This window comes from Amphiura filiformis, chromosome 1 (genome assembly GCF_039555335.1).
Source record: "Amphiura filiformis chromosome 1, Afil_fr2py, whole genome shotgun sequence".
NCBI lineage: Eukaryota > Metazoa > Echinodermata > Ophiuroidea > Amphilepidida > Amphiuridae > Amphiura > Amphiura filiformis.
The window spans coordinates 28,700,327-28,763,537 of record NC_092628.1 but is presented as its reverse complement, the minus strand read 5'-3'; the positions used below and the strand labels follow the sequence as shown (position 1 = coordinate 28,763,537).

General features: G+C 35.6%; 2 protein-coding genes across 3 annotated transcripts in view; one reads left to right on the top strand and one right to left on the bottom strand.

Annotated features, from left to right (window-relative positions):
* Window positions 1-3,972: 3,972 nt before the first annotated feature.
* Window positions 3,973-42,618, top strand: LOC140139507 (endothelin-converting enzyme homolog). 2 transcript variants are annotated; one of them, XM_072161260.1, is made up of 16 exons: window positions 3,973-4,561; window positions 7,628-7,761; window positions 9,399-9,596; window positions 16,642-16,770; window positions 23,045-23,227; window positions 25,227-25,283; window positions 25,936-26,094; window positions 27,358-27,444; window positions 28,421-28,639; window positions 30,553-30,681; window positions 32,290-32,466; window positions 34,865-34,968; window positions 36,030-36,140; window positions 37,872-38,076; window positions 38,682-38,923; window positions 39,551-42,617. In XM_072161260.1, exons 1-16 carry the CDS (start codon window positions 4,372-4,374, stop codon window positions 39,648-39,650), a joined length of 2,424 nt encoding a protein of 807 aa, XP_072017361.1. In that variant the 5' UTR covers window positions 3,973-4,371; the 3' UTR covers window positions 39,651-42,617. The 2 variants fall into 2 exon arrangements, with proteins under 2 accessions (XP_072017361.1, XP_072017423.1); XM_072161322.1 differs by lacking the exon at window positions 3,973-4,561 and adding an exon at window positions 7,366-7,484 and having other exon boundaries at window positions 39,551-42,618.
* A 9,353-nt stretch (window positions 42,619-51,971) lies between these two features.
* LOC140139393 (guanine deaminase-like) overlaps window positions 51,972-63,211 on the bottom strand; it is a 24,969-nt gene continuing 13,729 nt past the window's right edge. The window contains exons 5-13 of the mRNA XM_072161186.1: window positions 62,946-63,048; window positions 59,897-60,032; window positions 58,696-58,803; window positions 57,187-57,284; window positions 56,644-56,711; window positions 55,423-55,578; window positions 54,800-54,927; window positions 53,438-53,465; window positions 51,972-52,958 (exon numbers count right to left, since the gene is read on the bottom strand). Of these exons, the coding sequence (XP_072017287.1) occupies window positions 52,897-52,958; window positions 53,438-53,465; window positions 54,800-54,927; window positions 55,423-55,578; window positions 56,644-56,711; window positions 57,187-57,284; window positions 58,696-58,803; window positions 59,897-60,032; window positions 62,946-63,048 (887 nt within the window). The 3' untranslated portion in view covers window positions 51,972-52,896. The remainder of the gene's footprint in view (window positions 52,959-53,437; window positions 53,466-54,799; window positions 54,928-55,422; window positions 55,579-56,643; window positions 56,712-57,186; window positions 57,285-58,695; window positions 58,804-59,896; window positions 60,033-62,945; window positions 63,049-63,211) is intronic.

The following is a 63,211-nucleotide window of genomic DNA, read 5'->3' as shown; positions in this document are numbered from 1 at the left end:
GAAATTCCAGTGTAGTAACTGGATTCCTTGTCCCTATAATATACATTACTTTTGTTACCATGCAGTGTGTTATTATTTTTGAGAAAAATACAAAATTAGTCACAAATTTATCAAGGGGTATAGTACCACCTTAAGACCTACATTTCACCAATATTGAGTGCTGAGAACTCCATCAAAATGTTTAAAAAGCTAGACTTCCAATTTGAAAAAAAAAGCGACTGTGATTTTTTAAAATTTTTGTGTCGGTCGGGAAAGGACAATCAAACCCTTTTTTAGGCCTTATTTGAACCAGGGCACTCGAGAATCTAAAAAGTGGGGGAGGGGTAGGGGTAGAGACAACTATTTATTTTGATGATGCATGAGATTTTGTGTGATTTTACAACCTTGGTGTGACATTTAAAACCTTCGTGTGAGATTTTTCTACCTTGGTGTGAGAAAATGCCAGAATGTGTGACAGTTGAGAGCCCTGAATTACATTTTTGAGGTGGATTTTTTTGCATCCCCCACCCCCTGGCTGTAGCCCTGTACATGTAGCTATATAGTCTGTATTTGGTTTACACAAAACTTGATAAGGCTTTTAGGGTTTTAGTAATTTGTACTTCCTTATTTAAAAATGATAATTTAAAGTGAAAGTACTCTTAGAACAGCTGTTTTACATGCAAGCTCTGCCCATGGTTGTTGAACTACAAGGGTCATTCAAAAAGTTCTACCTCCATCATCACATCTCTGTTATCTTACGTGGCACACAGTCGAAATTACCCATGATTAGGCCTATACTCTTAAATCTTGGTTACAAAATAAAAGTTATTTGATCAGATGTGATTTGGTTGTTAAGATATGGTGGTTAAAGCGAATACAGATTTGGTATATCAGAAACATTCAATATGATGCTTACTAAACTGTTGTCTTCAGTTTTTAACCGTTTCCGACATGTGTACCAAATCTACATTCATTTTAACCAACATATCTGAACAACCAAAAGTCACATTTTTATCAAATAACTTTTGTTTTGTAGCCGTGATTTAAAGTGTAACTGTAGATAATTTCGATATCCTGACACGTAAGGTAACAGAGATGTGATGATGGAGGTAGAACATTTTGAATGATCCTCCTATATGGGTGTTTCCACAGTAATGAGACCCCCCTAGGTTTTATTGCCCTAATTTTTGTTCCTTATTTATTTTCATAGTTTAATTTAGGCTATTGTTAATCTTTATAAGTAAGGAGATAGCGAGCAAAAATTCAATGCCCTACCTACATTTTGATAATTTTGTCCACATAAACCCTATGGGGAAAAATAACGGTTGTAACACAATAACGGTTGTAACATGTGACTTTTGACGCACAACAGATAAAAGGTTGTATTTTGACAAGTTGACCCTGTATGGTCTGTGCTATGGTTTTCCTAGGTTAACATTATTGATTCCTTCAATATAAACCGAGTGTAGGTACTCTGTGATCCATATCAGGGTTAGGATGTGGGTACAAAGTCATAAGGTTGCAATGTGCGTCAATGTTACAACCGTTAAAATGTTACAACCGTTACAACATTAAATGTTATGAAACATTAACAATTAATGAATGATATTTCATCGTTTTATCCAGGTTTGTTATAATAAGAGGAACTACATGTATGACAATCATAAGACAAAACCTTACTGTGATTATATTTGGTTCATTTTGTAAGTTATATGTCATTTTGACATGTAAATCAACCATTGACGCTTTGAAATATGCCACTTTTAAAGGCCAAGAGATCTCCTGAACTATATATTTACATAGAAGTGAGTATTTTATAATTTTCATAACCAACTTTATTATGACACCTTTGATAATATGAAAAAAAATGAAATATTGTTAATTTTTTTAGTTTCATGACATTTTGTCTTAAATTGTAACGGTTGTAACATTGACGCATGTTACAACCGTTACGACATTGTAACCCATCTCCTAGCCATGGTATGGATCAAACAGTGCCTGCACCTGGTTTATTATGAAGCAATCAATGGTGTTAACCTAAGAAAATTAAACCAAAGACCATACATAGTCAATTTTTCAACGCTCAGTCTTTTATTCATTTTTCGTCCTCTTGTGCATCAAGAACTGTCAATACAACAAATATCCGTTACTAATTTTCCCCATAGGGTTTACATGGACAAATTTGTCAAAATTGAGGTAGGATATTGAATTTTTGCTCGCTATCTCCTTACTCATGAAGATTAACAATGGCCATAATTAAAATCTGAAAGTAAATAGGAAAAAAGATTAGGGCAAAATAACCAAAAGGGGTCTCATTATGTGGAAACACCCATATCCATTCAGGAAATAAAAAAACATGTATACTCCGACAAATGTATCCAGGTGTATTAAATTGCTATTTGTTGTATTAAAGGCCTATTTAGTGATTTGTTGAACCAGTACACCTGCAGGTCACCATTAGAGTTTGAAATAAAAACCTTCCTTTGCACCATACAATTCATCCAAATTCAGATTTTTGCATTTTGGGAACAAGCATTATGCTACTGAAGTGGACAAATGGCAAGCTTGAAAGCAGTCGGATTAAAAGATAATCGGACATCAATATGAGGAAAGAATGAAAGTATGTTCATATTACTTTAATTTTTCTTTATTGTGCGAGCAAGGCTATCAAATTTGGCAAGATATGCTAGCAGGAGACACAGAGGAGTGAGGATAGTAATTGACATTTGTCAATTTCAGAGATGCTGGGATATTTATGTTTTATACAATTTAGACATAGATTGCATTAAAAAAAAAAAAAAATTTCATGTCGGGCATATCTAGGCATTAAAAACAGCTGAAATCTAGGAGATATCGCTGACGAAAACTTTGGCCAGGCACCTGGTGAGCGAAGGGGGTCGCCGTGAGATAGCTGGTCGGGGTATTTTTACAGGACAGGCAAGTGTAGCCGACAATTGGGCATTACGCTGATCGGAACCACCTGTAAACGAGGTCTTTAACGTGGATCATCTGCCCCGCCATTACCAGATGGCGGAGATTTTTTTTTTTTGTCCTGCGGGGAATTTAACCCGGAACCTCTTGCACCAAAGGCAAAGACCTTTTACCAGTCACGCTGCTCCCTTGTACAGTTAGACAAAATATTTTGTGTTGAAAATCACTGAATAGGCCTTTAAATGTGTGATTAAATATGGAATTATTTCTCTAAATGACACTGTCTGAGCCTAATTTGTAATGATGAGAAATGACAACATTTGTCAGATATGAGTGTTGACTCGTGATTTCTGCCCGATTTTCTGTTGTATGTGCATGATACAATCAGACTAAAAACAGTCGTCTGCAACTAGAACAGAGTTAGAGCAAGTATATCAGGACTGTCTGGTTGCATGCTTTTCAGTTCCACAGACAGTGTTTAAACCACAGAATTAGAGAAGGAGAACTGGGACTCCCTATACCGCTATGTACAATCGAGCCGTCAGCTATGGGGAGAAAATTGGGGGTACGAACGAAAACAATTCTGTGTCTCATCTGAAGCGTCTTGGTACTCGCGTACTCGCGTGCAGGTCGCATCAAGTCTGTCTCTCAAATGCGCCCATCATCCATGTCGTGCTTGCATGATAATAAATGCCTCGAGCGCATTCCGAGGGAAACCGAATACCCCCAATTTTTGCTCCATGCCTCAGGGATGTGAGAGTTCCTCTTTTCAGCTGATTTCCTCTTTTTTGTTGCCAAAATTTACGTATTTTTCTTTTATTTTCAGCCCATATTTGGCGTTTTTACCCTGATTTTACGCTGTTTTTAGTGATTTTCCTCGTTTTTGGTCTGTGGCCTCTCACACCCCTGATGCCTGTATCAAGATGGCGGTTGAGTCCTGGTTCTCTGGTTTTAATTCTGTGGTTTAAACCTATACTGTGGTTTACAAAATACTTTTCTCTGCTTTTATACTGATACTAATTTTTCATTTTAAATCTTATTTCATCTTTGCAGGATTGAATTGTGAAACTAATCACAGCATGATTACGAGTCGTTTGAGAATGGAATATGCAGCTGCTCTCATGGTTGATGACTAGATATGTGAACTAATGGAAATCAGACTATCACTTGTACTGAATTTTGCAGCATAGAAAATGGTTGTATTATGACATGACTTATGACTAGTCTTAAATGGAATGGATTGAAGTTTAGATGAAGGCTGAAGGGCTTACTATGTTTTGCAAAATTCCTTTTACAAATTAAGCGTAAAAAGTTGCTAACCGTCCAATGCGTGTTATTTTGCAAAAGGTCCTATTCACACGTTTGATGTCGCATGCGTAAACACGATGGTTAATGCTTAAAAGGAGCCTTGCAAAAGATAATAGCGACATATTCAAACCAGTGCACCTCTAGTCTACAGCAATGATGGCATCATCAGAGGAGGAAACAATATTAGAACCTGAACCTAGGAAGATAAATGGTTTGGCTGATGTGTGTAAGAATGATGGAGGAGATGCATCTCATCATCATACCATGGCAACAAAGGCACTCCTTGCTATGGATGATAGCAGTGATGATGAAGAAAGTAACAGTAGTATTGACGACTTATTACGTAAGTTAACTTATTTTTTTAGTTTAAAATCTAACACTCTAAAAATGTGCTAATCCAACACAAACCTGATGTTTGTTTGTCAGAAAATTAATTTGAATTTTTTAATTTGAAGTAAAGTAGCCCAATGCCCGAAGGGCTTTTTGGTGACTGGAAGGGAAAGAAGAAAGGAATAAAGGGAATAACAAACAAAGAAGTTGTGCCCGTCACGTAGGGATTCGAACCCGAGACCCCTTGCATGCCAGCAAGCACTAGTTGTGGATGGTGAGCCACAGGTCTTTCGCTGGCCAGGCCAATGAAAGCATGCCCATATATCACTTTAGGGTGATTCCATCATCACATCATGTGGGATGCATGCATGTGCAGTGTATATATCATGTGGTATTTTGTAGTACCTGGTACATGTAGGTATTAGGGTTAATGAAATAGAGAAAGAAGAAGGATTTGCTCCAATTTTCATCATGTTGGGGGACCTGCAAAGGCATTCCAAAGTAAAATCACCAGCACTTCACTTTAAATTAAATTTTGTTTGGAGTACCTCACTTGCATCAAATTCAGTCGTAAATAGGGTCCAGCACTAGGAACATTTACTTCCGATTTCTGACGTCAAATCCCCTGTAGGGAAATCTGGTGTTTGAATGAAAATGTTGGTTCTAAAACACAATGTAAATAATCAAAAAAAGGAATACAATGGTAAAATTATGACCACTAATTGGCCCTAAAGGCAATAAGGAATTTAAAAAATATCAGTAAAAGATAGGATTTGGTTGGTCCTTTTGCTGAATGTATATGGCCAATATTTTTGGTGGAAATACACTTAGTTTTGCAATTATGTTTGATGATGTCCCCATTTCTGTGTTTTTTATTTTCTACTTGAATGTCATGATTTTTTGCATTTCACTTGTCACTTTAACTTAATGCTCTGCGTGCTAGCCATGCGCTTCAATGGAAAAAGTTCAAGTTTTGAAATATTTTCTCAAAATATCAAGAGTTATCTTAAGAACTACTGAATCAACACTAGGCTTGTTTGTACTCATTTTGACGCATTTTTTGTGCTGATTCCAAATATGGTCATGAAAATTTACATTTCTGAAATTTTTGAATTTCTAAAAATTTTTTGAAACTTGTCATCTGCAGTCGACACCCGCGTGAAGAGAGTTAATCCAAGCCCAAGCTAACAAATATTTCTCCTCCGAAGAACTCTTTGACAATTTCAGTACTTGCCATTCATGCCCTGATGCTCAATGTCTCATTCCATTTAGCCATGACTAATGCAATTGTTTGCTACATCGTACCTATTCTATTTAACATCTGCAAAAATATGTTCAACTTGACTCAACATGCATCGCACACATTTTTCAAACTGCGCACATGGCAAAAATTGTAATTAGAAAATATGAAAATAATCAGAACCTAAATTTTTGGAAAAGCCCAACAAAATGACATTTTGAAACAAAAATCACAATTTGTGTATTCAAATCTGAGCATGCTGGTGATTTTGCTTTGGAATGCCTTTTCAAGTAGCATTAATTGATCATGGAGGTACCAACTACCAAGTCCCCCAACATGATGAAATTGGAATCAGAAATCACCTTTTAGATGTTAAAAGTCTGAAAAGTGTGAAATCATTCAAAGAGAGTTAATAGCCTGTTGGAAGTGTGAGGCTCCAAATCCCAACAGACAGTGATATGTATACAGACCGCAAAAGAATGAAGGTGCCAGTTTATATGTTATTCACTCCTGTACCGGGGTATATCCTAAACAAAGATGAATATGTCAACATTAAACTAACAGCCAATACAGTGTACATGTACCCGTTTGCATTAAAATTTTCTCATTTGTTAAACTTGGGTGAGAATTAAAGAAACAGTGATCTAAAATTCAAGGAAGAAACAAAATAAAAAGCACTGCACTAGTTTCATTGTTTGAGAACATTTTGTGTACAAATCCATAGGGCATCCAATGGAGCAATCTGCAACTTTTGAATTTGCATCTTCCTTGGCATTTTGAATCATAGTGTCTTCATTTCTTGACCAATTTCATCAAATGAGATCTTGAATCCGTGCTAAAATATCCATCTATTGGCTGATGTTTCTAATTATGACATATATTTGTCTTTGTTTAGGATATACAGGGATGTAAATAGCTGGTATCTTAATTCCTTTGCAGTCTGTATTTCAGGGTGGACAGCTAACTTGACAAAATAACAGCCAGGGAGGAATTAAGTAACTGTCTGAGATGGGTGACATATATTTCCTTTTTTATTCCCCCACATATGTTCCACACTTTCAATAATAATCAATTAGTGTTTGCTAATTTCAATTGATTTGTAATTAGCGATTTTGATCAATATAATCAGGTGTTTAAACATATATGTATTTGGTGGGCCATATCCTTTTTTGTCACAAATATTGATTCAATATTGTGAAACAATTACGTCAATTTGTATGACAACATCTTGCAAATCTGGGCCATTGTGTTGTATTCAGCAAATCTAGCATAATACATAACTGTTGTGAGAGCACAGCCATATGTGGGAAAACAACAAGTTTTGTGATCAACTACATGTATACATGTGGAATATATATTGTGGAATTTATTAAATAGTGTCATTGTTAAAACAAATGGTGCCATTTGAAGAGGAACATTTAGTTAATTATGGAAATCAACGCTACCAGTGATTAATGATGATTTGAACGGATGCATTTTGGACTATAACTTTTCTATTTGTGCCTACATGTAGTATAGTCAAGCTATCTGCATATTTCTACTTCACACAAGTTTTTATACCACTGGGAAACACATACCATCCTTTACCAAGAGTTTTATTTTCATCGGAGCTGTTTGACTAAATTTTGCTATATTTTGATTTTAGGTGTCAACTATTTTTTCTTCATTTCCAAATACACTTGTTTTTATTGTTAAGGTAAGAGTTATAATTTTTATTATTTTTTTTTACTTTTTATGTATTATTAACCTCATTCTGTTATTATTATAAATAACAGGGTCATATTAATTATGCATTTTATTACCATCCCAAATTTGACCATATGTTGTCATTTCACACAGGTCCAGCATTACGTTGGTCGAGACATCAACAACGTCGAAGTGAGCGCTGCATGGCTGTCCTAACTATAGCATCGTTAGTTCTTCTTATATTAGTAGCAATATCAGTAGGACTTGTGTGCTCAAGTTCTAAATGTGTAAGTATATACTTTATTCTTTAACCCCATGAGAACTACCTGCCGATTGGTCAAAATGAATATTGTGTCCGATTTTGAACCAATCAAGGAGGCTATTAATAAGATCATCTGCAAATGCAAGTTTGACCATTAAAGCCTAGTCATAATTGGCAATTGAAATGAGCATTTTCAAGTTATCAACCAATCTGAAATGCTGTTAGATGACCAGTAGTGTCCAGGGGGGTTAAAGCAGTGCACTTTTTATAAGTTGCATTGTGATGTTTTGCCCTGATCGGTAATTATGGTTGATAATATGTGACACAATCTGTTCCATGGAGGCCAAAAGTGGCAAATTTGAAATTGAGATAAATGCACAAATATGGAGTAAAAAGAAAATAAAAGACAAAGAAAATATGTGACACGATCTGGTCCATGGAGGCCAAAGGAGGCATTTTTGACAATTGAGTTACTATAATTATTACCTATAGGCTATCATTTACTGAAAACACCATAATTATTTGGTTCTAAAGTTCTGAAGTTTTGTGATGTCTATATTTTTGTACGTATTTCATTGTTTTTTACTCCATATTTTTGCCTTTATCTCAATTTCAAATTTGCTGCCTTTGGCCTCCATGGACCAGATCGTGTCACATATACATATCACAAAACTTCAGAACCAATGCTAGACCTTTGGTATTTTTCGCTAAATGATAGCCTTATGTTTGTATAAGGTAATAATTATACCTATAGTAACTCAATTTTCAAAAATTACTCCTTTGGCCCAATTGAGCAGATCATGTCATATATGTTTCTTTGTACAAATTACTAATTATTAATTGAGATCTATAAACATTTCGTAGACATGCAAAGGTTTTATCTGATTGGCTTATACATGTACTTGTACACATGTCACTTGTATGACCCTCCCCATGACCCCCGGGAGTGGTGAGTCACTTTACAAAGGTGCGTCGGATTTAACTATACCATGACCCACATGTGCGTCTAAACAATGACGGACATTTGCAGACAATGACTGAGCCACTCGTCAAAATTGTGACGCACATGTTAAGGATTATGACTGTCCTCATGACGCAAATTTGACTCACCATTTAGGTATTTTGACTGACACTGATGCACCTAACCATTGACGCAACCTAGGTAAAGTGACTGACACTGACGCACCCCTCGGGGTATGTTGTGACGCACATATTGAGTCCTTTGGCCCCCATGGACCAGATCGTGTCACATATGAAAGCTATGCACAAGAATACACACATCGCCCAGTATTTTGAGTTCGCGCACATGAATGAGGTCTCGGTGGATTCGTGGAGGGAATGAACTTGATCAAAATGGTGCAAAAGTGGTTGTAAATTACATCCGCACATAATTGTACAGTTGATATGTTTTTGAAACCCAGTCTGATATCGCCTGATATTAACATGTAACACGGTAGATACCATTATTTTCATGTGGAACAACTTGGTGTAGCACCTTGTTGCTCCACATGAAACCAATTGTATCTACCGTGTTATATCAGGCGATAGATGCGCGGCTGGATCTCAAAACAATAGTTTTATCCTCTAAATGTGACAGGCCAGATTATACAGAAGGAAAGTTTATTACATCATCTAACATTAAACATCTTATTCTTTATACAGGAATTATGCACAACCCCACAATGTATCCAAACCAGTGCTTCCATCTTAGGTGCAATGAATCTTAGTGTGGATCCATGTGAAGATTTCTATGAATATTCATGTGGGACATGGCTAGATAAAGTGGATCTTCCTGATGGTCATTCAAGATGGGGTTCTTTTGGAGAGGTAGACTTGGAAAATAAACGTGTCTTGAGAAAGGTTAGTGGTTTTATGGTGGTAGGGGGTTGATTTAGATTATCACAGTTCGCCACCCCATTACTGATGCTAACATAACCCCACAGCCCTCAGCCTAAATTTAAAGTGTAGACCAGCAGTATTTATTAATTGCATTCAGCAGTCGCACCCCAATACAACCCTTACCCCATACACTAATCTTAAAATATCTCATCTCAAAGGTGGATCTATATTATTATCTAACCTTATTCAAAGGCATTGCAAATGTAGGTATGAATGGTGACCCTCATATTATCCAATGCAAATACTTAAAGTGTTTACAGCGTCGACACCAAGGGGGGGAGCATGGGGGAATCCCCCTCCCACATCCTGGGGTACGTTTTCCCCCACTCCACCCATGAAGATGAAATGTGAACAATTTTCAATTTTTTACATTTGGCAAATATTTTATATTACCCATCCAAAAATAACTCCCTTAAAAAAATCCTGGTGCTACCACTGCGTGTATCAAATCTTTGCTCCCCTGCTTCAAATGCTAATAATTTAACAATTTAAGCTGTGTGTAACTGACATTCATGACAAAATTTCCAAAGGGACCAAATTTTTTTCTTTTTCTAATATTTTTTAAATTAGAACCAATTATCAAAATATAGCGTTAAATATTACATAAATGAGCAAATTCATATCCTATACTCCAAATTTTGAATGCTTAGACTTGTGCCAAGTCTTTTGTAATCTTGTGACTGCAATTGGATGAAGTCATGCAAAATTGTTTATGGCCCATTTTATTATTATTTCTTTTCAAATTGCAAAACTGTTAACATTTGACTTTTATTGCCAGTTAGAACTAACCACAGGATAAAGATTTAGCTATGTTTCATTTGGCAAAACAGGATACTATTTTTAATCCAAACAAAATACACTGTTAAGGAGGCTGTGTACTCTCAGACGTGCATGTAGTAAAAGTGCAATAACTTTTTAATTATTCACGCAAGACATATAAAAGTATACATTTTTATGAAGGCAAGACATCAATAAATCTTAATATAAATACAGATTTGGGGTAAAAACAACAATTATCAACAAAATCACAAAAAGTGAGTTTTTGGCAATATTTGTTAGGTACATCATAACAAAAAACACTCTTTCCAAAATATTTTATTTTGTTTTTAGCTCAATCTGGAGACTCCATTCCAAAAACTTTTTTTTTTTTTTTTTTTGATATTGGCCTTATTTTTTGAGATATTGACCATATAAGGCATCAAATTGAACTTTTAAAATTCACAAACGCCTATTTGCACAAAATGATGCCTAAAATCGGAAATAGACCAAAATATAAAAAAATTAGAAAACCGTTTCTTGAGTCAATCATGCTTTTTACGATGATCATATTTGCTTACCTATATAATAGATGCTGTATTGAGTTATCGTGTACCTAAATCATCATTTTACCGAGAAAATGAACATTGAAATAATGGCCGTTGAAGTTTAAAGTGGTCACATTTTGCACTTTCATCGAATCTCGCAGGAGAATGCTGCAGTTTTTATTTTCTACCTTACATTACATAAACATCGGGTAAATCCACGGCCCTTGAGAAGTTTGAGCGAAATCCATTCATAACTTGATATTTAAATCGGGGAGAGAACTTGAAAAAACCCACATTTTATCAGCTAAAACGGAGCCATTTGACCACTAGGTTTTTGTGCTTCCGTGGTGTTTCCATAAGATGCGCCAGCGCATGCAGATAAGCGTCGGCGTATGCGTAGCGTATTTGTGCGTTAACAAATTGCGCGATACGCAACGCGATGCGTTATTCTTGCGCGATGTACCCTGCTGGTACAACAAAGATTTTCTTTCCTTTTCAATTTCAAACACGAGTGGAATAGTGAAATAAAATCCTTAAAATATTGCAGTTGGAGTTTACAAATCTGGATTTTCATTCCTTGTATAAAAAACATAACAAAGTACAAACATATCAAAAAACTCAATTTTATGAAAAGAAACAATGTCTAGAGTACACAGCTGCCTTAAGTAGTGCTGTACATTTCTGGAATTGAGAGTATATAATGCACATCACAAAACAAACACAAAATGAAACATACAAAAATGGCCTTGCCAGCTTCAGGAGGAAATTGACTTGAATACTGGTAAATATTGGTTTTTAATTGGGTACAACTCATTTTATATTTCCACTTTTTAAACTGTACCTCACTTATGTGACATAAAACGTGCGCTAATGTTTGGAAAATTTACCACAACAAATTTGTAAATTAATTTTACATGAAAGCAAATGTCAATTATGTCTTGCTCCAGCCTGTAGGCTGTTTATTAAATTGCAAACTAAATGCATTACATGATAAAGTTGATCAAATTTGCTGTTTCTTGTGGCATTTTGGGGGGAAAGTAGTGCTAAAAGACAAATTTTGTAAAGGGGCTTTTCGTGATCCATATCTTCATCCCCTACTTTTCTAAAAAATAAGTTGAGATTATATCATCAAAAACCTCTAGCTAGAACAAAAAATGTCTTGCAGATTCTTTCGCTTGTCAAAAATATCAATAAATTTGTATTTATGTTCTCTTAGCAGAACAAAATTACAGTACAGTGGCCTATATGTAATACACATAATCATGCATGACTCGCAAACACAAAATCAGAATCAGCTGAAATTTGGGGAATAAGTTTTTTTTTGTGGATATCGACTGAAACATGCCATAAAAAGAGGATGCTAGAATCATGAAATACTTAAATGAATTACATAAATATGAACAAAATTTATTTTGCATACTTATACTTTACCTTATTGATGGTAATAGAAAACAATTAGAAAAATAAGATAAAAATATGTAAATTTATAAAAATGAAATAAAATATTTACTTGATGATTTTATTGATTTTTGTTGCAAGTATTATACAAATAGGATTCTGTAAAAGCATGGTTCTTTAAATGTTCTGAAACCAGTGGAAATTGTGTATACTGTATAAGTAGTAATTTTCGTGAGGGTTTTTGTGCTTAGAGCTCCAACCGCGAAAATAACACCTCGCGAATATATGCAATAATGTATTACAAGTATAGGGAAGGACTAGCCAATCACAAAAATAACATTCACGAAAATGTGTCTCATTCAAAGTCGCGAAAATAACTGTACGCGAAAATTACCACTTCTACAATAAATGAAGTTTCTGTTATTTCAAGACAAATTATGCATTATTAGTAGCAAATTGCAGCAGCTGTTGCCACCATAATTTGCATATGATTAGTTGTGAAAAAATCAATATCTGATCAATATAGATATAATCAATATTTTAAATGCTTGCACAGTCATGATTTAGGATGTGTTTGGAAAATTTTATATGTGGGAAATTCTACACATTGCATTCATCAGTGTTTTGACTGAAAATTAAAAATATTGTATGTGTGATATAAAATGTATGTCGCCTTTATATCTAGACAGGCAATTAGATGTAAAGACGAAGGAGGTCATGCGTCACATCTGTGTCACACAATAGAGATGACCAAACCCTTAGTCTATAACATTAGCAATAGAATAGTTGAGTAATGCCGTAACCGCTGTAGCAGATGCAGCCATAGCCGCACCACTTTTCAGCCTAAAAAAAGTGAAAAAAATGAAAATAAACAATTTGAATAAACATTATATAATTCCCGTCGATCTGCCACTGTTTTCCTTGTTATAAACAATTTGACACAAAAAAAATCTGATTTTAATGTCATAGTTTGCAGTTAAGTTCTATTAACGTACCGTTAAAATTGTACATTCATTTAAAAGTGCTTGAGTTTTAAGGGGTCTTCGCCTCCTTATACCCCCATGAGGGGCTCTACCCTTTCAAACCCCGCTGGGGGGTTTCACCCCCAAACCCTCACTTTTGGGAGCACCACTTTATAATTTGTTCCGACAGGCCTCCATGGCCCAACAAATAAATAACTTAACTATATTTTGTCATGATGTTATTTTACCCCATTGGCACTACTGCCTTTCTAACAGTGCCTCTGATTGGTTAATTAATATGACTCAATTATATGAGTAACCAATGAAAATAGAGCTTTTAGATAGGCCCACAAATGTCCTTTTTTGGAAGCTCAAAGAAAGAAAAAGAGCAAGGTACATGTGTACACCAACTTGATGTGGGGAAACAAGTAAAATACAGACTCACTAGACTGTACACAGAGGGGGGACAAAAACAACAAATGTAGTCATTAGAAGTAGGTAAAGTTTGATAGCCAAAATTTACCAGTTCCAAGGCCCACAAAAATGCTAAACCTGTAGAAACAACATGAATCAATGGGAATACAAAAGTGCACTATAGAACCAGTGATGAAAATCACTGTGCACATAAACAGATATGATAAATCAAACAACCAATGTTCAACCAACAAATACAGGCAAAGTTCGATGACCAAAAATTACCAAATCCAGAGCCCACATAAGTATCAGGAAAACAGTACAAAGGTACACTGGATGTGATAAAAATCACTGCACATAGCAGACAAACAAAACAAAATAGACAAAAAAAACCTGACGTTTTGAGCATAAACTTTAGAGACAGACAACAAAATATAAAAGCAAACAACAAAAACTGCATTCTGTAGTTTAAAAACAAATTCAAGTCAAAAACTGAAGGCAATGATCTTTAATACTTACATGTATGTAGCTAAAGTCATAGCTGGGAACTCTCGTAACTAAGGAGGGAGGTATTATGTAGGACCATACCTGAGGATTGCATGTCAGTATCTTGATTGATTGGTTCAGTTATTACATTCTATGATCATTTTTGTTTGCAAATACTTATATTCACCTCAAATAACAAACCTATAAAACAAAATACTAATATTGAATACTCCTGAGCTACACAGACTGTCCCTAAAAATCAAATAGTTCTATAGTCACCTCAAATAACAAACCTATAAACAAAATACTGATATTGAATACTCCTGAGCTACACAGACTGTCCCTAAAAATCAAATAGTTCTAGAGCCTGCAAGGTGAACAATAGCATGTTAGGAATGACTATCAAGCACAGATATAGCCAACAGAGCACTAAATTTATTGCAACTTACTATCCTTCATCTCAAATAACAAACCCTCAAGTCAAAGTGAATACTCAATAACCACACACAGCCCTTCCCAAGCATAATTCATATGTTACCCCTCTGGCACCAGCACTACTATTGGGCTATTCCATTTAAAATCCACACTACCCCTGTGGAAGATTTTGGAAATACCTCCCACAGAGGGAGTATGTTTTTCAAATGTAACTGGTCATGGTTAATCATTTTGAAACCCATACTCCCTTTGTATTATGGCTTTATCTAGTCTTCCACAACTGGAATATGAGTATTTCATATAAAAGTTACCCAACTGTCTATTCTATTTGAAACTCATACTCCCTCTGTGGAAGACTTTAGCTAAATCTTCCACTGGGGTAGTGTGGACTTTAGGTGGAATAGCCCATTTTAAAGATTCTTTATAAAGTTTAATCCCATTCAGTCCCACTTACCATATATCACTGTTTGGTTCAATGCTTGATATAAGCCTCTTTGTAACAATCAAAATAGCTAGTAAAAGGCAAACTATAGGAAACTGCACAAAATAGCCTGTTTAGTGAAATTTTGAACTTTTTCGGGGCCTGAGCTTTCGATTCAACGATTGTTGCAGGATCTTTATCCTAGCAGGATATTTATATAATATTGAATGGCTTTGAGTGTGATACAAGAATATTTTTCTATCGAGTGCAATATATTCTTGTATCACACGAAAATAAGCCATTCAATATTATTATTTATATCAGGCTTTTGCTATTGCTATGCTTACCTTTTGACCTTCTTGTTTTCTGCTTTTTACTCTCCAAAGACAATTTTGGAATAATTATATATAGGTTTATTTGTAGATGTGGATTATATTTCCTAAGGTTATCATCATCCAGAATTGCCGCGAATTAAGTTTGTGATTTTACTTGTTTATACAGTACTGAAATCTCCTGTGAGCCGTTACGATGTCTGTTGTGTATTGTTGTGCTGTTGTATCATGACGCGTGTTGGTGCCGTCACCATGGTAACGCTTGACGCAGACGCTGTGATCTGGCGTACAATATTCAAGAAATATTGTATTGCATCCGGGTATTTTGAAAATATTGTACAATATACAGTTTTATTGTATCGCTCAAAAGCCTGATATAAATAATAATTATCTTTATCATTTGCTGTTGATAAAGATCCTGCTAGGATGGAAAGCTCAGGCTCCAAAAAACTTTGAAATCAAAATACATGTAGTTCTTAGATGCTGTTTGTTAGATGCTGGTAGTATAAGTGTAATGGGGTGAACCCTATAATCAATCTATATTTATCTCTTTTGGTTCAAGTAAGGTTATTGACACAGGAAAATACTAAAAGGATAACATTTTTTATTCAAACATTAATACTCAAGAAAGCCAAAAAAAAATAAATAAAAAATAAAAAGTTTATAAATTTTTGCAGTTGAAGAACAGGGGTATAACAACTCTCCCTCAAAGTTGTACATTTGTATCTACATTTTATGAAATAAAAGAGATACACACTTATAGACACTGCACGTATACACAATAAGTTGAAATACATTAGGGTAAAGGTACATGTACAATTTCACATATCACACAATCTTTGATAATCACAATTTAGGATAGAAAAAGGATTCACATTATTGTATCAAAGAGTAGCTATAGAATGGTGAGTAGTGGGTAGATGTCCCATTGATGGTGTTCATTGTGAGCATGATCAATTGACAATCTGCTGATGTCATCACAAAATTGTTTGAATGAGACTGGCTTATTGCAAAATTTGAGAATTTATTTTAGTCTATTCTGATTATTAGGGGATATATATCTTTGCTGCAAATTTCCAGAGCAATAATGTCACACTCAACACTATTGACTTGAATTTCAGAAAAAAAAGCAGCATATTTGTTCAATTTGCAATTTCCCCTTGTGAGCTGGGTTCTTCTGATGAATATTTACTCTATACAGATTAGATACAGTACAGCAGTTAAAGTGTCATTTTGTGTACATTTATTTTTCAGCTACTGGGGAAAGATGATAACACTTACAAAGGAAAAAGTAGTACATCAATTAGGAAAGCACTAGACTTCTACACAGCCTGTATTGATAAAGTACATCAAGAAAAAGAAGGAATTAAACCCATGCTTAAGGTTAGTCTCTGTTAAGGTACAGTTTTTAAGCACTAGACTTCTGTACAGCATGTGGTGATGAAGGACATGAAGAAGAAGTAGGAATTCAACCCATGCTTAAGGGATCTAAAATGAGCGTTTATTGCGTTTCGACAGTATTTTTTTGTGGGAGATGAGAGCACCTCAGACCTATCGAATTGCATTCTGAATACGAAGCATGTCTTTCTGATATCAAATAATTTTCATTTTTTGAAAATGCAGTTTAATTAGCTTCGTCTAATGAAACATAATATTATCTCGCGACTGAAATTGCCTTCCGTAGTGAAGTCACGTTTCACTATTTTCCGGTGGCGGAAATAGCCTTCCGTAAGGAAGTCACGTGATAGTTTCATGGGCAAGGCTTCGCCCGGTTGCCGTTAGGTACATGTGTACCGGTTTTCATTCTATATCAGTCAAGCATTCGGAATCGGACGTAAAATTTTTTCTCTCTATGTACCATGTCTATTGTACAACGAGGACGCCGATTTAAATCAGCAAGCTTATACAATACAGCTTTCTTCACATGGAATAAACTGTGACGGCAACAGATATTAAATCAAGATGTTGTCTGCATAGTTTTGTGTAAATTACTCGATAATACAAGTCAGTATACTGAGGTAATCAGGCGTTACGAGTGCAATTAAGCTGTATGACGATAATCAAGAGTGTGTGCTGATATTCCGGGCTTCTTATGCTTGAACATACATGTAATGGCAACGACCGACGGCTAACACAATTTCTGTAGTCGGCTTCAACGAGCAGAACAGGGGATAAATCGGTGAGATATTTGCTTTCAACAAATTTGTCAAATTTTGCCGTTAATCAGTTTTATTAGCAGTGAATAACTGGGTTCTAGCCCATCTTTAGAAATTAGCCATGGAGAATAGCTCCAGAAAAATACTTCTAAAATACAGGTTTACATTTCAATCTGACGTTATCTTGCTGTATTTCAGCTAGGGGCCATGGGTAGAACAATCCAAATAGGCCTACATAATCAGATTGCGGGAGCACTTTCTTTGGCGCTGGACGGAAGTTGAAAATCGCCCAATTGGCGCCCAAATCGCGGGTTTGGCAACCCTGCGTAATCTATTCATGACTTCAGGGACGCTTGCGACCTCTATGGTCATCAGTTCTATTCACCATGTTCATTGAAGTGACAAGAGAATTGAATAGATGCGTGTATGTAACATCAGAAAGTAATACAATTATTGGTACTCATGAATGCTAAAGATCGATGAATCATGCAGGTGGCCAACTGGCCATTTCTATAACACATCATAAACCGGAAGAAGGAAACTTGTTTCTGTTCTGGTTAAATAAATTAAAAGTGACAATTTTGTTGTTGTTGTTGGTTCTGAATTGGAAAAATCTCTCTTGGTATAAAAGGGCCATATGAGGGAAAGTTATTGTCAATTTTTAACGCAAGGATATGTGCACTGGACACGTAATGCTCGAATTGGATAGTGTTCCGTGTTCCATTTTGACTGAAACAATTGTAACAAACAAACAAAATAAAAATAACAGTAATAATGATAACTTGAATATTGTCGTCAAAGAAAAAAAAAAACCATTTTAATTGTGCATTTGACGCGATTGGCGGCCATTGGTATATATTGGTTTTCATAAATGAAATTTCAACTCAAGCAGGGATATTTTACATTTTGGGGAAAAAATCATGCTCAAAATTTCTGTTCGGAATTGGAAAATCTCTCTGAGGATATAATGGCAATTTGAGCGAATTTTATTGTCAATTTCAAACATTTTATCGCAATCATTTTTTTTTATAATTGTGAAGCCATATTCGTGTTTCCGTTTTGGCATCAACTAGAATAAATTAATGAAGGAGTTGGAGTGTAGAATATATATGAGGCTCATAATATACAGACATGTATACAATGTATGACATACAGTATTTAGTGTAGGCTTTAAACGTTGCAGACAGAATTTGCTTCCCTTTTCTTCTGTCTTTTAATTGCAGGTCGTATGGATTCTAGGAGATGGGGGATATAGAAGGAAGGACGATAGAAGAAAGAACGGGAACTTCTATAGGGGGAGAATTATAGTATATAGGCCTACAACAGCTAACTACAATTAGTGCAGGCAAAGATGACAAGCATCTACATCTTCATTAAAGTACAGTGTTTCCCTCAAATTGAGTATTGTTGCATCTCGAATATTAACATATTATACAATGCTTCGTGCGAGTAAAAATAGCATCAGCAATTATGGGACTGAATTCTAACATGTCTATGGATAAGCAATGAGGAATATAGGAAGATCGGTTCACAGCTTGATGGAAAGGTCAACACTTTAATATTTGGTATCAGTGGAAGGAGCTTATACAATTCATTGGCAATCTATCCAGGCTAAACAATTCAGGAAGCACAGTAAGGATACAGTTGGAGGGAATGAAAGAATGATCTTGGTGTCATCAATGGATCATTCAATTTATAAAAGTCCATTCATTAAGCGCTGAACTGATCCGAAAGCAAGTAGTTGAAATTAGCGAGTTTTATCTCGGTAGCAGCTAACCAAATATGTTATTGCATGAATTATCTTTGATATATTTGTACAAACAAGGGTCATTCCACATCGGACAACTTGACTTTGGCTAATTGGACAAATAGCGACAAGCGTTATGGCAGAAATCAGATGGGATTGAAATATTACTCATCAAACCAGGCGTTAGTGTGCGCAAATATTGATGCCTTGCCTTTTGATGCCTTGTCATTTATGTATTTTGGATCTGTGTATCCATAAAGGGTGATGTACTAGCAACCTCTCCCCTTACTTCTTTATCGCATCGTCATTTTTAATAATAAGCGTGCAATGTGGTCTTTGTGACGGACCACGGATGTTTTTTCTGCTTTTATCGAAAACGCCGGTGGTTTTCTTTTTAACTCTATGGCATATGTTCATGTACATTGGTTTTTATGATGATATTGCTATAATTTTGTTTCAATATTACCTGCTTTATATAGTTTTGATGTGCTTATCATGCTTACTGTAGATTGATGTTGTTTTGAAAAGTAATTTTGTATATAAGGCCTATGCGTTGTAAATCGCTATATCATAATCATGTTTGATGCTTGCTATAGTTTATGATATTTGATATATAATTTTGTATTTAGGCCTATGCTTTGTAAATCGCTATATCATGTTTGATGTACTTGTAATTTGTTGCATAATTTTGTATTTAGGGCATGCTTGGTAAAGCGCTTAACGACATCTGTTTTAGCGCTTCATAAATGTTTCGTTATTATTTATATATTATTTGACTTGGTTCAGATAAATAAAACAAAAAAGATGAGCTCTTTTGATGTGATTGCACTATAAAAGAAATTATTATCAGTTTTATTATTATTATTATTATTATTATTATTAGCTCTCCAGTAGTCAAATTACAGTATTCTCTCTTACGGTGTATGTATGTCACAATGTTAAATAGGTTCAACGAGTTGATACACCCAGAAACAAAAGGAAATTCACCTAAGTGGGCATGAAACCATGCATGGGTTCTTGTTTTTTGATCTCGAAATTACTGTTGCATTTACGTTGTGTAATATGTACTGTGTGCATTGTTTACTATTTTGCGTGTTTTATAATGTATATATATTCCACGGTTAATTGCATCTTGATCAATCGTGTCCTTTTAGGCTTACGCTGTGCAATATATTGTTTGTCTTTTAAAACTAGTTTTAATATATTTGCTCGAACTCTTTGTATGTTCTAAAAATTGTAAACTCAAATATTGTTCTCATTTTTTACAATGTATGTGGTTTTATATAATACCATGTTTTGTAAAGCGCTTTGAGTTCTTTTGATGTGATTGCACTATATAAGAAATTATTATCATTTTATTATTATTATTATTGTTATTATTATTATTACTTCTCCAGTAGTCAAATTACAGTATTCTCTTTTACCTAGTTGATACACCCAGAGACAAAAGGAAATTCACCTAAGTGGGCATGAAACATGTATGGCATTTGTCAAAACATGGGAAGTCGACAGTGGCATATAGGGCCTACATTTGAACATCACATGTAGGCCTTGAGGGATGAAAATTCAAATAACGCCAATATTAAAGCAGGCTAATAATCATTGGGTTTGTTTGTTTTGTTTGGCATTGGGTTTTTCTCATAATAAATCTACCCAAAAGATAGTAGTACATTGTAGGAGTATTTATTGCCCGTCAGACTTTTTGTTATTCCAAACATAACGATGGCTAATGCATTGGTCAATTGAACCGTCAATCATTTTCTTCACCGCAAAGCTCGGCGGAAGGGTAGATGTCATGTAAAACATAAACTGCAATCAGAGGGGGGGGAGTCAGACAAGTTCCTTGACTTGTCGACGGAACATGGTTGACAGTTTTTTGGATCATTTTCTAAAATGATCAATTTAATGTACATAATTATACATATATTACATTAATAAATTCTATTTTGTCTTTCCAATCTTCGTGGGTATTTGCCTACTAGAAGATTTGGCGTTGGTTTATGCTGATGCCCACCATGTAATCTAAATATGAATATAATATGAAAATGAGAAAGGGGTCAGCCATTTAATTTCTTTTGATATATGTAAGTCCGCGCTTTTTATATTGTCATCGTTAGATGCAGTCTTTATATTCTATCCATTGTTAAATCGAGTCTTTATATTTTCTCTATCGTTAGATAGTGCATTCCCTGTTAGGGGAACTTTTGGTTTATATGCGCAACTGGCTTTCAAGTAATTGTTTGGGAGGCTCGGTCGGGTAATTACTCTGAGCGAAAAAGTTGACCATAAATCAATAAATATTAGTTGGCTGATTCCAATGAATTTTCTCAAAGCATTGCATGAATAAATTATGCGTTCTTTCTGAATGACTGATAAGTGTCCAAAAATTGGTGTGAGGCATTTCTTTATTTCAGTGTCTAGGGATAATCACAATATAATACAAATTTTATGACAAATTATAAAAAATGGATATTTTTCAAATTTTTGATATATAACAGTCCTCGAAGTAAATTATATAAATCTAATGATATATTCTTAAAGTGTATGTAGCAGGGAGGAAAAGCCAGCGGTCAATTGAAAATTTTGACCTTTCATATTGAAGATATGGATTTTTTCCCAAAAAGACCTAATTTTTTTTGGTGTTTTGGGAAAAAAATCCATATCTTCAATAATGAAAGGTCAAAATTTTCAATTGATCGTCGGGCTTTTCATCCCACCTACATACACTTTAAGTATAAATCATCAGATTTATAAAGTTTACTTCAAGTACTGTTAAATATAAAAATATCAATTTTAATGATTTGCCATAAAATGTGTATTAAATTGCAATTTCAAAAATCAAAATTATTTGATATCAGAATGACATTCTTCGTATTCAGAATGCAATTCGATATGTCTGATGTGCTCTAATGTCCCAAAATAAATACTGTCCAAACGTTCATACCCCACGCCTTAAGGTTAGTCTCTGTCACAGTTTATAAGCACTAGACTTCTACACAGCCTGTATTGATAAAGTACATCAAGAAGAAGTAGGAATTCAACCCATGCTTAATAAGGTTAGTCTCTGTCAAGGTACAGTTTATAAGCACTATAGTCTTCTACACAGCCTGTACTGATAAAGAACATCAAGACGTAGGAATTCATCCCATGCTTACGGTTAGGTATTCAACCAATGTTAGCCTCTGTCAAGTTTATAGATTTTGTCTTTCTGTCAAGTTTGGCCTATAGTTAGTGACCGTTGTGTCCGTCATGCATAAAGGCAAGTATATAATAGGGTACACAAGTTTGTGAAGGGACCTCTGATTCATGGTACAAGTGCAAGTGCCCAACTTGTGTGTGTATAGTGTGCTGCTGTGTTTTTGGTTTGTCTACCACTATATAGTAGCGCTCAACCGGTATCGTATCGGTATCGGCCCAATATTTGCGATATCAGTATTGGATCGGATATCGGTAAAAAAAAAGTTTTTGGTGACTTGGAGAACCACTGGACCTATTCTGAAGTGGTAGGATCATTCACAGTTAAAAAAAAAAAAAAATGAAAAAAATGACGAAAAAATTACAGTTTGTTAAAAAACAATTTTTACCGCGGATATCGGCCGATATTACAAAATCGATATCGGATCGGTAGACAAATGCCATATCGGTTGAGCCCAAACCACTAGTCCTGGTCTCTTTGTGGCTATGTGGTACTCCCCAACCATATAATGTATAATGCAAAAATTAATCAACTTCCATTTAATGTTTCCCTTTGCAGTACATAAAGGAACTTGGAGGATGGTCTTTACTAGCAAGCGATACTGAACTGGGCAACTGGGATGAAGCTAAGGAGTGGGATATAACCGATGAAATACTTAACAACCATCAGCATTTTTCTAATGCACTATTTTCTATGTGGATTGGAGTAGATGACAGAAATTCTAACGCCTATATCATACAGGTAAAGTGCATGTACATGTGACCATCCACCACAAATTCGCTTTAATGTCAGCGAAACTGAGTCAAGGAAGCCAATAATATCAATTTACATTTCCATATGTCTTGCAGTTCTGAAGTTTTGGACATTCCCCTTACTTAGAAAAGTCAGAAATGACACCCCTTTTATCAAGCCTTGTGATCTCCTTTATAGAACCCATACCATTCCTGTTGTTTATCAACTTTATTTGTCTCAATATTTGAGTGCAAACACTACAAGTTCATGCTCCCCTCTGAATGATTTATCATCAAGTAAATGTCACTTGGGCACCAGAAACAAATTCGTTTGATCTTTGGATCGACCTTCAATGCTGCTTCGATGCTTGTTATTAATGAACTAACAACTAATTAATCAGAATTAATGCTAAATCCATACTTTTCGATATCAGTACAGGCAAAGATTTATATCGTTAGCCTGCTACGCTAAATGCCTAAGTCATTCTTACATGTTTCTCATTTGCAATTTTGATTTTCTGAGTAATAAACCCATAATTAATCAAATTTCCAGCCACATTTTTCATTCACTTGTGGAATACATATCTCTTGATGTATTCCACAAGTTAATGAAGAATGCGGCTGGAAATTTGATGAATTATGGGTTTATTACTCAGAAAATTAAAGTTGCAAATGAGAAACATGTAAGAATGACTTGGGCATTTAACGCAGCAGGCTGACGATATGTTATTACAATTAATGGTCAATTAATTAATTTCATAAATAATAAGGATCAACCAAGCATCGTTGGTCGATCGAAAGATCGAACTAATTTGTTTCTATCACCTTGTTGATATTAATTATGCCTCTTTGGCCATTCCTGAGGCTTCTCGTTCATATCTTTCTGTAAGTTCCTTTAAGGGCTGGGGTATGAACGTTTGGACAGTATTTATTGTGGGACATTAGAGCACATCAGGCATATCGAATTGCATTCTGAATACGCAGAATGTCATCCTGATATCAAATAATTTTGATTTTTTGAAATTAGCAATTTAATACACATTTTATGGCAAATCATTAAAATTGATATTTTTGATATTTAACAGTACTTGAAGTAAACTTTATAAATCTGATGATTTATACTTAAAGTGTATGTAGGTGGGATGAAAAGCCGACGATCAATTGAAAATTTTGACCTTTTCAGTATTGAAGATATGGATTTTTTTTCCCAAAACACCCAAAAAAATTAGGTCTTTTTGGGAAAAAAATCCATATCTTCAATATGAAAGGTCAAAATTTTCAATTGACCGTCGGCTTTTCCTCCCTGCTACATACACTTTAAGAATATGTCATTAGATTTATATAATTTACTTTAGTACTGTTATATATCAAAATTTGAAAAATATCAAATTTTTATAATTTGTCATAAAATTTGTATTATATTGTGATTTTCAAAAATGAAAATTATTTGACATCAGAAAGACATGCTTCGTATTCAGAATGCAATTCGATAGGTCTGAGGTGCTCTCATGTTCCACAAAAAAATACTGTCGAAACGCAATAAACGCTCATTTTAGATCCCTTAAGAACTCACAGCCCCTAGTTCAGCCTTCCACAAAGACCTTCCACAAAAAGGTATTTTTTACCTCCAAGACAAAAAAAGTTTGTGGAAATTAAATATTTTCAGTTCAGACATAAAACATTATGTAATTTGACTGATACTGATTTCCAAATTTGCACCTAAGTTTATTTATTATTATATTAAGTCCAAAGAATGCATAATGGTATGAAAGTATTGAATGCCAAGAATAATCTGATCAACTTTACAAATTAACTTGGTCTTATGAAATTAATTCTCAGTTTTACGTCATTTATAAGTTATGCCTTCATCATTTATTAGTGTGCTTGCTTTCTCATGCATTCATTCGTTTGTTCGTTCGTTTGTGCATTCATTCATTCATTCATTTATTGAATCCTTTGTTCATTTGTTCATTTGTTAATGTATCTCCTATACATGTTCTGTTTGATAGTTCCAGCAATCTGGTCTTGGCTTGGGTCCCCCTGATGTCTATTTGGACAAAGAAAGAGTAAGTTAATGCTGTTTGTTTTCCTGTTATATTTTTTACAAAATTGACACACTATTGTTAATTAACACAAATTCTGTTGTATGTAAATGTATATGTATATACATCATCATTAGCATTTATCATCATTATTATTAATCTTTTTGATGATGACATTTTCAAAGAAGGCTCTCTCTCTCTCTCTCTCGCTCTGTGTCAGGTGGCGCTGTGTAGCGCTGCTGTGGTCTTCACAAGAGTACGCCATCTCACTCGATCTGATGCCAAGTGCATTGCACCTTGCATTCCATGGTTAGAAGGCATTGAGCATAAATGAAGCAACAATTTTTTTTTCAAAAAGAGTGATACCTCTGACGTACACAATGAATGAAAATGGATGTGTTCCCTACTTATATCCCTGAAAAACACCATAGTATTTCAGGGTTCCCAGTCATTCAGGGAAAATGAAAAGTATTTTTTTCAGACAAGAAAAAATAAAGGAAAACTCCAAAATGGCAATTATTTTTGTCATTTTGGCATACATATGTCTTGCATAAAACATATAATTCCAAAATATACCAGCCATTCCTCTTTTTAGAAAGACTTTTGCATCTCTTGGTAGTCATTTTCCTGCTACAACCTTCGTAAAGGAGCCCTGTGTTTTATTCCTCACATTTAGGATATAGAAGATGCATACATTGTACTGGGAGCAAAGATTGCCACCTATCTGAGTTTAGCCAATGAGAAGGATGAAACAGAACTGGGAGAGGAAGCTATCTTTACAGCAGCTGAGGGAAGAATGGATGCAATATTAGCAGTGGAATTGGCATTGGCAAAGGTAGGATTATGAAATATAAGCAAGTCTGTTATATCCAAAGAGTTTGTATATAAAGTCCAAACTGTGCCAATCAGCACAGCACCACAATGCACAATACTTTCATAAAATACCCCAATACTGGTTCCCTAATGCATGCAAGTTCCCATTGAACATGTACAGAAGGCAGATCTTTACAACAGGACTATCACTTGAGCTATTAGGTTTTAGATGGCATTTATGAATAACTGGGGGTCACACAAACTTGTTAAACGTTTTCAAACATTAAGACCTCATGAAAGTAAGGCAAAGAAGGTTATGAAATTTGAAATGCAAAATGGGAACCAGTTATTTTTTGACACACTTAATTAGCTTCTCTTATGATGTTCACCACATGTATGTAGACCACAACCTTCAGCACATAAATTTTGGAAAGCTATTATATTGTGGCATAACATTAACAAAAGGGTAGTTTCTGATAGATACCCACATTCATTAGAGTGTAAAATTGGGTATTTAATTTGCAGTTTAAACAACATGTTATAATCATTTCATGGCGCATTTGTGTATAAAAGATATATCATGGTTTGGTCTGGTTGATAAATGTGATATTTGGCATTTGGCATGTACAGCACATGTTATATATTCTGGAATGCTGTGAAAATCGTTTTTGGGACTATGTTTGTGTGTTGCTCATGGAGGGCAGAGCAGTGTACAGCCCTCGAATTAACCCACGGCACCCATGGCATTTTGAAATATTACAAACTGCCATCCTGCCTTGCCTTTTCAGTGAAAATCCAAGGCAAATTTCAACTTGGCCCTAAAAAAGTTGCTGTGCCCCTTCAGATCCTTAATTCGAGGGCTGGCAGTGTAACTGTAGATTCTCCATACATCCAGCAAACTTATATTAAAAGTGCAAGCTTGTTGTGATGACATAAATATGTGGAAAGCGCATCATGCACAGATTTTTGTTGAACTCAAGTTTTACAGGACCACTGATGTATAAAAGTTACAAATCAAAAAATGAAGTAGATCTTATAATAATAGATCATAGGAATCATATGGGTGTATAAAGTAGTGTAAATTAACAGTACTTGCACATGTCTTCCATACACCCTATGGAAGACATGGCCTCAATCTTCCACACATGGAGTGTGAACTTCAAATGGGGTTACCTGCATGGGTGACTCCATTTGCTACACCCTTTGTTTGGGAGATTAGGGTTATGTCTTCCATCAAAGAGTGTGTATGGATTTCAAAAATAGCTTATTGTTAATTACTTCACAGATATTTGTTCCCAAAGAAGAGCTTCAAGATCCAGTTAAGACTTACCACAAAATGGAACTGAAGGAATTTGCTGCATCAATACCAGAGGTATGCATTTCTTACAGTTTATTTTGAACTGGGCATGTGTGTGGGGGTGTGTTTGTTTCACTGACAAACATGGACCCATGCACCTATGACATATCACTCTAAAAGCAGCAGAGGGTACTACATGCAGTAATAATGCGTATGGGGTATATAATAGGTCCCCCATCGTAGGTGTAATACCAGGTCCACGGTTTGTCGGATAAATATCATATCTTACCACAAAGTCCATGTTTTCAATAGTGAAATGTCAGTGGGTAGAATTCCACAGTTACGCTGTTAACTAGGCCTACATAGGAGGCTCATAGGTTCCACGATTGTCGATGAAAACATGTAGGGTGTGTGGTGGTGGGGGGTGCGTGTGACATGGAAATATACCCATATGCAATATCGTCACCCTCAAAACAAAACAAAATTATATACATAGTACCAATACTTTTCAAAATAGGGATCATTTTGTAAATGATACCTTGATATTTTCCCAAATTGCTATTCTAAGTAATGAGCTCATTAGTTTACTGCTTTACACAGGATTGAATAGGGATTATCATAATTCAACTGTCAATCATTGATTAAATAAACCTCTTTTTAATGAGTACTTTCAAGGATTTGAAAGTCCACTTAGTCCCAAGGTCAAATACCATTAAATTAAGAATTCCAAAATTTGATTTGTTTATGGGAATGTCATCTTTAAAGCCCTCTAACTCAAAAACTTGCCTGGTGACTTGTTCCGGGTTTTGTTGGAGCTGGTTACTATTTATGTACAATCAAAGTACAGACAAGAACTGCACCAGCAACAGTGGAGATCAACTAAAACAGCATAATTGTTGCTGTGATCTTGATGACATTGTGCTCTGTAAAGCACATTTAAATATTAAATTAAATTGAATAATATAATAATAATAATAATTGCATTAAATTGATAGGGTTATCACACACAACATATTTCTGTACCCTCAATTCTTCTTCTTTTTATCAACAGATAAACTTCATGAAATATATGGAAACAATATTTGGTAAAAAAATCCCAGAAACAGAAGAAGTGGTGGTGTACACACCAAGTTACTTTGAGAAACTCAGCAAATTACTGAAGGATATTAAGATGAGAGATTTGGTGGAGTATATGCGCTGGTTAGCCATCAAACCAATGCTGAGGGAATTGAACCAGGCTATTATTGAAATTACTCTTCAGTTTCTTAAGGTGAGGATCTCATATAGTATCAAGAAGTAATTTAAGGTGATGCCGAAGAGATGAGACTTGCTCTTAAAGTTATAATGTACGATCTTATAATATGAATTTGGTTAATTTTTTCAAACCTGATTTTTTGGCATATTTGTAATGTTTACACATGTCACAACTTGCACCTAAATGAATCAGCCAAATTTGTTGTGTTTGTAGGTAAACAGAGCAAAGTTCGACATAAAGTCATAATTCAAAGAATTATGACTTTATGTCCTCCCATGAACTGCCTGTTAAACGGTCAAAATAACAAGCGGTGTTTCTTTCACTTTACCTCGTTATTTCAGCTCAAAATGAACAGAAACCATTCCCAATAATTATTACTAGTATTATTTCAGCATTTTGAGTATATAATGACAAATTTAAAATTTGAAGGAAATCGTACATTAAGCCTTTTTAAAGGCATTAAGCCTTAAAAGGCGAGTGGGATGGCAGGAGTGATATTTTGCCAGTTTTAGCCATTTATCTAAACAACTGCGGTGCACTTCTAAAATTATCAATACATTGATCTTATAAAGTAAAGGAAGCCAATAATTGTGTATATATTTCTATATGTTTTTCAGTCATTGAGTTAAGGCCAATAGTATATGAAAAAAACTTTCATTTATTACTTTATTTTGCCCTCAGTAAGCAAAAGATTGTTTGATTTGTCCATAGACCACTATTGATAGATTGGTTGGTCAATTGATAACAGGTTTTATTTTTTATTTTTTTATTTTTTTGTTGATTTGTTCGGGTTTTGACAACCCTGGATAACCCAAGAAAGCCTCTATCGAAGCTTATTTCCATTGGGGTTCATTTGAACACCGGGACGGGTTGGGAACAGTCAGGGGTTAACCCCCTACTCTTTTCGAACCTGGCTGCGAGATACATGTACAGGTATGGCTCTCTGTACACGGGACCGACGGCTTAACGCCCCTCCGAAGGATTTGGAGTACTTTCATGATTCATTTACCCAATTCTAAATGAACCATGGGAGAGCGGAAGTCTGAATTTAACCTACAGAAGTTGCCAATTAATTTCAGACTTTCTTTCCCAAGTCAATATCCCAGCAAATCGCCACCGCCGGGAATCGAACCCGGGACCTCATGCACTAAAGGCAAGTACCCTAACCATTGCGCCACGCTCTCCCTCAGAGTTGTTTTAGCCAACATTCATGCATTCTCACTGGGGTCTGCAACTTGATAAGAACTGGAGGCACGATCTGACATTTCAACTCTTGTCAACAACACTTTGTTTGTACAAATTCCTTTCTGAAATGTACAGTTCAAATACATTGAGGTCTGCAAATATAAGAGATGTAGAGCTGCAGTTGAGTTACATTAGTCTATCAGACAGTGGCAAACATGAGCTTCATGAACGTTTGGGATGGTTAGTCAGACAAGGATTATCTTTTTTTTGCTGTAGCAACATGCACACATATGTGACCATCATCTCAAACCGCTCGTAAAGTCGGCAAATTGTATTTCGAGTTACAGTGCAAAATGTGCATAAAGGTTGTATTCATATTTACCTAATCTTTGTTTCTCATTTTAGTGTCAGCTTATACTTATGTATAGAGTTAGTGTGTTTGTTTGCTTTGGCCAAATCCTGTTCAAGTGGTGGGTTAACTAACAATCAACAGTGAGAGGACAATCCTGAACCTCATTCACTTGGGGATGATTTGAAGTGACCGCCAATTATGACAATTTGATATGTAAAACCAGCGATGTGGAAAAAGAGAAATAATTATGCACCAAAATAATGTACAGCTTATGATATATATTTTCTAAACACAAAAGAAAACAAAATTGACCAGGGACCGACTTTAGGAGCATTTCGATGTGAATGGTCACATATATTCATCATATTTCTTATCATCAACTTTTCTTTAGGTTGCTGATGGTACAGATGAGGATACACCAAGGTGGCAGAAGTGCATCAGTAAAACGACAGGCACACTTGGCTTTGCTACAGGTGCGCTATTTGTCAAGGAGAAAGTCACACCAGAAATCAAAAATCAGGTGAGGTTAAACAAGGCAATAATAGCAAATGGATTTATTAATCACTGTAGACTGAACACAATCAGGATTTTGGGTGCAGGCTGGGAGGCCTCCCATGGAGGTTCCACCAACAGTTGAGGGCACAGACCCTCAATTCTTGTTGGTATTTTCTGGGGAGGGTGCTTTCTGATATTGAAATGTTTTTTTTTAAGTTGGCAGCTCTGAATATGAGTGTCAGTCTGGATGAATAAAATATTGATGACGAAGTCAAAGAAGTATGGGTTATGATTATTGTACTTTTCTCCACAAGTACAGGTGGAGGGGGTGCAACTAAAATAAAAAATAGCACCACCTTTTGTACACTAACAAAAGTTGCCAAGCAACACAAGCATTTCCACACCTTCACTTTCATGCAGCACTAACAATTGGACTATAATTTGTATTGGATGTGCATGAAAATTAGAAATACTTTCTTGTATACTGTAAAAGTGGTATTTTTCAAATGTGAATTTTTTTGGGCTTTGCTGATTGTGAACTTCTTTGCTTTGATTTTAAATCACAATTTTGAGTTTTCTTACATAGACCTATATACATAAAAGAACATAATTGTGCATTTTTATTTTCATAGTACTTGTGCTGAACATGAAAAATGCCAAAATTAATGTTCCACAAAAATGTCCACTTTAAAGTAATACACTATGCAAAAAAAGTTTCTTTATGGTTAGGAAATTTACCCACTATTAAAATATAGCAACTACTTTTGTATGTTTGCTAAATAATCGTATGCGGGGGATTGTCCTGGACATTTTGACAACTCAATCACTACCCTACGACACTCCAGAGAAAAGATATGAATGTTTAAGTAACACAAGGTCGAAAAATAAAAAATGCAAAAAGGACTATTCAAGTTTTCAGATTAAAAGAACACAAAAAACAGTAACATTTTTTGTTTTACTTGCTAAGCACATTTCAGGCATCATACTGCCGCTTCCAACCTCACTTGAGATTAATCTCTTTCTTTACCAGTCTTTCAGTACTTTGTGTGTCCACCGTTGGCGACCGTTAAACCAGCTTGTAACATACCAACAATTCTCCATCTGTAATGTTTTGGTAACATATTGAACATACAGTATCTTCCAAACTGATGTAATCATGACCTGTTTTGAATCCCTTTTCCAAACCTATCTCTCAAAACGTTAATGTCTTAGTACCCACTCACCTTTGTCTTTGATCATTCATCTGTACAATAAGCAAAGGATTATCCAACATGCATCAAGGAAAATGCTGGAATTATAAAACCGGGCTCTAAAACCATTGAATAGGTTTCTTTGACATTTTTATTTGTCGACCTCTTGGTACTTAAACATTCATATCTTTTCTCAGGAGTGTCGTAGGGTAGTGTTTGAGGTGTCAAAATGTCCAGGACAATCCCCCGCATACAATTATTTAGCCAACCTACAAAATTAGTTGCTATATTTTAATAGTGGGTAAATTTCCTAACCATAAAGAAACTTTGGCAAGAAGTTTGGCAACTATCATCAGTGGTTGGCATGTAGTGACTTGATATTTATAAGCATAGAAATACTAATTTCTCCCATCTTATTTCCATCTGTTTAATTTTATTTTCAGACGCATGCCATGATCAGTCACATACGAAAAGCATTTTTAGACAACCTTAAGGATTTGAAATGGATGGATGATGAAACTAAGACACATGCGGAGGAAAAGGCTGAGGATGTGATTGAAATGATTGGATATCCTGATTGGCTAGAAGATCCTGCTGAATTGGATAAATATTATGAAAAGGTATGCAGAAAATGTAATTGTCAAGCCATAATGTGTGATTTCCCCCACAGCGACACCCTAAATTTTTCTTGAATTTTTACTTTTTGCATGATTGTATTGTCTAATGGTGTACTTAAACACCATGTGAAAGACTAAGCCTGAAGTGCTTTAATTTCAGTCAAATTTAAGAAGTTTTATAATAAAACTGAGGATCCACTGGTTTATTCGCCAATTTCACCATAGAGCTCCACAGTTAGCAGCTAAGTGGTTTCCTTTCGTTTTATTTTATTATTGCGGCTTAAAATGATTAGAAAAGCTACTTAACAGTTGTTATTACTTATATTATGTAATCATTTTTGGCAAAGAATAACAAAATGAAAAATTGACCAAATCATACATTATGGCCTTAAAGCCACAAACACACTCAGAAAATGGTGACTACTGATTAACACTTGCCAAAGTGTGTGCATATTTATCATGTGCACCAATGTTGTAATAATCCCTTAGTTAGAAACTGCATTTTTGTGTCAAGAGAGATGAAAATCAATCCATGGGCACAGGTACTCCATGCAAGCAAGAAATTCACATTCAGAAACCATGCATACTCAACATACGAACACTATAGCAGACAGTGTTATTATAGGCTATGGACATTTCAAGAAGGTTGATTGAGCAGTTCTCTGGGGCGAGGCACATCATAATTAATATTTTTGTGGTATGATCCCTGCTGAACTGGAAATGGTAGGTCTTTAGGAGCTAACAGCAGGTATATAGGTAAAAGGGGATCTTTTGGAGTTGCACACTGACAAAATCAAGGGTATTTCTTGGATTTCTGGTTGAAAATCACCTATAAAGAAGACCAGAAATGAGAGGAATGAGCAATTCAGGGAATGAGTGAAATCAAGAGTTTTTCAGCGGTCTGTTGTGGTATAAAACTTGGGGTGGTCTTTCAGAGCTGTCCGATCCAAGAACAAGGGTCTTTCCGTGGCACGTTAGAATTCAGCATAATTGTTAATTCATGCAATTGATTGTCAATATTGAATATAAACTCTCAAGCTTAAGCTTTCATGTGAGATTAAATTTAAGTTTATATACACCTCTTCTGCAGAAAAAGCTATACCAAATTAAAAATGGGGAAATTTGATGACCGACCCTGTATGTACTTTCATCGTAGTAATTTCATATATAAAACTGACAGCTATCTGTTAAGTCTTTCATCATTTGCCAAGTGATGGTAGTGATGGCATAAACGGCTATTAGTTCTGCGAATACATTTGATAACGTCAACCTCTATATAGTCTTGTCTCGTCTCAAGTTGTGAGTAACACTATGTTGGATTTAGCTGTGGTAAATTTGAATTATGCACTTACCTAATCCCACATGTAATACACCTAGAAGGGCAATCCGTACGTTGGTGACGCAACTTCGTAAACTTATTGATTCAAATCTGCCACTGTGAAATCCAACATGTCATTATTCTCAACTTGAGACGAGACAACGCTACACAATTAGTCTACTTCAAAGGGGTGGTTTTTGTAGCAATATGTGGTGTTGGTCAGTATGAGCTAACAGCAGGCATATAGGTAAAAGGGGATCTTTTGGAGTTGCACACTGTCAAAATCAAGGGTATTTCTTGGATTTCTGGTTGAAAATCACCTATAAAGAAGACCAGAAATGAGAGGAATGAGCAATTCAGGGAATGAGTGAAATCAAGAGTTTTTCAGCGGTCTGTTGTGGTATAAAACTTGGGGTGGTCTTTCAGAGCTGTCCGATCCAAAAACAAGGGTCTTTCCGTGGCACGTTAGAATTCAGCATAATTGTTAATTCATGCAATTTATTGTCAATATGGAATATAAACTCTCAAGCTTAAGCTTTCATGTGAGATTAAATTTAAGTTTATATACACCTCTTCTGCAGAAAAAGCTATACCAAATTAAAAATGGGGAAATTTGATGACCGACCCTGTATGTACTTTCATCGTAGTAATTTCATATATAAAACTGACAGCTATCTGTTAAGTCTTTCATCATTTGCCAAGTGATGGTAGTGATGGCATAAACGGCTATGTTCTGCGAATACATTTGATAACGTCAACCTCTATATAGTCTTGTCTCGTCTCAAGTTGTGAGTAACACTATGTTGGATTTAGCTGTGGTAAATTTGAATTATGCACTTACCTAATCCCACATGACATACACCTAGAAGGGCAATCCGTACGTTGGTGACGCAACTTCGTAAACTTATTGATTCGAATCTGCCACTGTGAAATCCAACATGGCGTTACTCTCAACTTGAGACAAGACACGCTACACAGTTAGTCTACTTCAAAGGGGTGGTTTTTATAGCAATATGTGGGGTTGGTCGGTACAAGTCATTTTTTTTCTGCTAAATTTGTCGTTCATTTCAATGTTTTCTGTAGATGACCATCAGCAAAGTTGACAGTTTTGACAACAACCTCAACTCCAAGAAGTTTTATGTCAACAAAAACTTAGCAAGATTGAACCAAAAAGTGGACAGGAATGAGTGAGTTATCATACTGTAATATATTGCGATAAAATCACAACCCTGGGAATATTCCTTTGTACAGTAAAGTTGACTGTTTTTAAAAACTGTTTATGAGGAATGAGGAATAATCATTTGAAATGTGTATAATTTATAGACAATGTATTAAAATAAATATGTGACCAGATCTGGTCTAATCAGGCTAAAGTCTGCAATAATGAAACTGAGATATAGGCAAAAAGTGTGGAGAAAAACAGTACAAGAATGGACATATAAAAGGTTCATAACTTTGCTACCAAATATTCAAGAGACCTGGAGATTCAACATCAGTAATTGTACATTTATGTAATGAGCAAGTTAGTAATGGGAGTAACTCAATTTTAAAAATTTTCGACTTTGGCCGGAGTGTATCAGATTGGGTCATCATATTATTTTATAGTATATGTTTCCCTCACTAACCACCAAGGGCTTGTGCTATTGGCGCATTTATGCGCCATCACGTGAGCAAGGAGCAGGAATTTTTTAGTTTGTGTATTTATGAGCTATGAGGGAAGAAAGTGTTAACAGGGGTTGAGTTTTGAAAATAATAGGTGTGCTACAAATAATTTGCACTTCTGGAAATGTTAAGGTGGGCTGTCAGGTGTGCTATGAAATTGAAGTTTAGGAATTGAGGTGTGCTATAAATCGCACTTGGACTGGCGATTTAAGGTGTGTGATGGTGTGCGATCACATTTGCGCAACTTAAACTCGACCCCTGTGTTTACATCCATCAAAATACACTATGATAGGTAGTATGGTTTTTGATCAGGTAGACCACCATCCAAACATTAGGGGTGCATAAATAAGTCGACCATATATCTGTTGTTACTATTAATTGAGGAAGTGAGGTATTCATTGAGGTAAACATCTCTAGAGCATTTATCAAAACCAAAGGCTTTTGGCCTTATTAAGCTTATTGTATTGGTTAGAAAACAGTGCATTTTTTGCTGTCATAAATCCCTAAAAATCTGCCTCTTAAAATATTGTTTCCATCAGGACTACTGCAACATTAATTCAGATTTCTATTTCTTTTCTCCTTATAGATGGGAAATGAGTCCAGGAGAGGTGAATGCATACTATTCACCTTCATTCAACCAAATAGTGTTCCCATCAGGCATACTACAGTACCCATTCTATGATTTCAATGCACCATCGTAAGTACTAAATAGATTTGTATACACCTTACACTATTCATTTGCAATGAAAGCAATGTAGTTATTAATATCTAAATAAAAAGGAGAAGTCAAAAACAAGCAAATAACAACACACAACCTGATCCCTCCCTGTATCTGCAACTTGGCAACAGGGTTTGCAACATTTATATAATATTGAATGGCTTTGAGTGTGATACAAGAATATCACTGGCGTGTCCAGGATCTTTTCCTGCGGGGAGCTCAGAGGGCCTTTCAGAGTTATGCGGGGGGCTTAATGGCTAGCGGGGGGCTTAATGGCTAAAATCGCCAAAAAACAGCTGATTTTACATGATTTTTTAACAAAGTGCAGGGGGCTTCAGCACCCCCCCAGCCACGCTACTGAATATATTGCATGAGTCAAACAGGAGTGATAGAGAAGAATACATAGCTTGGTCACATGTTAGGCCCATGAAAGTCAATTCCGAGTTTATCGTCCCTTTTTTTTCCCGGGTTGGTGAGGTGACTTTTTCATTTTTCATTTTTCATTATTTCATCAGATTTCATTATTGACTAAAATGTGTGTTGATTTAAAGCCACACTCATACATGTTATTTATAAACAGGTTTTTATATGGGTAGGGACTAGAAAAGTTAGAAAAGAGCCTGGTTTTGCTTCCAAGTTATGAATTTATATGTTTTACAAACAAAAATATGTTTCCAATTGCTAAAACTGGTGAAAACACCGATACTTTGAAAATAATGCATTATTTTGGCATTTTTGAAAATTTGACGCGGGTGTTTTTGGTTTCCAAAAAGTGACGCGGGCGGGGGACGATAAACTCGGAATCGACTTTCACGCGCCTTACAGAAAGCGTGCACATAGCAGGAATAGTGTAGCAGGTGCATACACCTCCCTGCATATGGATAAATAAGTGCCCAATGTGGCTTCTGTTTTGGATACCTTTACACTTATTGTTTTAAGTAGTGATAGCAACAATAGTGTCAAAATGGTCCACGAAATGACTTTATTTATTAGGCCTTTATTTTTAAATGTTTTCCAATACTACGGGGAGCACATTGCTCCTCACACACACCCTGAGTATGGATAAAGAAGTTTCCATTTTGGCTCCTTTTTGGACACATGTACACCTTTTGTTTAAAGGTATGATAACAACAATAATGGTCATGAAAAAAATGGTCATTAATGGCTTCAATTAGGCCTTTATTTCAGAACAAGCTTCCAATTCTGAGGGGGCACATCCCCCATCACACACCCCCTGCATAGCGTGACACAATAGAGCTTTGTGGCCGTTCAAAAAATCGGCTGCAAAAACTTGAGTGTGTTCCCCCCTTTTTTTCTCAAATTTCTTGTATCCACCTCTGCCATGGTGTAATTTACAGGGTGTCCCAGAAAAGGTTACATGTAGATTTTTGTTTGAAAATAATCTAAGTTAATAAATAAGAAACAAAGAAAAAGTAACAAAGAAAAAATGTGAAAAAAGGTGTGCTTGTGTTTAACTTTCGTAGTGCAATATGATTAGTCACTATTGATATCCCTGTCATCTTACGGCCATAAGTAAAGTTGCTTTAATTTTGATATACGGAGTTGGAAAATAGCAGACAATTACAAAAAGGATGAATCAATATAATATCTAAAAAAATGACACAAAATATGGTCCATGTAACCTGTTTTTGAGACACTCTGAATATGATTTCATCTATATTAATGTAATTTCTGTTTATATCAAACCAGGGCTGTCAACTATGGTGCGGCTGGGTTAGTTATGGGTCACGAGTTAACTCATGGATTTGATAATCAAGGCAGGAAATATGACCAGAAAGGCAACGTGGTTGACTGGTGGTTGAATGCTACATCTCAGGCATATGAAGAGAAAACAAAATGTATGATTAGTCAATACTCACAATATAAGGTTGGAGACCCCAAGCTCAATTTAACTGTAAGTATTTCCAGGTTACACCAGGAAAATTGAAGATTAAAATGAAATTTTCCTAGTGGTTAGAGCGTCTACCTCACGATTGGGAGGTCGCGGGTTCGAATCCCGGCCGGGCCATACCAAAGGCTTTAAAAATGGTACCTACTGCCTTCTTGCCAGGCGTTCGGCATTGAAAGAATGGAGTGGGGAAAGTTAAACACATGGCTACCAGTGGACTAACCCCCTGCTGTAGCTTTTCTGCTTGCCGACATGTGGCCTAGGGTTATGAAAGCGGAGATAGGCGCCACCAATGGGCGAAAGGCTTGGGAAGGATTTAACTTTTTTAACTTTATGTTCAATTTGGTGATTGCTTTAAAATCAAATTTGTAATGCAAATGCATGCTTCATTCATCTTTCTTCACTTAAAATGCACAGCAATGTTTATTAGTGGGATTTTATGCAACCAATGATGCTCAGATTAGAGTCATGTGATATTTGATACATGATATAATCTATATGTTTTCTAATCAAGTAATTGAAATCGATTCTTTTTACCAATCACCCAAGCATAGGCATCGCATGCATGCTTTTTTCTCACTACCATTTTGATTTTTGATTTCCTTGTATAGAACAATGGCAAGCTAACCTTAGGTGAGAACATAGCTGATAACTCAGGTGGCCGTATTGCCTTTCAAGCTTTCAAGGAGTGGGATAAAGCCCATCCAGACAACAGGCAACTACCTGGTTTAACAGACTTCTCCAAAGAACAACTCTTTTATATCGGATTTTCAAGAGTTTGGTGCAATTTGCAAACACCGCAGTCCGAGAAGATGAGTGTCTATTCTGATGTGCACACTAATGCAAAATATAGGTGAGTGCATTATTCATGTAAAGCACGGCAACCAACGTTGTTTGATCTTACAATATTTATTAGTATTGGCCATCGATGCTGCTTCAACGATTGTTATTAATGAACTATCAACTAATTAATCAGAATTAATGATAGAATTCTATTTGTCAATACCATCATATACAAAGATCAAATGTTATAAAATTTATAGGCAAATCCGATTCTCAATCATTAGAGCCAACTTGTATACACACATATATTTGCATTCGGTGTCATCAAATAAATCCTTGTTCATTTTTCATAGAAATGTCCAAATAGCACAAACTGTGCCACTTATTTGTTTATTGGAACAAGACAATAAAAGCAATGACTCAAATAAAATCAAAAGTCTCACACAATTTGTGGCACTTATCACAGTAGCACAGGACCAAAATGATGTCCACCAGGAATTTGTTTTGTGTTTGTCCCCTTAGACAAATCAACTGACCCTGATATACCACTGAACATTTAAAATAGTTAGACCCCAAAGAGGATTTTGACAAAGACCACACTGAATTACTGTGTGCATTGAGTTCAACTTGCTGGTCAACCGCCAATGTACAAAATCATCCCATTGACATATGTTTTCTGTTGTTTTTTACTTTGCAGAGTTATAGGAGTGGTGTCCAATTCAGAAGAATTTGCCAAAGCATTTAAATGTCCAAAAGGAAGCCCTATGAATCCCAAGGAGAAATGTACAATATTTTGAGAATATTATTTCTAGATACAGGTAGGATACTGCAAAGCATCACATTTTCATGTTATTAAATTTTTACATCTTGGAAAGAACCCATGTTTCTGTGACATGAAATTTTCGTAAAATGTGTACATTTTCTTACAGGCCTATAGGAAGGAGAAATATTTTTGTGCATGAAAATTGTGTGAATCAACTTGCGGCTCCGACCGTGAGTTCCAAGGAGCTATGTGTATGTGTCGCCGTGATTTAGCGTGCATTCATCACCATAATTCACATGTACATAGTCGTGGAGTGGACTTTTCGCTGCTCATAAAAATCACTCAAAAATCATCTTTTTAAATATTTCTTTGGACAAAAGCTGATGCGTAGAATAAGTTGAGCAATCACAGATGACATACATCTGTGACACAGGTTTCTAAAGTGAGTATTTTTGTTAGATATACTAATGCAAACTTGCCAAAATAAAACCCTGGAGGCACCTTACGGGAGTATCTACAACTTGAGAACAAGTCCTCAAACGTTCGAAATTTGTAGTTACTACAACTAGAATCAACTGCACCTGTGACATTTTCATGCACAAAAATATTTCATGCCCTACAGTATGCTACTGCTAATAAACTGTTCAAAGCACTATTAGTGGTGCACTACTTTGGTACATCTAAGCAATCTAATCATCCAAAATCATATTTCTGCATTTTTGTAAGCAGACTATAGGTATACTAATGTGGCTGCAAGTACTAAGGCCAAAACCAATCTAAGAAGGTTTAAGAAAAAAAGGTACATGTAATTCCTTATTCTTTACACCGAAATAATGTGTCCGAGGTAGTAAAAATTTAATTGCGCCTTGCCCGTAAAAACGTAATTGCGCCTTGCCCGTAAAAACGTAATTGCGCCGCACTCATTATTTAAACATTTTTACTGCCAAGGACACATTATTTAGGTGTAAAGTACAATATAGCAGCCATATTTCTATTCTTCTACTGCAAAAATAGTGTGATTTAAAGAGAAAATATCACTTTTTTGCCCAAATATTTTAATTTCTTTACACCCAAGGTAAAGCATGTATGCCTATCCACAGCATGGGACAATTGTACGCATAACCTCTGGTAATTAATGCTCCTTATTTCAAATATAGTGCTTTCATATTAGATGTTTTGACAAATCACAGTGTGTGATTTTCAATAATAGAATTGACATTTATGGCAATGTTGCAGGTTTCTGTCGGTACAGACTTTAATTGCAATACACATTTGATTTGAGCTTTCCTACGCAGGCTTATAATGAAGATTAACTTGTCATCGTCGATGAAGACGTTTATTTGTGTGAACGAGGTCAAAGATGGAACAAATTGTAGTCTTTCATAACTTTCATATTGTAGCTTAATAACCACAACAGTTGTAATCCATACACTCTCCTTATGGAAGACATGACCTTAATCTTCCACACAAGGAGTGTGAATATCAAATGGGGTTACCTGACTGGGTGACTCTATTTGAAATCTATACCCCCTGTGTGGGAGATTGTAAGGTCATGTCTTGATAGTCTTCCATACGGGGTGTATCATAATGGATTTCAACTTGAATTCCCCATTAGACAAAAGAAAATCTTTTTAAGGTTCACCTCTCCTAAATATCTGAACAAAAAGAGTGCAAAGTTGCCAATGATGTGTAAAGGTTCTCATCATTAATAGGTCACATAATGCAACTTTTATGAATCATTGTTTTGTAGTTATCATAATTTAATGTGTTGTATTCAAGCTGTATCAACTAGTAAGGGTGGACAAATTTATTGAAGTGTTTCGCTTACTCTATTCAGATTACTTCTCAAACCTCCCAATCCATAAATATTTATAGGTGCTGGAACAAAAATATTTGATCAATTCTGGCTCCCTGACTGACCTAAAGATAGTCTGTGTACATGTATAATGCAAAGGGTTAATGTATGATATGCTGCTGAAGTTCAACAACAAGTAATCTGGCAAACAGTGCAAATGTAGGTTAACTTCATAACCCAGGATATTTCGAAAGTAATAATATATTCATAAACATAATTCATTACAATTCCTGAAAATAATGTCTGTCTTATCCAAATGGAAGTCAAAATATTTTTGCTGAAATAAAATGTTTTTCCTGCCAACAACTCATATTTTTCAACTACATATTGCCAGAATTGAAAACACTTTTTATAAAATAAAATAGTGAAATATTCAGGCATGAAAATTTTCAGCGTTTTTTTCAGCGGATTTCAGCATTTTTTTGTTATTGTTTTCAGTGTTTTTCAGGCTATTGCTGAATCAAATTCACAAAAAATGGTAAAAATTGTGGTTTTCAGTGTGTATTTAGACCAGTTTTCATGCCTGAATATTTTGGGCTGTCAGGGTTGAGAAGGTGTTAGTTGGGTGACAGAAAACACAAATATTTTGTCCAGACAAATTTTAAACAGAACATCATTTACTGACTCATTTAAAAGTAACTTAAGGTACTATTTATTAACAATAATAATGTACATTCTGTAATCATAACAATGTATTATAACCATAGTCACATTATTTATCATGAAATATATTTTGTATCAAAAAAAATACAGTAAGCAAATATTGCTGCAGTGCAGGTGTCTGGAAGTGTGTGACAAATAACAAGTTTTGTAATGATGCATTGTATTTTGTCGCCAGAATGGAAGAATGTAAGTGTCTTTGTTGTAATATTATCACTTACGACTTTCTTGCATTCTCCCTTTGATTTATGGTTTAAATGGGCAATTGCATGTGAAATCCACACCTCGCTGACAAAGTTTATGGAATTCTAACCAAATTAAACTTAAAGTTAAAATTAAAGTTTAAGGTGGTACTACAACCCTAATAAATTTTGTGACTAATTTTGCATTTTTCTCAAAAAATAACTACACACTGGTAACAAAATGTATATTATAGGGAGCAAGGAATCTAGTTACTTCACTGAAATTATATGTTAAGAAATGAGGTACATTCTAGCGGTACCTCATTTTTATCATAAACAACAAATCGCTTGTCTTGAGTCACTAAAATTCCCTTGTAGTAACTGGATTCCTTGCCCCTTTAATATACCGGGTGTCCCAAAAAAGGTTACATGTAGATTTTAGGAAATAATGTAAGTTAATGTTAACAAATAAAATTGTCCTTTTCATGACATAATCTATGTACCCTCTACTAGTACCCCTGTGAATGTCAAGTTCATAACGTGCGTAATTAGCCTGCATTCCACACATTCCTGAGCAAGTTGTTTACCATGTTTACGTTACATAATACAACACGAGGTTCACTGCCCGCATGCACGTGCACGGTGCATTTGGCGCGGGTCATTTGAAGAGGTCCAGCCATAGCATGGCAGACACAGTTTATTATTTTGTTGAACAGATAATTAAATTAATTGTTCAGTATTATTTCGAATGGACAATATTCTTACAGTTTTTTACACAGCAGCGATTTCTACTTAAAAAAACCTAAATGCAAATTGTTATTATCGTAATGCTGGTGGCAGGAGATACAGCGTGCAGAAATGCTTTGACCAAAAAGTGTTCTTCTCTAGTGACCACCTTCCTTTATTTTTTACCACCAAGAGTCAAGAAGCTCTATACAAATATGCAATATTTAATCGTGAATATGGTTCTTTATAGTGCAATAAGTTTTTCAGCCATGAACAAAATAATAATAAAAAATAAGAGAAAAAGTAATAAGAAAAAACAAACAAACAAACATGTGCTTGTGTTCAACTTTCGTTGTACAATATTTTGATGATAAGTCACTCTTGACACCCATGTCATCTTGCGCTCATAAGTTAAGTTGCTTTTACGATACGGAGTTGAAATTTAGCAGACAGTTACAAGAAGGATGAATACATAATACCTGAAAATATAACACTGTTTGGTTGTACCATCGCAAAATGCAGTTCATTTTCTACATGTAACCTTTTTATGGGACACCTTGTACATAACTTTTGTTACCAGTGTGTTATTATTTTATTGAGAAATATTCAAAAATAATCACAAATTTATCAAGGGGTGTAGTACCACCTTTAATAATTTCCAACCATCATTAAAAGTTGAAAAGGTGTTGAAGATTTTGATGTTCCAAACAAAATGTTCTCATTTTAGGCCAACTTGTGTAATCAAGCTCGGGTTTGAAATTTCAACCCAAATTTGAATGTCACGAAGTGGCCAATATTTCCAGCTAGATTGAACAGAAGGTACAAGTGGAATTGAGATGGCTGTGTAATCTTCCACAGAGGGTGTGGTTTTTAAATGGAATGGCCTTATGCCAACTATTTATGAGTATACATGTAATAAGTTGTTCAGTAACACCAAACAATGCTGACATACCAAGCCAAAAGGGCACAACCTACATTTTTTGCCAAAATGGAGTTTTCATCTTGGATAGCTTTGGGCAGTTTATATCTACCTGATTATCATCTGGAATACCCAATATTTTAAACTCTTAGGTCCGTATGCATAAAAGAGTTAGACCAGGTCTAAATCTAAGTGTAATTTAGGTCCCTGGAGAAAGGACATTTTCCTTCACATTAGCTTAATTTATTTTGTATTATTTTTGAACTTTGCATTTATCTTAACAATTTGATAGCTAATCTTGGAAAGAAATAAGAGTAAAGCACCATTTCTGATAGAACTTAATTCCACTTAGACCAGGTCTAACACAAGACCCGCTCTAATTCTTTTGTGCATGTGGACCTTAAAATCCAACCCTTTTAATATATGATGCCATATAAGCCTCAATTCTTGTGATGCAGAAAATGGATAAAATTCACAGAAATCAAAAGTAGAAAACAAAGAAATCATGAAAAAATGTTTTAACTTAAATATTAATATCTGGTAAAATAATATAAAAATCCAAATATTTGAAAAAGGATTATTTATATATATTTTATTGGGGTTTTTTTACTTTTATCTCAATTTCAAGTTTGCCGCCTTTGGCCTCCATGGACTAGATCATGTCACATATTCAAGTCAACACAAACTAGGCCTAGCTGTTGTCCATTATCTCAACATAACATGTCAGTTAAGTTAATGCCCTATTGTTGTGTCAGGATAGAAAAAGTAATTGTCAGAATTCCAGGTGTTGTAATTAACAAGTACTGCTGTAGTAATAATAAAAATGAATTACTGTAAGTATTGTTCTATGTGTAATGCAGCATGAATTGGCAATATGATATTTATTGGAATAAAATTATAATGCAGGCATGATTGCACATTCCATCAAAATGCTGTACTGTATTTAAGCCATAACTTAGTTTCCTACTGTTAAGAAAAATTATGTGTTTTGAGAAATATATTCTTGCCATTATTTTATATCTTTATTTAGGAACTTCTAAATTGAAATTTGAAATTTGTTTTTCTAAAACTCACTCAGCTAGTCCACTTTAACCCAATGAGAAAATATGATATAAGAAAATGGCTTTTTGGACTGAGTTAGTTTTACAATACCAATGTAACTCAATACCTTATACAAGGATGCGAGGACTGAGTGAGTTTTGGAACTGTAAAGTCGTTCACTTGGATGGCGATAGGGCACTGAGTGGGTTTTGGAAAAAATAGGATAGTTTATATGTTAATATTTATGTGTAATTATTTTGAGTGCCGTATGCTTGGTTTGATTTTGACCAGAAACAGACCAGTTTCTGACATCAAAGAACATCACACTCACAGAATTGATATTTTGATGGATAAAACACCCAAGAGATAAATCAATCTGGGTGTGATGGTGCATTGCATCCTTTGCAGCAGATGACATACATTGTAGAGTTGATGCAGGGAGACTTGAACTGACTGATGGAACTTTAAGATTGTATTGCTTCAAGATACTATCTCTGTTCATAGAGAACAAGGAAGAGGACATGACAGGAAGGGGCTCAATAAAGAATGCACATATGAACACAGGCATGTTTGCTGCAACTTCTCGTAATTTAAAGACTTTCACCCTGTTTACACAGAGAGAAGTGGACTTCAATTGTGACACAAATTCAGATTAGCGACTAAGGATTAGCATTTAAATTGTTTGTTGACGGGGTGTTTACATGGTAGTCGACTTCAAATCAAATTTTGAATTCGACATTTTTGCCATTCATGCTGCAAATAACCATTATGAACTTAACTTTTAATTGCGTGTTAATTTACTACAAACGTCGAGTTTGGAGTAGTTTAAATTTGACAAAAATTGCTCCAGGTCATCATTAGAAGTCAACTTCTGATGTTGAATTCAAAATGCGGCAACCTTGTTAACACACAAACTCGAGTTCAAATTCGACATAAGTCAATTTAAGGCTCTGTGTAAACAGGGTCTTAGGTATGTACCGTACCATGTAAACCATTACTTAAAGAGAATCAAAGGAATAGAGTTGTATTCATTGGCAGCTGGTAATTTCTAAATACAGCGGCGGTGCCAGGAATTTTTTTTCGGGGGGGCATTAGGGTGGAAAAGTGAATTTCAGGGGGGCAAAATCAACAAATTTTGCGCAAAATTATCGCAAAAAGTGGAAATTTTCTTCATTTTGGGTTTTTCTGGGGGCAAGAGTTCTGACTGGGGGCATTTGCCCCCATGCCCCGTGGCGCCGCCACTGTCTAAATAGCACATCCATATTGTAGTACTAGCAGAACCTTTTTAAAAGTATGTGCATTGTGCAACAAATATTTTTGTAGGAAATGAAAGTAATAAATCACTTTTGTTAGGCCCCCAAAACAAGTATGTCTCAAGTCTGCGCTGAACATGTTTGTTTTGCGGTACGCATTTGTCTCGGAGAAATTTGACCAATTTTGGTTTTTTTCTCCAGTTGTTTTTTACAGAAATACCCCATGTGTAAAAATATGTTTTGAAAGCATTTGTTGGTAGAATTGTGTGATTAACATTAGTGAAACAAATTACGTGTTTGAAGAGCTGAATTTATACTTGATCGCTTTTACAGAAAAGCTATTCTCACGCATGCTTAGTGTTTACTTCTGTTTTCAGAGCATCAAGCCTATCAATCGATACAAATCGCTGAGGCAAAAATGACATCACTTTTGCAAGTTGAAGGAATCTCAACTTTCGAGTCATATCGCTTGACACATGAATGCATCAACCAATCATTTACAACTAACTGGATATATTATTTCGCAAATCAATATACATTTCTCAATTATTAACTTAATTCAAAGCAATAATTATTGACAGCAATGGATGTTCTAAAATGTATTTTGTAGCATTTAGAATATTTTAATTGTCGTCTGCAATCGCTATTGCCGCGATAAGTATAAATGCAAAAGCGATGCATTGCAAAATTTGGCGATTGCCCATTGATGTCCAAAAGCGGTACATCGCAATCGCTCGGTGATCGAGTATAAATTCAGCTTAAGAATGTAAGTTGTGAGCGCCTTATTTGAATGTGAATCGAGAGGGGAAAAACACATTCCGCATTGCATTTTAAAATCTTCACTAGCTTTTGAGACATACTTTTTTGGGGGGAGCTTTATTTGTAACATGTATAGGAATCATGACAAATTTCAAGAGTATCTCATGTCAAGCCAAACCAATCATGAGTATCCCCAGGGTCCATCCTGTATTAGGAGTTAGGTTTGGTGTTAGTGTTTATGGTGTAGAGCATATCAATAGTTATATAATATCCAGATTTACTTGTATAGATAAATCACTGTCTTTCATTTGCATGTGATAGAAAATTGTATAACAGTAATAATGAAATAAAATTTTATTTTTATATGCCAAGTAGTTAAGTAGGGAAGTAAGCAAAAATAAGTTTATCTCTGAAACCAATGTTCGTAAGTATGTGAAAGCCATCTTGGCGCATAGTCCTATGCGCTGGGCCTTTTTACTAGCTTTTCTTTTTTAGTTATTAAAAATAAATTATAAAAAGTGGCAGCACAGTGGTAAAAAACAAGAATAAAAGTGAGCTAAATACACACACACAATCCCAGGTAGCACTTAGCTTTTTGCCCTTAATTTTAAAAAAGCATAGCACATATAGCTTATTTGCAAAATGTTTGAGTATTTATAATATGCATTTCATGGTTAGGAGCAAATTATGTACCAATATTCACCCAGTTAGGGAGCAATCGTTATTTATGGCACGGGGAATGGGAACAAATTTAGGGGGGAACACAAACATTTTTTGGGTCTTAAGGGGGGAACCTGAAATTTTTAGTTGAACCAGGAGTGGGATTGTTAAGTTTTAAATGGAGAAAATTTGGAAAACATTGGGGAACGCGAAATTTCTTGAGCGGACGCAAGGGGGGAAGGCGACCCATTTTTTGTCGATGTTTTTTCCAAAAGGCCCATTCCACCTTGCTGTAAATAACGACCAGTCCCTTAGATCCTATTTCCTATAGTGCTCCTGAAACCTGTTTAGATACCTGTTTTCAATGTAATTGAAGTAACATAAAAGTTGTGTATCTACTGGCAAAGCATCCAGAACTAAATTCAACAGTTCTAAATTACTTTTTAAGGTGCAGTTTTTAATATCCAATGTCATCAATCTTGTAATTTTAATCTGTTGTATGGGTAAATTTCATATTGTATTTTTATGTGTGTGCATTTCCATTTATAGTTGTAAAGCGCAATGGGGCATCTGCAATGCTAATCACCAGTTTCCAATGACATCAGTTTGGAAATGTACTTTATAATTATAAAGGTTATAAAGCTATAATTTCAAACCAATGTGTGGTTTCAAATTATAGATTTTCAGCAAAATTTCATATTAAAACTGCATTTTGCAAACACCTGGAGCTCAAAATATCATAAAAATAAAAATTAATGTTGTGTAACAGTGTACATAAGCATATTTACCCGATACCTACTTAAATAAAATGTGATGTAATCAAGCAAAATTAGTCTGATGTCGATCAAAATCAAAATTCAGTTTTCAATTTCATTTAATGAGCCAATATCAGAGCTTTATTTTGCTCAAAACCCCATCATAATTAGACTTACAGTTCCAGAGATATGGCTATTTTATTGTTGCTCAGAACAATAAAATACAAAGGAAGTTGAATACTATTATTGGTTATATCTCAAAATCAATATTCCCGACATCAGACTCATTTTGCTTGATCACGTCACAAATGTGATAATAAAAAAGCTAGCTACCTTCAATGGTGTGTGACAGTGTATAATTATCATATTTGCCCAATACGTACTTAAATAAATGTGATATAAGTAGTTATTTTGAAGATAATAGTACTTTTAAAAAAGCTAGCTACCTAGCTACTAATTTTCTAGCAATACTTCATTTATTGTGTACAAATTGATGCTTGTATTCGTGCAGATAGAGAAATTGTGTTAATTTTATTGTGAATATGAGATTGAGATATATTAATTTAAACAAACCCTGTACTCAATGCCATAAAAATATTGAATTCCTTGAGGCCTAAGAACCTCCAATTTTGTTCTGTTCCAATCCAGTCTGGTTTGGATCGTTTTGTGTGTGGGGTGCACTCCAAATCTCAATTATTGCTAATTGAGAAGAAAATATAGCAAAGCAATACTTTAGTCCTTGTTGTAGTATACTATAAAGTAGAATGGTATGTAAATAATATGTTCTATAATGAAATTTATTTTGAAACTATTGTATATTTTATTAAGGACCTTTGGATATCATCATGTAAAAGTTTCTGCGTCTCTAAATAAATTTTCCAGGGGATTTTTTTTCCTTTTCGGTGTACTCCGTAAAAATCTTAGCATGGTTGTAAAATTGTGAAGTACCATGAATGTGTAACATATAATTATACGGATCTTGATGACACTACCAGTTTCTTTTTTGCTGGCGCCCCTAGAGGTACACTACCATGAAGCTACTTCACTGGTACTCTAGAGTATCTGTGTGGGTACACACATCAGAATCATACATACAATACTCACACTGGTTCTGGACTGGTGCCACACTGGTACTCTAGAGTAACCACATAGTAGCTGGGGATCAGTGTACCTCCGGGGCAACAGCAGGAAACTGGATGTGTATTTGTCATCTTATCTAGTAAAAGAGTGGACATTACACTCTTTTCTCTATCCCTGTATTTCAGCTACAAAGTTAAGATACAAACCAAAAAGTTTAACTACGAACTGTAAAGAAAGTGCTTTCATTAGGAGGCTGACCCCCTCCCTCCCTTCCTGTAACCATGGTAATGTAAGTATGAAATATTGAAATTTCCAATCCCAAAAGATCAACTTTGACCAACATTTTAACTTTTTTTGCAAACATTATCGGACTTTTTTACCCTCTCCCTCCCTAATGAAAGGACTTTCATTTATAGGACATCATCCAGTCCTAAAAAATTAACTTTGACTCACATTTTAACTATTTTTTACAAACATTGTCAAACTTTTTGACCACCTCCCTCCCTAATGAAAGGACTTTCATTTATAATAGGATATCATCTTTGGTTTGTTCCCTCATATAACATGTGCTTTACTGCATTGATATGGATATGTAAAAAATTGTCTGTTTTGTTTTTGCTCAAATTCAAGTGTATGAAACCAGAAATGTTTGTATGTAATGAGACGGTAGACATGATGACAAAATCAGCTAATGCTTAAACTTGAATGTAGTCAGTACTTAATGTGGTCATATCACTTACCGTATTTCGTCAAATAAAACGCCCCCGTAGGCGTTACATTTTCCCAAAGGGGGGGCGTTTATTCAAGGTCAATTTTAGAACTATAATTCATGTTAAAACCATTAGGTAAACTTAAAACTCACGCTAAAATGACAAACTATGAACTAGAAACACTGACTTCTGGTTCACTTCCGGGTTTCCAATCCAGATTTTCGCCAAAAAGTGACGCTATTATCGACCATATGGGCAATTTGGTAAGCTTACTACACAAGATAGCATGGAAATATCAGCATTTTTGAAACATCTTGGTTGAAACAAGCGGTGGGGGGGGGTGTTTATTTGAGAGGGAGCGACTATTTGACGAAATACGGTATGCCCTGTGGAGCCCATTATGTGTTTACCTTATGGCGACAATTTTCCTTGTGGTGAAAACTGAGTAACAATTAAGGTAATATAGCTACCTCGGTTTCACTCATCTGTAAAACCGATAAGCTAATGTAGATAAGCTAATGGATTGTTTATTTTTTTTAAAGAAGAAATCATGTGTGCAAATAGCAATATAATATATAGCATACAGCTTGATTTAACAACACTATAAGGGTATGGAAGGTGTTTTAACCCAAGGTATGGGAAGGTGTTTTGAAATACTATGTAGAAATTATTCCAGTACTATTAAACTTTAATAAAAACAATAAACATCAGAAAAGAAAGTTGAGTATTTGAATTTATTTTTGCATATTGACTAACTTACAATGTAGATAATTAATGTCCCTATTTTGTAGTGTGCTAACATTTACTATTTACATTCCCATGCTCTGTTTTGCAACATAAGTTTGCATGTAAATGTGACCAGCTCCAACAACCCGGAATAAGTTGCCATACATGTTTTTGAGTTATGACTTTAAAGATGACATTCCAATAAAAAAAATGAAATTTTGGAAAATTTTATTAATTTCATGGTATTTAATTGGGGAACTATAAGTGGACTTTCAAATTCTTGAAAGTACCTATTAAAAAGAGGTTTATTTAATCAATAAATAAGTTTATATAATTTTGGTATCATTTTACATGCAGAGCTTATTGTCTAGTACTTACATTTTTATTCAAATCATGAAATATCAGAAATGTGACTTGTTCTTGGTTTTGTCAGAATGGGTCACAAATACTCAAGCAAAACATGGTAGACACTAATCACCAGGGTACTTATTCAAATAAGATTTTGGTACCACTAAGGGCATGGACAATAACAATTTTGTTCTTCAGTTTTGTTCATTACAATAAAAAATCATAAACTTTGGTTTATTTACAAAAGTACCAGAAACGCAAACATTGATATCACAACATGATCATTATCATATAAATTTGACACAGAAAAATGAATGTCAATATTTATAGCATGTAATTAATGATATATATAGCCAGTTCAAATAATATTAGAAGTAAACATGAAGATAAAAACATGTATGGAAGAACTGGATAAAGTTCAAAATACAAGTATTTACCGAAAACATGCTATTGCTGTCAAGGACACATTCTGACTGTTTTTGTATGACTACCAGTGGTGGCACTGGAGCAGGTGGGGGGGGGGGGTATTTTTCTAAAATAAAACATTTTTTGCAGTTGACCTCCACTCTCCAAATAAAAAAAAATCACCGAAAATCCTACTAGTTTCCAATTTTTGGACAAATTTTTGCTGATTTTGACCCCTCCCCTTGATTTCACTCCACTCCCTTCCCCTCCCTCGAAAAAAAAAAAATCTGGGTGCTGCCACTGACGACTGTACAAGCCATTACCTCTCTCCCTCTTTTCTTTTTCCCTATAACTCAACTCTTGTCTGTCTACTCCCACACTCTATATACAATATAGTTATTATATAGTCATATAATAATTTTAAAACAAATTCAAAGTATAGACCTCTGGCAAGGCAACTGTTACTTAAAGTTTCACAAAATACCCTCACTTATGATCATTGGGTATACGGATCATCAGAATGGGTTTGAGCACTCTAAATTCCAAAGTTAGTCACTTGAAAAGTAAACTTGTTATATAATAGGCCCCCACTATTTTTAGTGGTTGAGCACTCTCGACTACTTTTGGAGTAGAGACTGTTCTGGTTGGCTTCGTTTGTCATGTTTTCGACACCACATAATGTATATACTTGTATAAACATTTCTGTAAATTTGAAATCATGACAAATTATCCGTCTGATGATCGGTATACCCAATGATCGTAAGTGAGGGTATTCCGTGAAACTTTAAGTAACGGTTGCCTTGCCAGAGGTCTATACTTTGAATTTGTTTCTATAGCTCACCTGTAATGGGTTTGAGCACTCTAAATTCCAAAGTTAGTCACTTGTAAAGTAAACTTGTTATATAATAATTTTAAAACATAGTAAAATTTATGAAGGATTGTTTTTGTGCGTTATGTGTCAGCAGAGTTGAACATATGGTAAAGTTAGAATAGAGTCAACTCGCAAACAATATAGTAGACCAGGCTTATTAATGTGTTTGTTAAGAAAAGTAGACTCCTGTGGACTTCGGTGCAAAGATCCATGTTTACACATAACAGACATGGTGCACTTTCAGGGTCAGGAAATTTATGTTCAAGGTGATCATGCAGTTTATATCTCAAGCTTTTTGACTTGTTGGTTTCACATCATTCATGTATGTTATTAGGTTCTTGGTTTTACTCGCTCTCCACCAACATACACTTCTGCTATGTTGCGATCATCTCCTATAAAATTCAAAAGCAAAAAACACAATTTATCATCATTAACATTTACCATCATTGTTCATCATCATCATCATCATCATCATCATCATCATCATCATCATCATCACAGTTAAATATCATATCATCCTTATTACTAACATCATTATGGCATATTGTTGTTGCCATCATCACCATTTCCATCATCATCTTCATCTTCATCATCGTCATTAAATTACCTTCATCCTAATACCAGCATCATCAACTTTGCACTGTCATCATCATCATCATCGTCATGTTCATAGTCATCGACTATCATCACCCTCGTCATAATCATGTTTCCATTTTGTCATTATTTCTCGGACCGACCATACTTGAAAAGTCTGTCCGCCTGTAGAACAGGGTAGTTTTTTCATCGCCTTATGGGCATATATGCGTGTAGACAGAATTCTACAGTCATTTGGCTTTCATTCTCTAATTTTTTCTCTTACTGTTACACTTACCAAGATACAAGAACTTCTGTACTATGTCCTGCAAACACAATCACAAAACAAATTAAAAGTTTAAAAGAATATGGGATGTTGTGCTAATGTTTTATATTATTTTAATCAAGGGTTCATAAACATTGATCAGTAATATTCCTGAAAGTATATAGCCACTATGTCCTTGACAAATTGGCAGGATATCATAAAAGAAATAGGCCTAAATCATTGCTATCAGCAATGACAAACTAATGTTATATAATGGTATCATGATTAGATGTAAGGTTTCTGTCACTGATTTATAGCAGGATCAGTAAATCAATAACAAATTTGTCTCTAGTATCCATGCTCTAGCATAAACCAAAATGGCTATCCTGAATAAAATGATTGGAGTTCTTATGCAGCATCAAAGCCAGAATAATGTCCGGATAACGGATATGTACATTTAAAATCACAAAATCATAATATTTTACATGAAAAACACCAATTTAAGCTACGATAAGTGCATGGAAACTGTCAAACATTGCATATCAATATTAAGGGCATGTAAGAGCACATCAGACATATTGAATTGCATTTTGAATATGGGGAATGCCTTTCTGATATCAAATAATTTTGATTTTTTGAAATTCGCGATATAAGCCTAATACAAATTTTATGGCAAATGATAAAAAATTTATATTTTTTTTAAATCTAACAGTCCTCGAAGTAAATTGTATAAATCTAATGATACGTACTTAAAGTGTATGTAGCTGGGATGAAAAGCCGTCCATCATATGAAAATCTTGACCTTTTGTATTGAAGATATAAAATTTAGGTCTTTGGGGGAAAAATGTATATCTTCATATGAAAAGTCACAATTTTCAATTGATCGTCAGCTTTTCATCCCAGCTACATACACTTTAAGTACGTATCATTAGATTTATAAAGTTTACTGAGGACTGTTAAATATCAAAAATTTAAAAAATATACAATTTTAATAATTTGCCATAAAATTTGAATTATATCTTGAATTTCAAAAAATCAAAATTATTTGATATCATCAGGACATTCCTTGTATTCAAAATGCAATTTGATAAATCTGATGTTCTCACATGTCCCACTAAATACTGTGTAAATGTTGTTATATGATTCCTCAAAACAAAAACCCGGACTTTGACTAAATTTGAGGGCGTAAAAGTTCCATGAAATCTTTTAAGATTAGAATTCAGATTTCATATGAATTTAGATTTCATATTTCATACATACACTTATCTTTAAAAAGAGCTCTGTTAGATCTCAATTGATGGTCAACTTTTCATCCCAGCTACATACACTTAAAAGTACATCGTACTCAGTTTTCATCAGACAAGAAACAAAAGAAGAAACAAACAAACATATTACCTCTATAGTGTCAGTGTAGAGTGTGTCATATACATGAAATGGGCTATTGGCTGCATGAGGATCAATGATCAAAGCATCAAATTCCTTGCCAACTTCAAAATTGCCAATCTTGTCAGAGAGCCCAAGAACTGCAGAGGGAAAATATACAGAGAAGTTGTTGTATTTGATTAAATATTTTTGTCACATCATGATGTGCTAAAAATATAGCGCATTGTCTCTTTTCCTTTAGTGGTATGCCAACTAGGGCGAAATGTCCTCCTTCAGTTAAAATAATGGGACACAATCAACATATATTAGACACATTTTTAACTCTCTCCATGTGAGTGTCGACTGTAGACAGCGTTTCAATTTTTTTATTAAAAAATGTCAGAATTGTACATTTTCATTACCATATTTGGAATCAGCATGAAAAATAAATTAAAATGATTACAAACAAGCATAGTATTGGTTCAGTGATTCTTGAGATAGGTCTTGATATTTTGAAAAAAAATCTCAAAACTTGGAATTCTTATGTTGTCGTTGAAACCTATGGCCAGCATGCAGAGCATTAAGTGACCAAAGAACCCAATATCTCAGTGTTTGAAATTAGCCAAAATCTACAAGGGCCATTTTGAAAATCCTACCTTCACTGCCACCAAGTGTTGCTAGTCTGAATGCTTCATGGTACTCCACAGGAATATGTTCTTTGCCATCTGTCAGAGATATGGAATGTACCCTAGATGCTATCACTGCTTGTCTCATTGCAACAAGCATAGAGGAACTATAGCCACCAGAAACATCTGAAAGAAAATTAATTCAATCCTTAAAGACCCATTCAGTGATCCCAGCGCAAGTGTAAAAAAATTAAAATTGTTTATAAATTGCTTAAAAGTGAAGGAAAAGTCATTAAAATTGTCATTTGGTATTTTTGAAATGACAAATTTGGCAAAAAACGAAGAAAACGGCAGTACTGACGAAGTTGAAACCCCATTCAAATACACGATGCCAATTTAGATACTGTCAGTATCTAAATTACAGATTCGTGTAAAATGTCTTATTTTGTCTTAAATACACGGCTTTCGGCTGAACCACTTGCAGGCTATGTTATCACATCTATGACAATAAGAACCATTTAATACCTACACCAAATTAAAGGCCCATTCAGTGATTTGCTCATCCGGATGCTCGTAAAAATCATCAAAATTCAGATTTTGGTATCTTTATCTTAAGGCCCTTCATGCTTAATTTCAAGTTTCCTGTCATGTTTTCAGAAAACGAACACGACAACTTCATTATTCATTATTTGCCTAAATCAGTGTTATTATCAGTCATTGACAGTCAAAATCATGGAATTAAACACAGTCTTGAGGCACAGGTTAAGCTCATATGTTAGATTTACATGAAGTGAATTCAGATTGCGTTACACATAAAAATATATGCACAGATTCCAACTTCAAATCCTTTCCCACAAAGACACTTTTAATTAAATCAAATGCAAGCATGAATTTTAAACACCGCCAGGGTGACGGGAAACTCTGAATCAAGTGTGGTGGGCATTATATAGCCTTAATACCTACATTAACACTTTAATCTACATTTAAATGTTAAAATGTATAGTATACAAATATTCAGGTTCTGTTATAATTGACGACCGAATTAAAAAGACCAGTTTGCGTCTGACATCAGGACGAGGCACGCCGTGATTGGTTGCTGACCTGCGCAGTACAGCATGTTTGGTCTGGTTGACAGGACATCATACGCAAACTAGTCTTTTTATTTCGATCTTCAATTATCAATGGTGATGATCGTCTTCCTATACATGACTTATCTCAGGTTGACCTTTGACCTTCCTTCATTCTACCTACCTGTTGCCAGGCCAACCTTTAACCCCTGTTGTAGTCTTTCTCTCAAATTCATCACACCACTCATGATCCTTGAATGAAAACAAATTAACAAATTTGCAATTTTAATGTTAAAATGGGTCAAAATTATGTTATAAATAGATATGCTCTCATGTGTACATGTTATATGTGAAATTTGAGCATGGGCAATGTGCTACACCAGCTCCTCTTTCTTTGATCAGTGAGACCTCATCGTCCACCCCCTTCCTGGGGGGGCACATCAAACAAATTTTGAGCTGGTGGGTCTTTGGGAGCTGACGTTGTGCCGGTAAAAGGGGGGCTCTTGGAGCTGCAAACCGGGCTGCAAACAAGTAAAATGGGGACTTTTGGAGCTGCAAACAGTCAAAATCAAGGGTCTTTTTTGGCTTTTTGGTTGAAAATGGCCTAAAAAAGCTGCTGCGAAATCCAAAAAGGGGGGTCTTTCCGGGGAGCATACCCATAAGTGCCCCACCTCCGGCCTCTTCCCCTCCCCTATCTGATGTGTATTGTGTAGAATGCATGTCTTACGTGAAGTTTGAGCATGGGCAGTGTGCAACACCAGCGCCTCTTTCTTTAATCAGTGACACCTCGTCGTCCTCCATATGAATACAATGAGCTAATACAGTCTGAAATGTAGAGAAATACAAAAATACATATTACTGAGGCATATTTGTGATAGCGGAGTCGCCCACAAATAACACCTGCCCTGAACACCCCACACTACACCCCACCCCTACTTACACCAGTAATTCTTTCTGGGGTGGGGTGTATTTCTTATCACACCAACATATTAGTTTGTGGCAAATGTTTCTTAGGTAGCCCCCCCCCCTTTTTTTAGTTCTTTTTGCTCTTTTGTCTTAATTTGGATAATTTAATTAGTTCAAGTTCAACCGCACAGGTATTGCTGTTGTAACTGCACACAGTAGGCCTACATGCAAAATATAACAAAAATCAATATGGCCAACATAAAATATCAATTCAAATTTTATGCAGCTGATATGAATTATAATTGGCTGGCATTAAATTTTATATACAACTTGTATCAGCTAACAGATGAAAGGTGTCTTGTTTAATTGTCAATATATTTGTATTAAATTGATTATTACCTATCAATGTTGATGTTTAGAAAAGAGCTTGTTTTTCCAAATGCAACATTGGATTGCAAGTTCTAGCCCCTGCGGTGCCACCGTGTTATGCTCTTGGGTAAGGGGCTTTACCTTACTTGCCTCTCTCTACCCAGGGGTGAAATTGGGAGCTGTTATGAAAATTGTCCATTAAGCGCCACCCGATGGTGTGAGCCTGCCTTGGGCATTGTATGGCAGTGATATGTTCTTACGACAGCGGAATAAATGTGACAGTCTAGCTCTAGTTACAGCCATGTCAAAATCCCACCCAGTCATAGCCAACCTAGGTTTGCTCTGGTTTCACGCTGACATGCTCAATGTTCGCGCTATGCACTCACAATTAGGACATCAAGATCGAGGGAATTAGGCACGTTCTTGTCCTTAATCACAGAAAACTGATGGGTACCAATCATCAGCCTGTATAATTATGCTCACATTAAAGATGTGGTGAAATATTTGAGTTTGAACAAAATTTTATCTTTCCCCAGAGCAGCCAGCGCACATAAGCCCCTGTATCCATAGGCTGTTCCCTTGTGGCGTGTGCCCTTGTTCCGTGTTCACTTGTTCCCACGTGACCTGCCACACAGACAACGAACCTTTGTTTTGCTTAGTGGCCGTATCCATAGGTTGTCTGTGTGGCAGGTCACATGGGAACAAGTGAACACGGAACAAAGGCACAAGCCACAAGGGAACAGCCTATGGATACAGGGCCTATGGGTTAAAAAAACAGTGCATCTGGCCGGATTCGAACTGGAGACCTCCCTAATACTAGCACGACGCTCTATCTAACCAACTGAGCCACAGAGAAGAGCAGACAATATAAATCTATATGTATAAGGTTTGAATTAATATAAATCTATGTATTCGGTTCAAATGTTTGCGAGTTTGTTTGCTTGTTTACATAACCCATTACCTTATTATTCATCAGCCCATGTGCATCATATACCCTGGCATAGTTACCATAGCCGGGAAACTTTTCCTTTACACTGGCTATCTCATCTAAACTTTCATTAATGTGAGTCTGGAAAATAAATAGGAAAAAGTTGCATTCATTGTGGTATGCTTTGAGCGTTATTGTCTTCAAGATTTCTGCATTTCAAAATGTTGACATTATTATCATTTTAATAATATATATTATCCATATCATTATAGTGAACCTGGAATGACAAAGACAATGCTAGCTGCTGATGGTTAGTGATAGCGCCACAGGGGCATGGGGAAAATGTAAATTTCGGGGGCAAAATCAAAACATCAAATTGCTGCAAAAAGTGAAAATTTTCGTCATTTTGGATTTTTATTGGGTGGAGTTCTGACTAAGGGCATTTGCCCCTATCCCCCTGGTGCTGCCACTGTTGATGATGCCGGTGGTGGTTATCATAATCACCATCTCTTTTTGTCTATGGGTCTTCAAAATTGTAAATAAATATCGATATATTTTTCAAAGAAACTTTGTATAAATTTATATTATAAATATACTTGTAAAGTTAGTGGTGGTGGCATTTTTTTTTGGAAAGACAATGGGGAAGGAAAAATATTTTAGATGGGGGGGGGCAAAATATCCACAAATGAGCATTTTGGGGCCAAAAAAGTTGAAGTGTTTATGATTTTCTTATTTTTTGGAATGACCACTCCCTGATGCTGCCAATAAGTAAGAGTAGGGCATTTGGGTAGTGTAGGGTATGGTAGAATAAAGTAGCTATATAGTAGGGTAGAGTAGAGTAAGGTTAGGATAGGTAGAGTTGGGTAGGGGTATGGTATATATGAGTAGGGTATAGGGTAGAGTAGGGTATGATTAGCCCTTAGCCATGGGCAGATACCCCCCCCCCCCCTCCCAAAAAAAATTGCCAAAAGGCCAACAAGTCCGGGGTGGGTGGCTGATTTTGAAAAAGTGGACTTTTTTTTCAAAGACGCTTTGGGATGGGGGAGGTGGATTTTGAAAAGCGAGGTTTTTTTATGCCTTTTGCCTTTGGTCAAAAAGGTTTAAATTTTGGAGGAAAAAAATCCACTTTTTCAAAATCTGCCCCCCAAAAAAAAAAAAAAAACAATCCTAGTTACCGCCTGGGTAGAATAAAATAGGTTAAGGTGGTAGGGTAGATAGAGTGGATATGCTGTACCTGTATGTGTACATCATACTTGTCAGCCAACACACCAAGTTGAGTCATGAGAGGTGAAGTGCAGCTCAGTGCAAACCGTGGAGTTATAATCGGATTAACCCTTGGGCAATTTAACTCCCTAACCTGCTCTATGAACCTGTGTGAAACGAAAAAATAAGGCAATGGTTCAATATGGTATACAATATTATGCACATGTTGGGATCATGGGGGGAAAGTAATGTAAAATGTTATAAGTCTTGTCACAGAACCTGGAACCCAGGATCTATGTTCTTGTTGTAATGTGTTGGATGAAAACAAATCTGTAAGTTTATTTGCAGAAATGGGTTAGAACCCAGGTTAGGGACCGTTCACAAACACTTGTAAGGGGGGCCTGATGCAAAAAATTGTTTCGCGAAAATGTTTCGGGTTCCCCCTTTACAGACCTCGAAAATGTCAGGGTCCCCCCTTTTTGACATGAAAATTATCGGTCAACCCCATAGAAAAGCATATAAACTCAATTTTCCCAGAAAAATTGATGGACATTTTTTCAGCCCCCCCTTAGGAGGGTCAAAAATTTCAGGCCCCCTTTTGCACCAGCCCCCCCTTACAAGTGTCTGTGAACGGTCCCTTAGAACATCATATAAAGTGTAATATAACTAAAGGGTTGAATCCATAAACCTTCACTCACCCCATGCTTAATAGCTCTTATAAATGCAAGGCTTACTGTTATTATACCCGCATGCGAAGCATGAACGGGTATATTGCCATTCTATGGTTTCTTCTCCTTCTCCTCTTCCTCCTTCTCCATCAAACACAACATTCTGTCAAGGCTAGCGCTAAAACTACAAGGGCCACAGGGCCCATATGTGGTACACTTATGGGCCCTACCCAGTCAGATTTATCCTTTGCCCATCTTGGCCCCAGAGGTCAAAGGTCACGGGCCCCAGGGGCCCAAATGTAAAAATACAAAGCATGCCGTTTCTCATCAAATGAAGCAGCCTCATGGCCCTGAGTTGGTACACTGATAGCCCCAGGGGTACTCTATATATACAAGTATACATGAGCCCCATATGTCATATATTATGGGCCCCAGGGCCCCAAATGTTAAAATAAGGGGCTACAGATTGACAAGGCTAGTGCTAAAACTACAAGGCCCACAGGGCCCATATGTGGTACACTTATGGGCCCTACCCTGTAGATTTATCCTTTGCACATCTTGGCCCCAGAGGTCAAAGGTCACGGGCCCTAGGGGCCCAAATGTAAAAATACAAAGCATGCTGTTTCTCATCAAATGAAGCAGCCTCAGGGCCCTCAGTTGGTACACTGATAGCTCCAGGGGTACTCTATATATACAAGTTTACATGAGTCCCATATGTCATATATTATGGGCCCCAGGGCCCCAAATGTTAAAATAAGGGGCAACAGATTAACAAGGCTAGCTATAAAACTACAAGGGCACTAGGATTCATATGTGGCACCATATGGGCCCTAAGTTGTAATGTGTCTTCTGCCCATTTTGGCCCCAAATGTTTAAGGCTAGGGGCCCCAGAGGGCCAAATGTTAAAACAAAGGGCCGGTCGTTTCTCAGCAAATAAAGTAGCTACAGGGTTTAGATTTGGTACACTAATAGGTCTTCAGCATTATATTGTTATATGTATATATGAACCCCATGTGTCACATAATATGGGCCCCAGGGCCCCAAATGTTAAAGCAAAGGGCCGCCGTTTTTCACCAAATAAAGCTGCTTCAAAGTTCAGAGTTTGTACACAGACTGCACCTGAGAATTATATTGTTATATGTACATATGAGCCCCATATGTCACATAATATGGGCCCAGGGCCCCAAACGCTAAAACATAGGGCCAGCCGTTATTCAGTAAATAAAGCAGCTACAGTGCCCAGCTTGAGTCTACTGATAGCACTTGAGAATTATACTTCAACATGTGTACATGAGCCTCATAAGTCAAATATTATGGGACAGGGCCCCAAAGGTTAAAAAGGGCCGTCCGTTTATCATCAAATAAAGCAGCTTCAGGGCTTGGAGTTTGTACACAGATTGCACCTGCGAATTATATTGTTAATAACACCCACCCCACCCCATTCACAGACAATAGCGTAATTATAATAACATAGATGACAGAAACGTTAAGGCTGTTCTATTTAATTTACATACTCCCTCTGAAATAGCCACAAAATAGGCTGTTCCATTTAATTTACATACTCCCTCTGAAATGGCTGTTCCATTTAATTTACATACTCCCGCTGGAAGAGCTTTCCCCTAATCAAAGTACATATTGTGAATTTCAATAGCGTATCAGGTCTATAATAATTATAGATGATGATAATTGGAAATACCATGTGTGAAGCGTTAAGGCTGTTCCATTCAAATTACATACATTTGGCTGTTCCACTTAATTTACATACTCCCTCTGAAATGATCCCAAAATAGCTGTTCCATTTAATTTACATACTCCCTCTGAAATGGCTGTTCGATTTAATTTACATACTTCCTCTGGAATAGCTTTCCCCTAATCAAATTGCATATTGTGAATTTCAATCTATCAAATTGCATAGCTTCACTGTGAATTAGAGAGACTGACAACAGCAACCTAAGTCCTCAGCAAATAAGGACTGTAAGTTTGTGTAAACCGATAACATGCGGGTATAGCCGTATTTGTGTACAAATATATAGCCTTCTAGTTAACAATTATATTGCTAGTTTGAAATATGGTCTCGGCCTGCTGGGCTAAATTTGACAATATAATTTATATTATATGGGGCCTATACATTTGCCACATCAAGGCAGATTCAAGTGGCACATACCCATTTTCAGAAAAGTAACAAACAAAACCGGGACAAAACACCTCAGATCTAACTACAAGTGGTTGAGAGTTATAATATTATGACCCCAGCTATAACTTTTTGACCATTGTCGTCCAATTTTCCCCTGAAAGTTACCTTCCCTTTACCCCCCCCCAATCCCCAGGCTATGTCACGGCTTGGGGAGGGCGAGTGTCATGTTAAAATTCTGGTTGTATGGATGAATACAATTAATGCAGGTTATATTTTACCATTCTGTGTCTCTGATAGATTCCTGTGTGGTTTCCAGGTAGTAGTCAGGGCTGAAAGTGTCCATGTTAACTTTTCCAACAAAAGCTCGCTGTCCCAAATTGGCTGCGTGTTGAACAATTTGCAGGTGTTAGACTCTGGGGTGGGGGGGCACTCACTACAAATGGGTGACGGGGATGTGCAGCCACATTGATTCCCATTTTCAACTACCTCTCACCCAATGACCCCCATTTTTGTTTTACTGAACTCCCTCTCACCCAATGACCCC

Excerpts from the sequence above, each read along its gene's own strand:
- LOC140139507 (XM_072161260.1), top strand. The coding sequence starts at position 4,372 with ATGATGGCATCATCAGAGGAGGAAACAATATTAGAACCTGAACCTAGG. Across the intron at positions 9,597-16,641 it reads ATAAACGTGTCTTGAGAAAG|CTACTGGGGAAAGATGATAA; the intron begins GTTAGTGGTTTT and ends TTTATTTTTCAG. Across the intron at positions 25,284-25,935 it reads TCTATTTGGACAAAGAAAGA|GATATAGAAGATGCATACAT; the intron begins GTAAGTTAATGC and ends CCTCACATTTAG.